Source organism: Curcuma longa, chromosome 2 (assembly GCF_044706935.1).
Source record: "Curcuma longa cultivar G26 ecotype Majalengka, Jawa Barat chromosome 2, ITB_CL_G26_1.1, whole genome shotgun sequence".
Classification (NCBI taxonomy): domain Eukaryota; kingdom Viridiplantae; phylum Streptophyta; class Magnoliopsida; order Zingiberales; family Zingiberaceae; genus Curcuma; species Curcuma longa.
This window is the reverse complement of record NC_133862.1, coordinates 1,675,559-1,747,647: the sequence shown is the minus strand read 5'-3', so window position 1 is coordinate 1,747,647 and position 72,089 is coordinate 1,675,559. Positions and strand designations below refer to the sequence as shown.

At 36.9% G+C, this 72,089-nt stretch overlaps 2 protein-coding genes, 1 long non-coding RNA gene and 1 pseudogene across 3 annotated transcripts in view; 1 reads left to right on the top strand and 3 right to left on the bottom strand.

Moving 5' to 3' along the window:
- LOC141822342 (ATPase family AAA domain-containing protein FIGL1) overlaps nucleotides 1-17,808 on the bottom strand; it is a 19,295-nt gene extending 1,487 nt beyond the window's left edge. Inside the window, exons 1-7 of the mRNA XM_074709785.1 lie at nucleotides 17,483-17,808; nucleotides 16,583-16,721; nucleotides 15,923-16,378; nucleotides 14,650-14,897; nucleotides 823-950; nucleotides 607-725; nucleotides 441-533 (exon numbers count right to left, since the gene is read on the bottom strand). Of these exons, the coding sequence (XP_074565886.1) occupies nucleotides 441-533; nucleotides 607-725; nucleotides 823-950; nucleotides 14,650-14,897; nucleotides 15,923-16,378; nucleotides 16,583-16,721; nucleotides 17,483-17,787 (1,488 nt within the window). The 5' untranslated portion in view covers nucleotides 17,788-17,808. The remainder of the gene's footprint in view (nucleotides 1-440; nucleotides 534-606; nucleotides 726-822; nucleotides 951-14,649; nucleotides 14,898-15,922; nucleotides 16,379-16,582; nucleotides 16,722-17,482) is intronic.
- A 12,220-nt stretch (nucleotides 17,809-30,028) lies between these two features.
- LOC141822303 (uncharacterized) lies at nucleotides 30,029-43,574 on the bottom strand. The gene is made up of 5 exons (XM_074709745.1): nucleotides 43,384-43,574; nucleotides 42,059-42,135; nucleotides 39,713-41,659; nucleotides 31,467-31,617; nucleotides 30,029-31,373 (listed from the first exon to the last, which is right to left on the bottom strand). Exons 1-5 carry the CDS (start codon nucleotides 43,463-43,465, stop codon nucleotides 30,745-30,747), a joined length of 2,886 nt encoding a protein of 961 aa, XP_074565846.1. The 5' UTR covers nucleotides 43,466-43,574; the 3' UTR covers nucleotides 30,029-30,744.
- Nucleotides 43,575-44,610: 1,036 nt separating this feature from the next.
- On the bottom strand, nucleotides 44,611-47,090 carry LOC141822458 (uncharacterized). Its single transcript, XR_012601261.1, has 3 exons — nucleotides 46,803-47,090; nucleotides 46,182-46,260; nucleotides 44,611-45,039 (listed from the first exon to the last, which is right to left on the bottom strand). It is a non-coding gene; the product is annotated as an uncharacterized LOC141822458 (long non-coding RNA).
- An 11,152-nt stretch (nucleotides 47,091-58,242) lies between these two features.
- Nucleotides 58,243-61,868, top strand: LOC141822178 (uncharacterized; annotated as a pseudogene).
- Nucleotides 61,869-72,089: the final 10,221 nt, after the last annotated feature.

The window sequence follows — 72,089 nt, the reverse complement described above, 5'->3', positions numbered from 1 at the left end:
TATAGAATCTAAAACTTCCAATTTTTTAAACCCTAAGACATCATACTTCAGATTGTATCATCAATATTAACTACAGCTTAAATATTATAATAATAATATGCTTCTTGAATATGAATCAAACCTGTCTTCAAGTCCCTTAGTCAACTCCCTGAAGAGATTTTGTTTGCTTAGTTTTTTTGAGCAAGATGTTCAAATGATTAGACCAATTGCTTGTAGTTTGTCTGTTAAACATCCATAATATGGCTCTGATGAAGAGTTGAAAACTATAACATAGTCAATTCACTGAGTTCCTACTGTGCTAGCTATGAGACTAATTTGAAGCAGATTGCTATGTTTGTAAAAAAGAAAACCTAATCATATTCGTCTATGCTATTGCTACTGCATCTCCACTTATATGCCAGATTGACCTAGCAGGACAAAGATCAGAAGGAATTCAATACCCATTTGCTTGTTAAAGAACTCGCTGATATGTAGAAAAAGGTTGCCTTTGCCTCTCCAGCAATAGCTTTTCCAATCATTGTTTTACCAGTCCCCTATTCACATATGGTCATTAGCCAGAATCTAAAGCAGTAATTGTAGTGTGCGTAGATATTAAAGACTACTTACAGGAGGACCAAATAACAGCAGACCTCTTCCTGGAGAACGACAACCACGAAATATGTCAGGGCGTAAAAGTGGCCATATCACCATCTCCGTTACACATTTCTTAGCATGCTCCAAGCCAGCTGCAATATTGGAATGGTGGATATATCCCATTCGGAAAATTCAGGAAACTAAAAATTTTAAACCATGATAAAGCTATTTTCTAGTTGTTGTAGTTACCTATATCATCCCATCGAACATTGGGGTCTTTATCCATTATCTCATTACTTATATGCTCAATTAGATGAGGTTCCAAGTTCCGTAACTTCTCTGGAAGCTCACCATCAGGACCACACAACAATTCTAAGCTGAAATAAAAGCTCAAAACACAAGTAACCGCAGAATGAGTAAGAACTCAAAACTTGGACTACACTGTATCCTGAATTTGTGGATACATAATACTCTTCAGCAGTACATGCAATTGAGATTTTCAATCCTACTGTGGGTTTAACCAATTAAAAATATAACAAAGTAAACTAAATAAACAAAACACATCTATAATTAATGCATTTCTTTAGAAGCAATTCCAAAGGTCCCACCTTAGGAGATTTGCTAGAAGGCTGTAGATAGTTGATAACTCTAGCAGGCAGAAATTTTTCTGTAGGAGTCCAGAGGTTAAAAACCTGGATCTTGATTCTGGAATACATCCTTAGGAAATAAGCATTTCATGATAATTTTACAGACATGATGAGTGATGATATTTAAACGGTAGTATTCAGATGTGAATAATTGTGTTTTCCTTGATACTCTCGCACCAAAAAATGCCATAATTATTACGACCCAATGTTTCATCACTTTTATCTCTCTGTGGCATAACTTTTCTTGAAACTACACCATATTTCTCAGATTCTTCCATATCACTTTCTGTATCTATACCATTCCCACCACCAGCCATATTTACCCTACACTAGAATCATCCATTAATTCTCCATTGCAAGTATATTGTCAACATACAGGGATATTTTCAAATTCACAACCTCCATCAACAACTTCAATTGTAGATCCATTGTTGTACATTGATTTATTTCTTTCTATGAGAAAAGGTAAGCGTATTACCACTAGGTATATCCTTTTGCAAAAAAAAAAAAAAAAATCCAATAAAAATTTTAGGCTCATCCTTTCAAAAGTTTGTTGTGTCCTTGTCATATCATAAAGCTTTTAGAGATGCACGTTGAAATCAAGTCATGGATGAGGAAAGGTGGCTTGTTCTTCTAACACAGGATATGGGATCTTCCATCTTCCAGCTGGTGCAAACCCATATTTGTTGATGGGTATTCAGAATCCTGATGAGAAAATTGATCGCTATAAACCAAGACTAGCAACCAATGGATACACACAAATGTATGGAGTAGAGTGTATTGAAACATTCTCATATGTTGCTTGTCTCCATTCTATTCAAGGGTGGATCTACTACAGGACTAGGGAAGCCACGGCCCCCTCCCTCAGAAACGGAGGCCCCCTCAAACCTTGGCCTGGATCCACCCCTGAATTTCAATCTATATATTCTTTTCACTAGAAATAAATTAGAGCTGATATGGACATCAAAAATATTTTTCTCTATGGTGACCTTTCTAAAGAAGTTTACATGAGCAACCTGTCCATGTTATATTGCTCAAGAAGAGATTAAAGTATTCATACTCAAAAAGGCAATTTATAGTGTCAAAAAAAGTCCCCGAATGTGGTTTGAGAAGTTCTCTCAAAAAGTTATGCAAGTATATCTTAAGTGTACCAAAATTGATCATTCATCTTTTCTTCGACACAATAATACAAAAATCCCAACTTTAGCAATTTGTATTCATGACATATGTATAACAAGAAATGATACGTAGGGTGTCATAGATGTCAAAAAGTATCAAAGAGAAATTTGTTATTAAAGATTTGGGAAGTTGTAGCACTTTCTTGGAGTAGAAGTAGCTTACAAAGCTCTCAAGAAACATTCTTGTCTTAAAGCAATTATGTGATGAATTTATTTACAAGAGCTTGGTATGCTTGGATTCACATTCACATAAACCTCAATTATCCAAATTCATGTACCAAAACCTTAATTATCCAAAACCTCTCTCTCTCTCTTCCTCTCTTGATTCCCTTAACCTCCTCTCCTCTCTTCTTGTCACACACCACCACCACTTGAGAGTTAAGCCTCAATGAATAATTGTATGGTTGATATTGGAAAACAATTGGTTAATTCAGACTAATTATGACATGTTATTTAAGTTTGATTGGCTCAAGCATTTCGTATCAACAAAACACCTACTTTGTTTCGTCGATTGAGAGAAAGTTGCAATATAAATTATTTATTATATTTCTATTTTAGGTTGGCATATCTAGCTTAGGATGGGAAAATAAATTATTATTTAATAGTAGTAGATGTCTCGTTTTGAAATTAGAATTATATCGAGATAGCAAGATTAAGATTGAATCCATCAACTTCGAATTTAGTTAATTTTTGGATTTTTTATGCCATTATCATTATTAGAGATTTATTTTGATTTTTTTGAGTCATTTTTCATGTTATATTTGTAGACACTTATTCAAGTGGAGCACATTATTTTCAGACACTCGAATGTTTTGTTGTACTAGAGGTGGTTAAATTATCCTTTGATTTCTTTACATATTCCCTTGTGCATGAATAAAAAACACAAAATGATCACATGTATATGTGCTTTTATAACTATTTTTGAAAAAAAGATTAAAATAATACTTAAAAGAGCGAATTTGAGTTTTAAAATGAAATAAATTATTGGGGGTTGAATGATTGATATTCTTTCGTATTCACGTATAAGTTTTATATAAGGATTAACATGAGAAGATTCATTTTAAAAATAAAATTGGATATTCTAACTTGCTCTACAGTTGATATCTATCCTTCGAACTACTTTAGCTTTCATGCTACTTATTGATTAAAATGTTGATATTTGTATTTTTTTATGTTGTACCTCACTCCTAGAGATCATGCTGTTGCATATGAATCAACAAAACGATTCAAACAATCCAACACAAGATCTTGTCGGAGATCTACAATAAATATGCAAAACCAAAAATGCAACTGAAGCTTAAAACAGAAAACTATAAATCCACATCTAAATCTAGAGACATTCTCATTTCATTGTCGCTAGAAGAACTTGAGATCAAAACACAAATCAACCACAAGGCTTGATCTTCCATAGGTACAAGGGTGACGACTCCAAAATCTTTGATCCAGATACGGAAAGCAAAATAGCCGTCCCAGAATACCTCTATTGGGGCCCAAATCCATTAACAACCCATCAATGCTAACAGTAATGAATTAATGGGTTCTACACATATGAGTCCACATCCAATAACACAAACTTGTGATTAAAATATCAAATTAGATCACTTTAATGAGTTTGTTTACAATGGCAAATCTGTGTGTTACTAACATGTCAACCCACCTAATGGAGACTAAATCTAATAATCTCCCACTTGAGCTACATGTGATACTTGTATATAACACACAATACTTTAGTTGAACTCAACAATGTCAAAACTTTATGGGTTAAATACCTCTTTAGACAATCTAGTCCATTAATTTCATATCATAGGACTAAAAAGTCATAGTTACTAAACTTCAAGCCCAACAATAATCACAATACCAATGTCATTAATGATATAGATCAAGATGTGGATGTGTAGCATAAGAATTGTATGAAATGTGATTTGCACATGCCTATTCTCAACTGATCCTCCTTATGACCCAAAAGGATTTGAATCATGTTTACAAACACTTTATGTCAAACTGCAATAGTAAACCATGATTACAACTTTATGACTCAAAACCAAAGTCTTACATCATATTTATAAGCATCATATGCAACACTGCATTAGTAAATCATAATGTCTTTATTCAGAGTGTCAAAATAAAATACACATGTATCTTTAAACCTTAATGTATACAATAAACTAAAATATACATGTGTTCATTAATATAGAGCATCAAAGACTAAATACAGACTCCAACTAAATGAGTACTTCATCCAAAAGAAGAACCCTCATATTCATCACATGTTGATGAAAACACCTTGGGCAACAATCCCTTGGTTAACGGATCCGTCAACATAAAATCTGTCCTTATATGCTCTATCATCACCTGATTATTCTGAACTCTTTCTTTAACTGCAAAAACTTGATGTCGATGTGCTTTGACTTTGATGAGCTGCGACTTGTTCTTGGAATAGAGTTCTACAATTTTATTATCACAGTTGATCCTCAATGGCCTATTCAATGTCATCAACAATCTACAATGTTATGATAAAGTTTCACAACCATATCCCATGATTGGATGCTTCAAAGCACTATAAATTTTCCCTCTATTGTGAAAGTCAATATAAGCATTTGTTTGATGGTTTTCTATGATATAACCCCTCAAGCCAACATGAAAACATAACCTGAAGTGGATCTCCTGCTGTCCAAACATCCAACAAAGTCAGAGTTTGAATATCCAATCACCTCCGAGTGATTGGATCTCCGATATGTGAGCATATATTCCTTAATTCTTTAAAGATACCACATAACCCTCTTTATGACTTTCTAATGCATCTGGTCCAAGGTTACTTAAATATCTGTCTAACATCCCTACAATGTACGATAATATCCGGACATGTACACACCTGAGCATACATGAGACTCCCTACTGCCGATGCATATGAGAGTTTCTACATTTCCTTGATTTCAAGTTCACATTATGGATATTATTACAAGTTAAATTTGTCACCTCTAGACACAAGAGTGCCCCCAGGTGCATAGTTCTGCATGTCATATCGAATGAACACTTTTTCAATATAGGACTTTTGTGAAAGTCTAAGAATACCCCTTGAATGATCATGATAAATATGTATGTCTAATACAAATGATGTTTCACTAAATCTTTCATTTCAAAGTTTTCTAATAGAAATGACTTGTTTTCATGCAGTAAATCTTTATTATTGCTTGTCAAGTAAAATATTATCCACATATAGGATAAGTATTATAAATTTGCTCCCACTGAACTTGACATATATGCACTGATCAATAATTCTCCTCAAAATCAAATGAGATAATCACCTGATCAAATTTCTTGTACCACTGATGGATGTCTATTTTAAACTATAAATGAACTTCTTTAATTTACATACTAGGTGCTTTGAATCCTTATTTCAAAGTTCTTCAACACACCATGTATATAGTCTCCTCAATATCACCATTGAGAAATACAATCTTTATGTCCATTTGGTGTAGCTCTAAGTCATAATGAGCTACAAGTGTCATGATTACCTTAAGGGAGTCTTTCATCAATGAAATCGAGAAAAAAATTTCCTTGTAATCAATGTCCTCATTCTGAGTGAATCCCTTGGCAACAAGACGAGTCTTATACTTTTACGACATTGCCCAATCAATCTCATTTGATTTTAAATATTCATTTACAACCAACAGGTTTCACCCCTTCAAGCAATTTGATGTTCTCAAACGTTATTATCTTCATAACTTCATCTCTTCCTTCATTGTTTCAATCCATCTTTCGGGATTAGAGTATTGTTTAACTTCTTGAAAAGATGTAGGATCACTTTCCAACCCTATGTCAAACTCATGCTCCTGAAGATAAACATAATCATGTGAAATCATGGATCTCCTTTTCTCTAGTGGATCTCCTTAGTGACACTTGTACTTGAGGTGGTTAGGGCACTTGCTCAACTATAGGAGGGAAACCCTCAACTTGAGCAGGTTGTTCCTCCATTTGTATTGGAGGGGATATAGGAATATCATGGTGTACTACTCCTATTGGATGTACAACTCCAACAACATAGAGTATGGTTACCATATCACTATTAATTACACCAGTAGTAACCATAGTAGAATCGTCAATGCTCTCCTCCTCAAAAGATATATCCTTGAGTTTAGTGCTCCCACTGTCCTTCAATAAACTTGGCATTACCCATCTCGAAAAAGGACCTACTTGAGGGGACATAAAACTTAAAGTCCCTCGACCTTTCAAAGTAACCCACAAAATGACAATTGATTGTCTTGAGTCTAATTTTCTTTTATTAGGCCTATAAGGCCTAGCCTCAGTTGGACAACCCCAAACATGTAAATGTCTAATGCTAGCATTATGAGGCTTACCATCCACAGCTCTATTGTATGGGTGTTACCCACTATCCTTACTGGTACTCTATTGAGTAAGTATACTGTACTAGTCTTGAGTGTTTCACCTTACAAGTACTCCATAAAGAAGAAAACAACATTATCATACTTCTTACCATATCCTTTAGAGTCCAATTTTTACACTCGACTACACCATTCTGATGAGGAGTACCAGACATGATGTACTGAGCTACTATCCCGCACTCAGAAAGATAATTTGTAAAAGGTCCTAGATGTTGTTCACCTGATCCGTCATATCGATTATAATATTTACCTTTACACGATCAGATCTGACAACTTTGATCTTCTTGCCTAGTTGATTTTCAACTTCGACTTTAAAGATCTTGAACACTTCCAAGGACTATGATTTCTCATGCAAAAGGTACAAATAAGCATATCGTGAGTAGTCGTCAATGAAACTGATAAAGTATGTATGACCATTCCAGGATGCTTTAGGAAATGATCTACATATGTCAATATAAATCAATTATAAGACGTTACTACATCAACTTGCACCTTTATTCTTCTTGTTAGTTATCTTTCCTTTGACACACTCTATATAGACATCAAAGTCTGACATGTTAAGGGAATTGAGAATTCCTTATGACATTAACCTTTCTAGGCATTGTTTAGATATATGTCATAAACGTTTATGCCACAACATTGATGAATTTTCATCAATCAAATTGTGTTTTGTACCTATACTATGCATTATTTGGTTGTCTATAGAAGTTATGGTGTTTAACCTATATAGTTTTTCAATCAAGGAATTGATACCAATCAAAATTGAATTTTGAAAAATACTAAATGTTCCATTTCCAAATGAACAAGAATATCCCGACTTGTATAAGCAAGAAATGAAAACTAAGTTACGTCTAAATAACGATACTATAAATGTATTTTCCAAATTTAAAAATAAATTGATTCCTAGATAAAGCCTAAAAACACCTATAGCTTTTACTTTAGCATTTTGTGATTATTTGTATAGATGTATCTTTCACCATCGCTTGACAATCGACTTTTTAGACAACGTTATATAATGACACTTATGTGAGTAGTTGCTCCAGTATTTATCCACCAAGTGTCATTGGGTACAATAACTAAATTGACTTCCAATCTAACAAAGTCGAGAAGTTCACTTCCAGACACTGTAGTTTTATTACCCTTACTCTTATCATTGGCTCTTTTACATGTAGTAAGTTTAGTGTCCAAAAACACTGGGATGTTATTATGATCAACATATATCGAATATGCTATTAAGAGATGAGAGGAAAAATAAATGAATGCTTATATATATATATATATATATATATAGTGAAATAAAGAAAGCTTAAATATATGCATATAAATGGACCCTTATGAGACGCCAAGTAGAACATATCAATTAATTTTTGGGTTAAATTGGAACTTGTCAACGACACTCTATTCCCCACTCAAGACTATTGTAGTCAGTCACACAATGTGTCTTCCTTTGGGCAGACACATTATGCACATAATTCATAAATGTTACCAAATATGAGTTAAGTTTATTTATATGAATTATAACCCCAACTCACTATTATCTTAATCAGTCAAATAACACGCATTACTTTGGGCCGACATATGATGCGTATGATCCACACAATAACATGTTTATAGTGAGCTATTTTAAACATATATCTAGCCTAAGAATGATTTTCCTTTAAGCTAATCATCCTTAGCATAGATATACATCCATTCACACAAATGTACCAAATCTACCTAATAATTCTCACGTTGGTGATAATATTAGCTTAATTTAGTAACATGTGTAAATAGATTCATAAGAAACCCTAGAAAACCCAACCGAACAACAATAGTTGAGTGTACATCACATTGTACATGACCTCACAGTAGTAGTCGAGTCAGTAGTCAACTAATAAACCAATAGTCGAGTGTTGTAATTAACTGATATCTTATTGTGCTTAATCCTAACACATCAATCGAGTGTCGTAGTCGACTGCTACACCAATAGCCGAGTGTCGTAATCAACTGCCAAACTTACTGTGTTGGATCTAAACACAACAATTGATTGATCCGTCACGGCAGTCAACTGACTAAAGTAGTCGAGTGCTTCATTCAAGTTGAAAACATATTGTATGCTACTTGAGGCCCAACAATCGACTGTTACTTCATGGCAATTGACTGCTAAAAAGTAGTCGAGTGCACCTGTCGAGCTTAAAACATTTTGTACACAATTTCAGGCACAACAGTTAATTGATAGAGTCGAATGCCTAGTTGAGTTGAAAACATATTGTATGCTACTTGAGGTCCAACAGTTGATTGTGCAATCTCAGATCCAACAGTCGACTGGTCCTTAGCAATCAACTAATAACGTTCAGTCGAGTGCCCCAATAGAGTTTAAAACATTCTATGTCCAATTTTATGCACAACAGTTGATCGAACACATGCACCAGTCGATTGTTAATGACGTTGTTCGGCTTTTATAGATTAAACACGACTGTTTTCATGAAAATGGCAACGGTCACGCTGCTACTCTTCACGGAAAAACGCAAAAAACACAAAACACCCCAAATCCTAGGATTCCTAACCCTAAGATTCAACGAATATGCATGTATAAATGCTATATCAAAACCTAACGCAAAACACATGTACTCGCATCAAAATCGTCGAAAAACTCACATCCTAATGTTGTAAAATCAGCGACAACCTAACTATGGCTCCGATACCACTTGATGGGATTCAAATCCTTCTTAAGATTGCGCTGTCGCATATGAATCAACAAAACGATTCAAACAATCCAACACAGGATCTTGTCGAAGATTTACAATTAATATACAAAACCAAGAATACAACCGAAGCTCAAAACAGAAAATTGTAAATCCACACCTGAATCCAGAGACATTCTCATCTTCATTATAGCTGGAAGAACTTAAAGATTAAAAAACAAATCAACCACAAGGCTTGATCTTCCGTAGGTGCGAGAGTGACGACTCCAAAATCTCGGTCCAATGGGGAAAGCAAGATAGTCATCATAATACCTCTCCTACAAGGACCATACACATATATATATCGGGCTCAAACCCTTAGTAGCCCATCAATGCTAACGATAACGTGATAACGGGTTCTACACATGAGTCCACATTCAATAACACAAACCCACGATTAAAACATTGAATTAGATCATTTTAATGGGTTTGTTTACAATGGCAAATCTATGTTACTAACATGTCAACCCATCTAATGGAGACTAAATCCAACATAACATATATTAAAAAGTTAATTTAGTTTAGTCGTTTAGGTTAGACTAATGATAAGATATAAACTAAAATAGAATAATTATGGTGTAAAAAATTAAAGTGAGACAATAATAAGTTTAATAGTAGAAAAAATACTTAAAAAATGAAAAATCTGAACTTTACTTTATAGCGGAGCCTAAATTTATACCGGAGTACCTAATCACCAGTATAATGTTGTAGTAGCAAGCAGTCATCAATGAGGTTTTTAGCCTATACGTTAGATGACATTATACTCTAAAGATAGTGGCTCCAACTATTCACATCTTAGTGGATTTATAGGTGATAAATTTATTAGAAATATATTATTTTATAGGTGGTGATTGAATAATGATAATTAAAAAATTATCTTTAACTTGAAAATTATACCCGAAGCATGATAACCCAGTCAACCTTGCATCTTCAATTAGCCCCATTGAACCACTCATCGACAATCACTTATCTTGTACACTTCTCAACAATTGTGCTCACCTACCTATGACTATGTGCTAAAGGGGACCCCTTGCTAATACTTCTGCAAGACTACCACTTCAACAAATTTTGTTCAGAGCTTCTTTAATGGAATCGTTGGTAGAGACAAAGGGATTTAGATGAGTCATTCCTATTGGATCCTAAGAGTAGCTTTCCCTTATGTGGGCTTTAGATGAATCATTCCCATTAGCTCCGAAGAGCAGCCTTCCCACTCTGTGCTAAGGTCTTTCTCCTTGACCCAAATGCTTAGGTGCTGCCCATGCTAGGTTTAATGATTTGCACCATGCCAATTAGGGGTGGGCGAAAACCTAATGTATCCAACTTGACTCAAAAAAAGAAAAAAAAATGAGCCATCTGATAATCAAATTTTATGAGATTCAGTTCTAGTCATTTTATCGACTTACGAGTCCATGTTGTGCCATAAAAGCAATTTACCATACAATTTATCAAATATCATATCGTATATGATTATATATTAGTTATACCTGACTAGTTGTATAATAATATAACTATATTATTATGATATGTAATAAATTTTACGCATTATCCACAAACCAAGATTCAATCATATACCCCAATGTTTATTGCTAAAGCCCAACGCTACCCAGTTTCAGCTTTAAGTGTTATTGACTTTGGTAGAAAATTTGGCATGAACCTTAGACTACTAAAGCACCATGCCTCTACCACCTTGTGGTCGTGCTAGATTTTCTTCTTTCCCTCTTTAAGGAAGGAAGTTTCCTCTTTCTCTTACTCTTCTTGGGTATCTTTTTAATTGGGGACTCACAGGGACCTGTCTAAATGAGTAAAATCCATGCTATCTTATGTGTAATATGAAAAGGGGAAATATTAACACAAAAAACAAGACAGATTTTGCAAAAGCCAAAAATTCACCAACCTCAACATGACTTACAACATGAAATTGATCGGATACAAGTGGAAACTTGGCTAATTTCTAAGGGAAAACACTAGAAGTATTATAGAGCACATAAAGGGGAAGGTTTTCCATCCCTTTGAGCTGCAAAATTCGACGAGCATGGTGAGGAAACACTAGGGGACATTTTGCTAGAACTACCATGAGAAAGGTCACAAGACTATGAAAATTTTGTAAGAGACATGACCCCATTGATGTCAAAAAATAATCTCACTTAGAGAAAGGGGATTTCACATAAAGAACAAATTTTGCAAAGAGGAATACTATTATAAATTGAAGTATGTGTATTTCATGGGATTCTAACATCATTTTACCAACTCACAATATGCAAATCTTACAAAGAGGAATCCCTTTTCTCATAAATTGAAGTATGTCTATTTCACAAATTGAAGTATGCCTATCATAAATTGAAGAACGTCTATTTCATAGGATTGTAATCCCTTTTGTGAACTCATACGACCAGGACGCAGTTGGGTTTTGAAAGTTCCCCAAAGGCACATTTTATAATTCCCAAAAGGCGTCTTTCCCAAATACCCTTCTTATTAAAAAATTAAAAACTATATATAAAAAAATCCCTTGTGATCTACCTGCTAGAGTAGCCAGCCAGGCAACTGCAATCACTCGGCCTGGTTGCGCGACTGTGGATGTCTGGCTACGCAACTGCCACAAGGGAATTTTTTTATTTTTTTAATAAAAAGGGTATTTTGAGAAAGAAGTGTGCCTTTTGAAAAATATGAAATTATAGTACGCCTTTTGGGAAATTCCAAAATCCAAATGCGCCCTTTGGGAAAATACCCTTTAAAAATTAAACAAACTTATGGAAATTTAAAACTCTAAACCTTTAAAATAAACCCTAAATCTAACCATAAATTTTAACCTCAGCAACAATTTTAGAGTCATTGATGAAGATGTAGACTACATTGGTTCTTGAAGCCTCCATATACAGTTAAGCCTCTTTTGCAACCAATGAAGAGTGAACAACAAAATGTTGAAGTTGGTGATCAAGTCGGACGAGGTTCTAAGGTTACCTGTGTATATCTCCTTCCAAGTTGCAAAGCCACATTTTGGTCATCTTAAGCACCTTTTGAGAATCATCGGGTCTACCTCATTGATAACTAGTTTAAAGACCTCGAGAAAGTAGATATGAGAGCATTCCACAATGATAAGGATGGAAAGTGAACTTCATGAGAAATTGAAACGAGTTGATGTAAAGACAAAGGGAGCAAAGAAGCATAAAGGTTCTAAGTAATGAAACATCATAAAAGAAGTGAGTGAAGAATGGTTTTGGCTTTCCCAGCTTGACTGAGGTTCACCTACCTTAGAATTATTAATGAAGATGTAGACTACATTGGTTCTTGAAGCCTCTATATGCAATTAAGCCTCTTTTACAACCAATGAAAAGTGAATTACGACAAAGTGTTGAAGTTGGTGATCAAGTGAGACAAGGTTCTAAGATTACACGTGGATATCTCTTTCCAAGTTGCAATGCACATTTTGGTCATCTTAAGCAACCTTTTAAGGATCTTTAGGTCTACCTTATTGATAACTAGTTTGATGACCTTGAGATAGGAGATGTGAGCCGACGAGGATTCTACGATGATAAGGATGGAAAGTGAACTTCAAGAGAAATTGAAATGAGTTGAAGTAACGATGAAGGGAACAAAGAAGCATAAAGGTTTTGAGTAATGAAACAACATCATATAGAATGAAGAGTGGTTTTGGCTTTCCTGGCTTGACTGAGATTTATCTACCTTAGAACTATTGATGAAGATGTATACTGCATTGGTCCTTAAAGCCTCTATATACAATTAAGCCTCTTTTGCAACCAACGAAGAGTGAATTATGACAAAGTATTGAAGTTGGTAATCAAGTCAGACAAGTTTGTAAGGTTACCCATGGATATCTCCTTCCAAGCTGCAACCCGCATTTTGGTCATCTTAAGCAACCTTTTGAAAATCTTTGGGTCCACCTCATTGATAACTAGTTTGATGACCTCGAGATAGGAGATGTCAAGTTGAGAGGATTCTACAATGATAAGGATGGAAAGTGAATCTCACAAGAAATCGAAATGAGTTGAAGTAAAAGACAAAGGGAGCAAAGAAGCATCAAGGTTTTGAGTGATGAAAAAACATCATAAAAAAAAGAGAGTGAAGAGCGGAGATGGCTTTCCTAGCTTGCCTAAACCTTCATCTTAAAAGAAGGATAGCGTCACCCATTATTTGCAACAAACACAAACCATCACATTTACTAAGTGTCAAGTACTTTATAGGACATTGCATTTCAAGATGGCAAATCAAAATAAAAACCATGTCAATTGCACATTAAAATGCTTAGCATGGCATTATATAGTATTCCAAGCATTACAATTATATCCATATCTGCCTATTACCGCCTACCACACATCTAAGCCTTATTGAAACTACACCACTCGACCCAACCAAAGGTGGATTTCACAACACTAATTGTAGGGAGACCTAGGTCCATATCAACAAAAAAAAAAGTTGCTTTTAACTAAAAAGATCTAGCTTTCATCCCACTATTAACTAACCTGACCAAGTTCAATCTAGGCTCTAAAGTCGACAATACTCCATCTTGAACGATGGATTGCCCATGATCCAAGGTGGTGGGATTGTGGGGCATGGCCTAGACAACCATGAAAACCACCTTCATCGCCTCCTAAGCACTACAAAGAAAGCTTTATCCCCTCCACGCAAATGGTTGGCATGTCCAAGATTCCATCTTTTCTCCATGTTTTTTCTATATTACATTTATCTCCTAGATCCCCAAATTCTGCCAATCATTTCCTTGCAAATTGCAATTGCACAAAGCAAGCGAACATTCATCTTAGGCACATATGCCGAGTTTCCATATTGTATCGCCAAAGTTTGATATCATCAACTACCATTAAAGTTATCTAAGGCATAAGATTCTGCACTAACTCAAAAGAGAATTTTTGACAATTACATAAAAGATGGAACTTTCTACATATGATATGTCAAAAATAACATATACAAGCATTGACAGAAATAACATAAAAAAATAAGAATAGATATTGTTATCAAAAATCAATACTAGTAAAACATATAGAAGCATAGAGACCCACAGCAAATAGATAGCTAAGAAAAAGATGAAATCGATTACTCTATACAAATTTATACTCTAACAAAGCATCTAGTAATAAAGAAATGCACAAACCATTTTCTTGTTGAATCCTCCAGAGCATCATCACACTTCCCTGAAATCTTTGAGTTACTTATACCACCAGTATTTCCTCCAGCAGATCTGATAGGTGGCACGAAGTTACCTCGAACACCGCGGCGGGTAACATTGCCATACCTCATACCGTAGTTTCTTGTGTTCCCATAAGAACTTTTATCAGTTTGTGGGGACATGGTGGCACTGTGCGAACTTGCCAAACCAGCTCTTTGCCTAGCTTCCATTTCCTATAAAGTACAAAAACAAAGGTAACAAAGAAAAAGAGAGAGAGTGAAATGATTTAGAAGGGATATCTACATGTCCTTTCGTATTATGCTTAAATGAACTGAAGGTGACAATTCAAAGGAGAAAATTTGTCATGTAACGAGATGAAAGGCAAGTTGGTGATTATAATACAATGAATATTAGATTGGAGTAACAAATTGTAAATAGAGTTCCACGTTGAAGTGCTAAACATCTTCAATTAAACCTTTTTTATCATATATTTGGAGCGATGAATCGAAGATTATCAAAAAGCAGAAGCGAAGACATGCCTAGGAATAATCATCAGCAATTTATAGTAAATCTCTATGGATGAATCATAAAATATACTACTTCCTGAGAATAGAAACAAAAATAAATATATGAAAAAATCAGCAAAGTGTGCCTCTGCCAATATGAAAGCTCACATGCATATTACTGATTTTAGACATTTCACATAAAAATTGACAGTTTCAGCTAAAAGATACTTGATGCCAACCAAAAAAGAGATAATCTAGAAAATGATCATATTAACAGCCTAGGCAAGTAATACAAACTATCACATCCTTGGATGGATAAGATGAGAGAACCAAAAGAGGTTATTGTAAACTTTCTTGCTCCTTGCAGCAGATGATTGATCTCTGCGTGAAGAAAAATTCTCTAAAGTTACAGTTCATTAAGCAAAACATTTCACCCCACAACCACCTTGATGAAAGTTGCTCCAATTTCTAACTGTGTACATGATGATAATATAACTATGTTTCATCTACATAACACTGATAAACTAATGTAACTAAGAAACAGGTAAAAAAGAAGTGAAAATAGAGATACAATCATGGTGCAACATATAGTGATAAAGATATAACAGATGAAGCCAAATATGTTTGCATCATGCTGACTAATACCAATGTGGGTGAATTAACAAGTGATTACAATCAAAAGGAAAGCACATATGCGCAATTGATCTTGAAATTATGATAATAAAAAAGCCAAGTTCCTGTTAAAAAATCACCAATTTTGTCCTTGCAGTCACGAATCCATGGCAAGAAGTATCCAAATTTGTTTCTTTATTGCTTGATGGAGACTTTACATTTTCACAGATTGGGCTTGTAAATTCTGAGTGTCGGCGCTTTGATTTCAAAGATATTCCATGTGATTTTTCTAATGCCTCAGCTTGTATAGAAATAGGGGCATCTTTGTGGTTGGAAAGTATATTGTTACTTGTTTTTTCATTGTCAATATGAATGCACTCCTGATAGACATTGCTTTGACAATTCTGAACTTTCATATGAGAAACAGTAGTTTCTGGCTTTGAGGCTTTATTGCCAAAGATTGACGTTATCTTTGTCTGGGTCATAAGCTTTGCTGGAATGGTGCTCGACTTATCATGTACATCAAACAACCCTGATTGGTCATCCTGGACAGTGTAACCCTTAGGACCATTCTTGCATGATGATGTACCATTTATCTATCAAGAAAAAAAAATGCCCTGACGAACAGATCATAAGTAAATATATTTTAGAAACAAAGATATGGAGATAATTGTTTTTGCTATTCTTTGCAATCAATTTTTAGTTGGCTTAAAATACAGTTTACATTCTTTTTCATACAAAAGATTAATCTGTAGATATGAACACGACAATGAATAATATATAACCAAAGACATTCATACCAAACTATTAGCAACATTTGCTTTGGAGTTGTTGATGAAAGCTCGGAAGTATTTTGACTCCTTAATCTTCTCAATGTCCACATCAGTAGACTTAGCAAAAACACAGCTAACATCTCTTCTTGCTTGTTCAAATGCCTGTCTGAATCCATAAGACACCACATATTGTAAAATGAAAGAAGAAGATATAATCATCAATTTTATTTTCTCAAAAAACAAAGTTTTAAAATGAATTCAAGATGCCTGTCCTATAGCTCTATGACCAAAAAATTCCTCCAAAATCTTCTGAGAAAACAGGATTTAAAAGAGATCAATTCCTTTTTTATAATATTTCAAAGATATATAGATTGTTGCCCCTCCCTACTTACTAAGCCAATCATGGAATGTAATTAGATTTAATACATATGGAACCCCAGGACATAATTTGATGATGAAAATGTGTATCGCATAACTTTCAATATGGCATATGACCGAATTGGAGCTTTTATAGCATAGAGGCTGGCATTGGAGTTAATTTGCTATAAAAAAAAGATGGATGTTCATATTTGTATTCTACCATTTTAGTATATTGTTATGGTGATTGCAATAATAAATGTAGTATATGTTCGCTTTACAAAGTTTCTCATGATGTTTCAGATTGTGTGCAAGATGCTGGTATGTAGACGACTGGAAACCCCTATTACTTAAGTTTAAGCCAGTTCTTAAAACTTCAAATGAACCATTATTTGTTTTCCCTAAAATCTACACCGCATTTGCCCTACAAGTCTGTTTTATTAAGAAGCTAGGAACCATCAACCCGGCTTGGGCTCCGCTTTAATGAATTCAATCAGTAACGAATGGAGAAATAGCACGGGCCAAAACCAACACCGTTTTGTGGGGAGAGAGAGAGAGAGAGAGAGAGACCGATCAGATTCTGTAGCAAGAGCACGGGAAGCGGCAGCGAGCTTGGAGGAGGCCTCAGCACGGATGGGAGCGATGAGGGCGGCGTCTTCCGGCGTTTTCGTCCGGGAATCGAGGAACCCGACGAGGCGCAGCGCAAGAGTTCGGGCCGCTGAGTGGTCCCTCCGCTCAAGGGCGAGATCGACACCGAAGAGGAGGGAGTGGAGCCGCTTTAAGTTCTCGTCGACCTCCTTCCTCCAGTTCTTAATGGTAGCGGAGGAGGAGCTGTTCCCCCTTTCCGCCCCCTCTCCGCCTCTCTGTTCCGCCATTGCTCTGTTTCGCGTCGCTTTTTTGCCCTCTTTCAATTTCCGACCCATCCGCCGGAGTGGCGGAGGTCCTTTCTAAAACTCCGGACACAGGCGCGCGGGCTTTGATAGGCACGCGTAAAACGACGAAATTGCCCCTGGTGATTAAGGGTCGCGAAATGGGTCTGTTACGGTTTGCATTTTAAATTTTAAATATGTTCAATATTATAAATTTTAAAATATTTATAATCTTAGGTTAATAACTAATATAAATTTATAATATATAAAATTTATAAAATTAATTCAATTAAATTAAATAATATTAATTTATAATATTTAAGAATATTTTAGTGCTTACATTTAAAAATGTTTTTATATTAATTAATTATTAAATAACACACTCCAACCGGGACTAGTTTTTATTCGGTTTGGTTGTCGATACTGATCGATTCTTCAGTCAAAGTAAGTGAACCAATAAGCTGAAACGCGCATTATAACCATCCAATATCCAATCGCTCATATTTCATGATATCGATATCAATCTTTACTACAAATCTCTTTGAGACAATACTCAAGAAGACAGAGATAGATAATTTTAATATTCTTCTCCTATGTTGTCTTAGGATTTAAAAAAAAATAACATGCTACTTTTATAATTTCTCATATGTCCTCTATCGGCGTTGTCTTTTTTAAGAAATGGAAATATTTTTATAATTTATATATTTAACATTTATTATCCTTTCTTTCCTCATAAATAAGATAATACATGTTACGTTAATAAATTTTTCATCCCTTCCAAATAAGAGGAACATAAATACTTTACTTTTCTTATCTTTCTTATTCTTCTCATCTCTTTTTTCCCGTTAATAAATCTTCTTTCACCCTATTCAAATAGAGTGTTGGAAGCTAAAGGACAAGAGTATATGTTCTAAGTGACTATATTCGATTAATATATTTTAATATATTTAATAAACATTCTAAATTAGATTTGTCTGTGTTACCAAAGTAAAATTGCAACCCTAATAAAATCTTAATAAACTATGATAGTCAAGTGACCTATATTTTAGAATTCATGTATATTTTTATTTATATGAGTGTTGGAAAATAGATTTTTAATCGATTAGTGTGTAAGTGAGAAATCCCATGAATTGATAACATGACTTAATTTGAATCGTCGGATTAAGATAGATAAATCAGATTCATCTAAATGAGAGAGTATCCATGCCTCTTTAGATGACTTAATCTCAACCATTGAATTCAAAAAGGAAGACTTGGATGCATCCAAATGAAAAGAAAAAGTACTCTTTTAAATGTAACCTAAGTGAAGAGACATTATATTTTTTTATGAATGGACATTGTGCTCCTTAGGAAGTGATAGGATCTAGATCATTCAATTCAATTTAGATGGATAAGATTTGATTGAAGCAAGAAGTTCTTTTACCCTTCACAAAGTATAAATAAATTCTCTCACATTCTTATTTTATTCATTCAATTCAAAGTAAAGCAAGCATTGCATTCTATACTTACATTTGGAGAATTCTAGAAGCTTCTTTAATTCGAAGATCTTGCGATTTGCAGTGCTGCTATAGCAAGATAAAGTCATTGTATCTTGGGAGATGATTATCGGATTCCATGAGCACCATGTGTGGGACAAATGATCTCAAAAAGATAGAGTCCAACTCTACCTTCGACTTCTCCAAAACAGTATTATACCGTATTCTGCACCCCCCCCCTTAGATTGCACCACCACCACCAAATCCAAGTTTAAAATGAATTTCTGTGCAATCTTGATGGATTCATCATTGATGGCTCCTATTCCACTAGCACATGTGTTGGGATCGTCCCGGTGCAATGCGCGTATTTACACGTTTCGAAAACGTGCGCAGTGGAAATAAAAAAATAATTAAACTAATTATTATCACAACATACGCATGTAAAGCAGTAAATAAACAGCATACAAAGCATGACAAGAAATTAAAATTTTTAGAATAAAAATTATTCTACGTGCACAATTAAAATTTATAAAAAACTAAATAATTCTACGCGTACCTTTCCAATGACGTTTGAGCGAGATTGGTATCAATCGAGTGATCCTCGTCAAAGTCCCTCCTCTACTGGTGATCTACACCAAGCTCTTATCTGGACGGCTTCGGAAGCCACGAGTCGCGTCATCGTCTTCGGCACTAGTCGATGATCGATGACGATCGAATTGAGAGAAGCCTTATTTCAGAAACCACGCAATAACGTTTGTCGTGATTGTTCCGGGACTTTCTAACTATCATCGAAAATCGTATTCTCAGATATAATTTATGATGGTCAACCATTGACCGTTGATTTAGGACAAAAATCAAAAATTATTTTCGATCATGATGGAATAATTCTAGAGAATGATAGATGGTCGTCAGACGACCGAGATTAATAGGTAACATTCGGATAATCTATCGAAAAACTGAAAATGATTTTCGATGATTATACAGAATTCCAACATCAAACCTAATACAATCAGATTCTTCTCCACATAGCCGGAGAGAAAAACAAGGTATTTCTCTTCTTTCTTATAGCAGAACAGAAAAGAACACATCTAGGGTATCCTGCTCCATCTCCTCCTTACCCACACAGGCAACAACCATCTCCGGCAGCAGCAAGCATCTCTAGCAGGAGCGATCTGTCTGGTGGTAGCAAGCTTCTCCAACAAAGCAGAGAGGTCCGATTGATAGGGCTCCGGTGCTCTTCTCCCACGCGGGCAGCAGGGGCAGAGGAGGGCGCTTCCTTCCGGTGGTGGCGGTAGAAGAGAGGGCACCACTGCGTTCTGACGGCGACAATGGCAGCAGAACAGGCGGCGCTGCTCTACTCACGGCAAGAAAACCTCTCTATGCCCGCCACTCTGCAATCCGCCTGAAACCTCCTCGTGCACGGCGGCCATCGGGCGGACGATCGGCCATGACCGGCATCGCTGTGCTCGGGAACTCAGGATGCCAGCGCCAGCACAGGAAGAAGGGGAAGAAGGAATCGGCCGCTGCTTGCTCCTTCGCGCTAGGGTTTTAAGGTGGCAGTCGCATGAAGAGGGGAGGGAGGGCACGAACGCAGGGAGGGAGAGCGGCACAGCGCTAGCGCGTGGAGAAGATAGGCTAGGGTTTCTCATTCACGATCATTTAAAGGATCGCAAACCATCCTTGCTATGTTGCGGTAGAGAAGTGGAGGAGCACAATGCTGAACCGGACCGGGTTCGATTCTCGACTAATGTAGCAAACCCTAATTTTAGGATTTACTGTAGCGAATCGGATTTAATCTTGGGTTCACTAATCAAACAACTTCTGATTTAACCCAAACTAATTTTGTTCGTTTCGTCTTCACAAGACGAAGCTTCTCATCTCTTCCATTTTGCCAAAATCTCTTCCATCGTAAACCAAAACAAAGTTGGTTCAATTCGATTCAAAATCGAATCATTTGGTTTACTAATCAAACAACCTCTGATTTGAATGAAATCAATTTCATTCATTTCGTCTTCATAAGATGAATTTCATCATATTGTCCTTTATCCGGTTCAACCAGACTTTATTTCTCTCATTTTGAGAATCCAATTCTCAAACTCATTTTAAGTCCTTCGGAGAACTTATTGTGCGTGTGACCCAATAGGTTCCCGGTTATGTTGGTCATCCATAATTAACTATTAATTACAGAACGATCATGAGTAGCACCTAGTAGTACATCATGATCCCCAATTGATAAAAAAATCAACGATTAATTTCAGAACATATTCTAAACCCTTCAGTAGCTCCAATTAATCATGTCTTGTTTCTCTCACCGTCTTATACCCGCTTGGTTCAGAATATGGTCTATGTGTCGGTCCCCACTAGGCTGACTACGTCACACCTAGCCCAAGCTGCTTTCTTATCTTGTGGATTCAAGTTACTTGTACATGTGTCCAAAAGTATTGTACTCTTAACATGTAATATTTTGGCCAAAGATTTTTAGTAACAATCCTGACAAGCGGCCGCAAGATATACATCTCCTTTTCTAAGGAGTGGTGAATCCTCTGTGGGCTATTCAAATACCTTCAGACACTTCGACTTATACCCAATCATCTCGGGTCCACACCTCCTCGGAGATGCTTGCTTAAGATGTCAAAGTATAAGTCTCCGTGACCAAGGTGACTTGAATACCTCAAGTCAAAGGAAACTCGCACTTAAATTGCACTGAGATCTTCATTGACATATATATCGAACCATATGATGTCTCAAGGCAGATCACTCCAATGAACTGGTTACTTTTAACCAACATCCACGTTTTATTCTCAACATCCAATGTCTCCAGCAGTGAGATCAGCTGCTTGGTTAACCAAGGAGTTTAAACGTACTAGTCTCAACAGAATTAATGATATCCGTGCTCATTAATTCCTCGACTAAGGATAATTTCAATACATTCATAATTGCACATGTAGAGATGCTCACGAGTTGTGATCCAATCACAAATTCTCTCATGCTATGAATCGTATTGCGGACATTCAATATTTGAGTTTAAGATCCAATCAAACACATATGGAATGTGCACTCAAACAGTGAATTGTTATTTATCCAATAAATAGTATGACTGTAAGGCGATTGCCTTAGGACACCTCTCAAATCTAACAACATGCATGAGAAACCAAAGAAGTTTATAGGTACTAATTTCAAGAGGTATAAGTAAAAGATATTATTTTGCCTAACCTCGCTGAACCTTACGAGGTTCTTATGTGAAGATGTCTCCTCGATATCTCAAGGCGAGACTAATAAAAAGAAGAGGGTGGCATATGATGCTTGGGGACATAGTGACTTTTTATGGTGAACTATATCCTCAATGACTTAGACAACACGTTATACAATATGTATAGTTCAATAACAACTACAAAGAAATTATATGAGAATCTCTTAAAATAAAGTATAAAACAGAAGATGTCAGACTGAAAAATTCATCATTGGAAAATTTTAGACTTCAAGATGATTGATTAAAAAACTGTGATGGCTCAAGTCCAAGAGTTGTAGTTGATCCTACATAGTCTACATGCCGAGGGCATGATAATGAATGAGTCCTTTCAATTTATCACGATAATCGAAAAACTTCCACCTTCATGGAGGAAATTCAAAAATTATCTGAAGTACAAACGAAATAAGATGAGACTTGAAGATCTAATTGTAAGATTGCAAATTGAAGAAGATAATCGTAAATAATCAGAATCAATAAAAATGTCTATGTATGCTAAGACAAATCTGATGGAACCAAACACTGTCAAGAAAAGAAAGTATCCCGACAAAAGGTAGAGCCAAGGAAAGGCCAAGAAGTTCCAATGAACATGTCACAACTGTGGCAAACCGAATCACAAGGTCAAAGACTGCCAACATCCAAAGAAAATCACTCAAGTGCACGTGACTAAAGATAAGTCAGTGCTAATAGACATGTCAGAATTGGACCTGATTACGTTATATTTGAAGCCAACTTGGTAGACAATCCAAGGTAGTGGTGGGTCAATACTAGTGCTACATGGCACATTTGCTCTAACAAAGCCTAGTTTTCAACTTATACCCCTATCAATGAGAGAAAACTAATTATGGACAACTCTGTAACTTCCAACATTGATGGTCTTGGCAAGCTAGTACTGAAGATGACACCAAGTAAAGAAGTGACACTAATTGAAGTGTTTCATGTTCCTAACATTTGAACGAATCTAGTATTAGGGTTGCCTCTTGTCAAAGTTAGTTTCAGGCTAGTATTTGAGTCCAATAAATATATATTGACAAAAATGGTCAATTCATAGGCAGATGGTACATGGAGAACGGTCTACTCAAAATGAATGTAATGGTTGTACACTGTGACTTCATTAGCAATAAAATTATAAATTCTGGTCAAGTGTTCTAATTTATGGCATATTAGACTTGAACATGTAAATTATAACACTTTATGACGACTTATGAATTTGAATCTATTGCCAACATTTAATGTTGATCTAACACATAAATGTGAAATATGTGTTGAAGTTAAAATAATAAAGTTACCTTTCCATTCAGTGAAAAGAAGGACAACCCCTCTAGAATTAATTCACAGTGACATATATGATTTAAAATTCATGCAAACTAGAGGCAAAAAGTATTTTGTTACTTTTATTCATGACTGCACTAGATACTATTATGTGTAACTATTGAAAGGCAAAGATGAAGCCTTAGAAACATTCAAAAATTATAAAATTGAAGTTGAGAATCAACATGGCCAACGAATTAAAATAATTCAGAGTGATTAAGGAGAAGAATATAATAGTCCATTTGATGAATTTTGCATAGCATCTGACATTATTCATCAAACGTCAACACCTTACTCTCCTTAATCAAATGAGATTGTCGAGCATTAGAACCGAATGCTTAAGAAATGATGATTGCTACGTTGATAAGTTCGGATTTACCCTAGAATTTAATTTGCGTGTGTGTGGGGGGGGGGGGGGGGGGGGGGGGGGGGGGACTATTTTATCGGCAAATCAGATTCTTAACAAAATCTCACATAAAAAAAGATAAAATTCCTTATGAGTTATGGAGGGGTCATAAACCTATCTATAAATATCTGAAAGTGTGGAGGTTTTTGACTAAGGTGGAAGTGTCTAAGCCAAAGCAAATCAAGATATAATCAAAGATAATCAATTGTATTTTTATTGGATATGTCAATAATAGTAGTACATACCAAATTTTACTATATAAATAAGCAATTCTTCTTGATGTACATGTTGAAATAATAATATAATCAAAGAATGCTATATTTTTTGAAGATATCTTTCCTTACAAAGAGAAGACAGAAGAGAGTTTAAATAAAAGAACTCATGAAACTACAAATATGGATAATCTTGGAAATAATGAAGAACCAAGACGTAGTAAGAGGGCCAAAATAGGAAAATCATTGTTGGTATTGGAAGCACCGTAGTAAACCTAGTGTTTTGATGTATAACTAAGTGTAAAATTAGGTTATTATGAACTGATGTTCTTATATCAAAGTAAGCAGGTTACATGATAGATGGAAATCCTGGTTGAGCATCAGACAAATGACCAAGTCTTAGGAAAGTTAGGCAAGTGCGAAGTCCTGGTTGGGAACTGGACAGTTGGAGGCTTCAGTTGAGAATCAAGTAGAAAAGTCCTAGTTATGAGCTAGTCAGAGAAAGTCCAAGAGAAGATATCTGGGAGATGTGGTTTGATAGACAAGTCCAAGTGGAGACAGCTAGGAGCTATGGCTTGGTAGACAAGTCCAAATGGAGGCAGTTGGGAGCTATGACTTGGTAGACAAGTCCAAGTGGAGACAGCTAGGAGCTATGTCTTGGTAGACAAGTCTAAAGCTATGGCTTGGCAAATTACACTAGATGGATTAGCTGAAAGCTAAACATCTAGCCAAGATACATGCGAGTAAAGTGAAAATCAATATCATACTGATTATGCGTATCAAGTGCAGGGAAATTAAGTTCAACGATTCTAACAACCGGGAGGGAACTCGGGTGATTGTCTATAGATAACCTTCGACCGTTGGAGTCGAGGTCTTGCAGACCACTAGAGTGAGAGACGAGAAACTGTAGATGCTTTCAAGTGATCGTTATAAATAAAATCCTACAATATAAGAAAGTCAAGTCAAAGAAGGAAGTTGACCTAGTTCTAGGTGATCGGGGGAGTCCGGTCGATCAAAATTTTAGAATTTATTTATTACTAGATAAGCGTTGCAGCTATGTCAGCAGACTCTCTAGTGACTGGGGATGATCCAGTCGATCAAGAGGTGTCATGTCAGCATCCAAAAATAAAAGAAGTCACAAGGGAGAGGTTTTCAACAATTTCATTCTTAATCATTTTCAATGTGCTTGTGCTCATGCTCACATTCAGTGCTTTTAAATACTACTTCTACCACGTGCTACAACATTGCACTTCACATTCCGAATATGGTAACTCAAGTGTAACACTATCATTATATTGTTGTTGTACATTATTATATTCTTATACGTTTTATTTTTAGATTCATTTTAAAGTTTCTCCACGTCTAGAATCTTTCTAGAAAAGAGATAATTATAATAAGAATCAATTTATTTATGTCGTGTGTCCTTACAATTTATGCTATAGAAATCTTGCATGCTTAACTGAGTTAGTTATATACCTGCTTTAATTGCTTATTATTTTTTTGATGTATTACTCTGTCCATATTGTTTAGAATTATTCATCCTTTAAAACTCATAATGCTATTCACTCCCTTTAACGTCGATTTCGATCTTGCAAATTGGTATTAGAGCAGGTTGAGCTGATAGTACACTAGGAAAATCTAATTGGGTGGAACTAATTGAAATTAACTCATCTCATTCTAAATCAGTTAGACTAAGGGATTGTACTAAAGCTAATCAAATTTAAAATTCTTACTTTATTTTTATCTTAGAAAGTGATTGTTATTCTGATATTCAAGAAGACCCCTATGCCTCGCCATCGTCTGAAAGCTAAGTTAGGAATTTTTATTTAACTAGCCCAAAGTAAAATTTGAATCTAACTTAGGATGAATTTTGTATTTTGGGTTCGAACCAATTCAACCTAAAGATCCTACTCTAACTCAACCAATTTTTTTAAACCTTAAATTACTTTGCAAGAAGATTTCAGGACAACTCGTCCTCTACTCTTCAATAACAATAACTTTGCCTATTGAAAAGAAATAATAAAATACTATCTCATGAATGAGATAGAAAATTGGATAAGTGACGTCAAAAAAAAAACTTAAGCAAATGCTTGAGTTACAACTACACTCCAATATGGATTAATTCAAAAACAACTAAGTAAAATTAAACCTTTTAATAGTATTAAAGAATTATGAGAGAAACTCATTGAGCTTCATGAAAGCTCAGTTGAATCACGAACTGCCAAGAAGGACTTATCATTAACTAATTAATTAAAATGCAAACTAATTAAAACTTAAACTAATTAATTAAACTTAACCAACTAAACTTAATCAATTCATTAACCTAAACTTAATTAAAACTTTAATTTAACAAATTAAACTTAAGATTTTAACTTCACAAATTAAACTTGAATAACTTAACAAATTAAATTTAATTAATTAACTTAACTTATTAAAATCTTAATTAATTGACTTTACATTATTTAAACCTTACTTAATTAACTTAACATATTAACTTAAACATTAATTAAACTTTAAACTAAACTCAATCAAATTAAACCTAAAGGCCCAACCCAACTTAATCTGAATGCCCAGATATATATCTAGGCACCTCGAACCTCTTCTCGAACAGTTTGCAAAACTATTTACTTTCCTGTTATACTTTGGATTTTGAACTAACTTGTAATGCAAGAAAGGTGGGGCTAGAACTTTGTGTTTTAGACGCCCTTATTTGGATCTTGGGGATCAGACGGTATAGACGTTCGAATTGGTTCCAAATGATCAGATGTCAGTGGAACGGGTCAGCAAGACAGATGAGGTGACAAAGTCCTAGTGGTCGAGACACCTCAAACTCCAGGCATCTGAAAAAATTCTAAGCGCCCGGATCTGGATAAGACATTGCAGAGTTAAAGTTGATTCGACAACCTCAACGTCAACATCTAGGCACCCGAAAGATACTGAGTCAGCATCGAGAGTGGATCAACAGGACATCGTGGAGGTGCTCAGAAAGACTTCCAGACACCTGAATCAGTCCATATAAGCAGCCTCAAGGTGGAACCCTAGAAGTATCTGAATACGTCTCAATGACGATTGTCTGCATGAAATTCTACGATCCAGAACGTCGTTATAATGTCGAGAAGTTACACCATTTACTGCACATCCATACTCTCGATCGGTAAATTATTTATTGCTTTTGTACTTAAAATTTTAGGATGGTATACGTGTTACCGATCCTAATTGATTTTGTAAAAGCGATAAACTCCTTTTCGTAAGAGGAAAGTTATTTAGTTAATTGTCCATCGAAAACGATCACTAATCGTGAGCCTTGGAGTAGTAGCCTATGCCTATGAACCAAGTAAAACCAACTGCACACATTATTATTATTTTCTGCTGCAAGTTCTAATTATGCAAAGGTTTTTCGTAAAAAGAGTGAAAATGCAAAGAAGCGATATTCATCCCCCTCTAGCGCTCCTAATCGATCCTACAGCTGGGTCAGTTTTGACTCCGCTGCATCTTATCCTTCTCTGGATGCCTGGAGCCATCTAGGCACCTGGAAGCTGATGTGTCTTCGACCACTCCTAGCTCGCCCACCTCATCCGCCTCGTTGGCTCGATCGGCTGGCATCCAGGCGCCTAGACCCAATTTGGGCGCTTGGACTATCCGACCGTCTGAAATCCAAAGTTTCGGTCTTTTAGTTTCCTACACTATAGTTAGTACAAAACATATAATAGAAAACTTTGACAGTTTTTCAACTGTCTGGTCTTGACTTTTAGGTTTCCAGTGAAATCATAGGTCAGACCAATGCCTACTGTTCCCTTCAACGAAACGCATCCTCACCAACTCCTCTCAGGAGAGATTACCTTTGCCAACCATCCAATCCTCTAAACCTGATTGGACTTTTACTCAGCATCCGATCCTCGACCTCTAGAACTTTCCTCTAATGTCCGATCTTTGCTGACCCACTGATCCTCGACCCCTAGAATTTAACTCTCATTTATATTATCCGACATTTAAATCTTTTGTGTAACATTGTGCAAATATTTGCAAAAAAAAAAAATTCTATTTACTCCTAAAGCTCTTCAGTTTCATCTACAAATCATATAAAATGTCGTCAATTTAAGTTGAATTCATTAGGTTGATTAAATTCATCAAATAATTTAAATAGATTGGATTAAAATTTTATCAACTCATCATTTGATGAACCTAAACAGATCAGCCCATGCGAATTATGGGTCCAGACGAGTCGACCTATGGTAGGCTCAAATTGGCCCATAGATTAAAAAGAAAAATTCAAAACTTAAAATTAAAATAAAAAATTTAATAGGCTCGTAGACTAATCCACCTAATCTGTAACTTAAAGTTAAAATTTTCAACCTTATATATATATATTTTATTTTTATTTTATTTTTTAATGAGCTCATGGACTGACATGCTTAATTTGCAACCCATCTTGAGTTAGGATTGAAAATTTCCTAACTTGCTATACTAGCAAGGTCGGCCCACCCCGACCCCTATTAAATGATGAATTTTTTATAAATCGTCTGACATCAATAGAGGTGAGACATGGCTGAAATATGCCACTTTTTTTTTTAATTTAGGTATTCAACTCTCATGATCCGATTAATTCTGAAAGTGATTGATCCGACTCCACAAAAATTTTTCATTGACCATCAAAATAAATTAAAAAGTATTATGACGGCCCATCTAAATGGCCAATATTCTTTGACTTATTATCCCATTGTAGAAAAATTTTCAATGTTACGCCGCAATTGAAACTTAAATATAAAATATCTGATTATCCACTAAAAGATCTTTCAGACCGTACACCATAACCCAGGGTATTTCAACGTAACTTTATTAAATGACGCCCATAGAGCATGGATGAATTTCTTCTGGAACCTCCAAGCATCACAGACTAGTCTTCGTCTTACTCCACAATGTACCTTGGACCAAAATTACTCACCCAACCCAACTCTTCTACTCCAACAAGCTCAACGATCTTACAAAGGTCTTTTTTAACTATTCAACTTAGAAGGAGGCATCGCCATCCTATATTTTAACATACTATGATGTAAGGGGTGCCATGAGTGTAACGGAGTCCCTCCCTCATATCAAACACTATGTTTGCCTCCTTACCAAAAACATAGTCCTGATGAACAAGTATGACCCATGTGCCATAATATAATCAAAATATTTATCAGTTCAAGCAGTTGCCCTTGAAATCGTAAACCAAACTAGCCTAACATGAGCAAACACAGAGAACCCAGTTAGTACATTTGAAAGATCGGTTCAGCTACATTCCAGTTCTAAAATCAAATTCAAGCAAGTTATCATTTAACAGACTATGCATGAACACGAGTTGTCCGATTAATTGTCTTCTACATACCTGTTGGAAAATTTTAGTTGAATTCTTTGACCACGCAAAGGTAAAATTTCGACGATGATCTGCATCATTATGAAGTGAATGACATAATGACAGTACTTGCATACTTAAGTTAGTGATTGCTACTTTGTATCAATACTTTTGGCAGAGAGAAAATCTACCATGAATAGCATTAGCAATCCATATCGATACTTTCAACAGAAAGGAAATTCACTCTATCAAGAAGATCAATACTGATATTATTGCACTATCAATATCCATACAATACTGGACACCAAGATTGTGACATTATCCAAAAAAAAATTGAATAAAGAAGGGTCTCCTAATTCAGAATGCAATCTGGGCCGTATTTTCTAAATTTTTTTAAAGAAATACCTTCATCTGCAAGTCCAAAACCAAACTTGGTCGAAAAATACTCACAGTTCAATCCTATGATTGATTCACTTTATGAACAAATGAATTTTTTTTTTTTGTTTTGGGGGGCGTGACTGACTCTGACCATTCTATTGTTCCACAAAACTCCTACCTGATATTTGTTCGACCTAATATATGTTGTATGTAGCTAAAAAACTAGGATCTTGAAGACACCTGACCATTGACAGATATCCGTATAATGGTCTGGACGAACAATGGCAAGAAGAAAATTACTGCCACCATATACCATATAAAATCTCTGTGCAATCCAGCATCATTTTGGAGCATTTAGTTATTTGCTGCCTATTGTGTAAAGATCTCCATTTATAGTTGCCTGTCGGATGACTCTTGCACTTGCTATTGGCTAAATCCTGAATTCTCAGTTGATCAGCAACAAGAAGTGAAGCTTCCTAGTAGCCAAGACATTCATCTAAGCATAGCCTAACAGTGGCATCTCTATATGCTTATCCAATTAGGAAACTCTGATGATCTGTTTCCCCACATAGTTATTCCCACCACAATTTGATTCAAGGAGTCTATCCCTGGATAAATTCCACAAGTTCTTCCAGAAGTTCCTCCTTCAGCAGCCTCTCTATCTCACACCCTATGTCATTTATGTGATCGCCTAAATCTAACCACTTGAAGTCAAGAGCTTTATCCTCTGCATTACCGAAACTAAGCTCCGCACGTTTTTTCACCAAAATTTTCCATGACTTCTCAACGAGCCCCTCAGAGCTCCACATAGGTCCAATTGTTCTTATTGAATTAACCCATGGATGTGGGTCCATACATGGAGCAAGGATCTCTGCCAGGATTGAGTTTGTCATATCAAACATTAGCTTCCTTTCTGTCGTTGACCATGCGACCAACTTGCCAAATTTCTTCTCAAGCTTTTCAAACAAGGTTGGGTTCACTGGATATTCTGGCAAATGACATGCATTAACCAAACTGTTTTGCTTAGAGCTGTGAATACCAGAAACAAATAGTATATCAAGTAGGTAGGTGTAGTCCCTCTCCTCTTCATCCATGAAGTCCTCTTCTAGATAAACACTCTGTGGAAGCAAATCAGATTCTTCTCTGCTGTCTTCATTACTTAGTCTAAGCATTTTTGAGGACTTAACACCAGGATTCAGTGAGTTTGAGGTTAAATCATTGCTTCGATGCCCTGCAATAAATTCATTAATGTAATTTGTAACATTAGACTGATGATGGATTGCATCACAAAATGGCTGAAAACTAACCCATGACTTATGCTCACCATGGAAGTTTATATTTTGAGTTATGGAAATTCCCGAGTCATCAATTCTATGTGCCTCAGGTATAGAAACTGGGCATGACTGTGAAGCCTTTTTCCTTCTTTCATGGTTGAGAAAGTCATTATCAACTTGAAGATGGTCTGATGATAGGTCCTGTAACAAGAGTTTGACTCTTATGGAATTAGACATGAAAATAACTCACAATATTGTAACACACAAAGGAATAGCTCATTCTATTAACAATTTTAAATAAACATGGTATAGAGATAGCAATACGATTATAGCTATGTTTGTTGATTTGGTAAATCATGCTGATCATGCCAATTGCACCATCCAGATTAGTATCACCCTTCCTAAATCCATCCTGATAAGCATCAGGAGCTTCTTAAACCATTCTCCTCTTGGGTAATATATGACAACATGTCATTGTGGTGTATCCTTGAGCCTACCATTAGATATGCTTTTGATTACTTCCATACAGCTCATACAAACTTGCAGAATGGGGTGCAACACATCTTGTATTCATTTCTAGTAACAAAATGCACATCCTCTAAAGGGCTTTGTCTTTCTCCGTATTGCTCTTTGTAATGTTTTATACAAATCCTGTGGAACACGGTTGCTGCTAGAATCAAGCATTCTCTAAATTCTCTATCAATCCTGAAAAATCTGCTTCCATTGCTGGTCGTTCTATCCATGACAATATGTTGATTTTTTAGCAGTTGATACATATAATGAAGCATACAAAAGGAGGGTCCCCATTCATTCTGATAAAAATTTACCTTGGAAAAACTTTTGATCGTGTTTCCCAGCAAGGTTTTTTGTTTACATATGAGTTTTCCATGGAATGTTTATCAAATAGATTTTAGCTTTTCTTTGCACATTTTTTTGTTAAATTAATGGTGTTATTTTGGAAACAAGTGCTCTACATGCATTAGACAAGGGAACCATATCTCCCCTTCCCTGTTTATTATCATTCTACAATTCTTATTACCTTTACTGGACCATTACACTCACAAGAAGCTCTCTCGGTCGATTCTTTCTATGGAAGGAAGGAAGATCAACCATAGTTTTTTCCTGCAGATGATTTTTGATTGCCATAATTGTCCGTGATAAACTCTTTTGAATTTCTTTAATACTTTTGGAGAAGTGTCAAATTTGGATATCATTTTTTCTGAACCAGCAGTATTTTTCATTCGTGTATCAAACCCGAGGTTAAGCATAGAATATGCTTGACATTCAAGAACGTTCAGAGCCTATAGCTTATTTGCACGTTACTTATTGGTCCATTGTATTTCTGAAAGATTCCAAGAGCTTGTGATTGCACAAACTTATCCATAAGATTGATAGTTGGAATTCCTATCACACACATGAAAAGCTGTGTTGATTAAACAGTTAATAGAACTCACTCTTTATCAACTACTAGTTTATCTACTAAGTTACTCGAGAATTGATAGTCTATCCTCTAATTTTCTTTCGAATAACTCCAAGGAACACACTATGAAACTCACAAATCGGGAGGCAATAACATTGCTTGAGGATCTAGGTAGACTTGGTAAGTTCTGTTGGTGTAGGGAGCACCAGCAGATCGAACCTTAGTTTTGATAAGGGAACTAGGTTCAAGTTAAATGTGTGTTGGACTAATGAAGCTGATCTAAGTGTGCAGGGAGCACAAATTTGAACTAAGTCCTAGTGAAAGCTAGGCATTGGAAAACCCTGATCTAGAGGATCAGGCAGAAGTCTTGGCATAGTCAAAGCACCAGGTGAAGTCTAGGCTGGTCTGGAGGACCACGCCGCCGCCGAAGTCTGGGTTGGTCAAGAGGACCAAGCCGCAGTAGAAGACTGGATTGATCAGGGAGGATCGAGTCGCAGCAGAAGACTGGGCTGGTCAAGGAGGACCGAGCCACAGCACAAATCCTGGAAGCCGAGGACAGAGCCGAGCAAAAGTCCAATGAGTTGGGAGGACTCGGTTGGCATCAGGTAAATTCTCCTGAAGAGGAGTGGGTGAAGACGCGTTCCCAAGGGGAACAATAGGCATCGGTCTAACCTAGGATTTCACTGGAAACCTGAAGTTAAGACCCAAAGGAAGTTCCAGAAACTGACTCTAACAAATTTATTTTGCATATTATTTGACTAACATTTGTGCAGGATTGAAAAAACCGAAAAACGCAGACTCCGGGCAAAACTGGCTAAGTTTTGCTGTTGGAGTCGACTCAAGCTAAGACTTGAGTCGACTCGAGCTTAGTTAGCTAGCCTTCGGAAGTTAGCACCATCAATTTTCCGTCAAATGGACTTGAGTTGACTCAAAGTGATTCCGGAGTCGACTCAGAAGCCAAACTCTATCCGAACGACTCCACATCGGACTGGAGTCGACTTATATGGCGACCTGGGTCGACTCAGACAGCGGATAACGAGCGGGAAAGGAAAAGCGGTACGAGGCCATGTTGGACTCGAGTCGACTCGAGATCTGGGTTGAGTCGACTCGAGTGCAGTATAAAAGAAACGTCTGAGCAGCAGCCAAGAACAACTATTCTCTTCGATTCCTCTGTGCTACTCTCATGACTTCGGCACTCTACTCGATCCCGTGCATCCCAAAAATCGCCACTACGCCGAGTTTGCCAGATTTTGAAGATCCAGCACAATCTGGCTTCGATTTTGGTAACGAAAGTTAAATTGTAATTTTATTTTATTGTTGCCAAATTCGACTTGTGTTTTGTAATCGCTAACTTGCCGCCGTAAGGAGCAAATTGATTTAGTGGATTGCCTGCAGTAAATGGTCAAGGACCGTGGGCCTTGGAGTAGCAGCCTTGGGCTGTGAACCAAGTAAAAACAAAGCGTACACTTTTATTTTCTGTCTTACGTTTCCCACTTAATCTTTCGCTTCTGTGTTTGTGCTTCCGTATATTTAAATTGAAAATCGGAAAAAGCGTAAACACGCTATTCACCCCCCCCCCCCCCCCCCCTCTAGCGTGTTTTCTCGATCATACAAGTTCATAAAATAGAGAATTCAAATCAAGATTCCATATCCAATCAGAAATAAGTTGGACCACCCATTAAGCCTACAAAACATGAATGGATCTGGTTATCCAACCCTGCGGTCACATTTCAAGCAAAAGTGATTAAGATAGACAAGTTGCAGGACAATTGGCATCTTAAGACAGCTCCAAGAGTTAAAACATTTATTATGGAGACTAATCAAACAAAGACTTCCTACTACTACTATTAATTATCTACTCAGTATTATTCATTGTTATAAATTCAAATAACATGTCTATGGGTTGGGTTCTAATTCAATAAAATCATTTATTCTTTCAATGTTAATTTGCTACTTCTTTTTCAGAATTATTGCCTTCAAAACTTGGTTATCAATTAAAATATTTTCAATATTGGATTGCTGATTCACATATGCAGGAAGCAAATGACGGAGAAATCTTCCAAAGTTTTTTTTTGCAAGCTCTTGTTGCTAATTCCTTTTGGTTCCTATGAAAATAAACAAAATGAATATGTAATTGGCAAAAATTGGATTTCACCTACTATTTATATTTTAAGGAGTTATATATATCCTTTTACAATAGAATATTTCTTCCATACTCCTATTAGTATCAAGTTGGAAATAATACTGTTAATTATGTTTATGTCCCATGTCCTTTTCTGCTATTACATGCTATTAGTAAATTTTCTAACTCGTTTTTTTTGATAATCACAAAAACTACTTGTGTTGTGACAGATCTTATGTAGAGAAGAAGGCTTTGGCTGGTGTTGTTATTCTTCTTCAAAAAAAAGAAGATGAGTCTAAAGTTGTTTCTGGTTTTAGTGCAATTAAAGCTTCCAATTTGCCACATGCAAAATATTGGTATGCCTTGCAAGGGCTGTGTATAGCTCAACAAGAAGGTTGAACTCATTTTACTGAACTCTCAGATTGTTTCAGCTGACCAATATTTTTAACAGCAAGGAACAAAAGCCTTGGTTTGAATCTAACCTTGTAGATGATTGTTCTCCACTTGCCTTTGCATCTCTTCTGCAAAAGGTAAAATCCGTCACCCCAACGGCCCCACACGATCGGTCCCACGACCATTTATGAGGAGGTAAATCGAGAAATTGCAGTTGGTCACGACGCAGAAGGGTATTGCCTGGCTTCGTCAGGATTCGAACCCTTGCCCTCTTGCCTTTGCATCTCATATCATCGGATGGAAGCATGTTTATTATTTTGGAATATAATATATTTCATTTCCAAAAAATGGGAAAACATATTCATCTTGGCATTCAACTTGCAGTTCCATATTGATCTGATCATGTAGAAGCAAGGTTTAAAATATCGAGCCGTGCCGGAGTTTCGATTCCGGACCGGAACAATACAGTTTCGGGACCGTATCGTACCGTGCCGGTATAGTTTCGATATTTTTAAAATATATAATATATTAACTAAAATACAAAATTTAATCTAAATAATTAAAAATAATAAATAAAATATTTTTTAAAAATAATAAACTAATTTTATGGATTTTATTAAAACCTATTTAAATTATCCTGAACTATAGCTAGGAGTTGATTATTAAAACTTAATTAATACCTAAGTTAAAAAATAAAAAAATCAAAAATCTATCGCGATCGTGCACGGAGGCGACTCCCGGCCCCGCGCGCCGCCTCCGCTGACGTCGTCGGGCCCGGGCATCGCCTCCGGTGGCATTGCCGGGCCTCGGCGGCACCTCTGGTGCCGTCGCCAGGCCCGGGCGACGCCTCCGGCGGCGTTTTCATGCCGGAACCATGGTGTCGGTGCGGTGCCGGTGTCAATACCGCAGCGGAGCGAAAAATTTCATCCGTATCGCGCGATACGGCTCGGTATTTTAATCCTTGTGTAGAAGTAAACTAAATTAAAAATTAAAAAACCTAAGTGCTTGGTAATTGCCAAAAGCAAGAAGAAAGATTTTGGACCGAAGTTGTTAGAATTAAAATGTTGGTGTTGGAAGCACCATGTAATAGAACCTAAGTTTTGATATTGGCAAAGGGTCAATGTTAAGATTACTTGTGATTTGATGTGTTTATCAAGTTTGCAAGAAGTCCTAATTAAAACTAGGTAAGGAAGTCCTAGTTTGAGGGACTAGATAAGGAAGTCTTAATTAGAGGGATTAGACAGGAAAACTTGGCAAATCGAGGACATAGGCAAAAAACCCTAGGAGTCAAGGACACTAGGCAGAAATCTAGACGAAGTCGAGGATTGGAGGTCTAGTAAGGACGCAAAGGTCAGGTGGGCCAAGGTTTGACATCAGATAAACTCTTCCGAGTGGAGTAGCAAGGACGCACTCTCGGAAAGAAAGCAGTAGGCATCGGTCCAATTTAAGATTTCACGGGAGATCGAAAGTTGAGACCAGACAACAGGAAAGCTATTAATCATACTCTTTATATATATATATATATATATATATATATATATATATATATATATATCATGTTTGTGCTAACACTGTGATGCATAGAATGCAATTTGGAACACAAGCCGAAAGTTGGCCCAGGATAGCTGACGTGGCAAAATGACAAGCTGAACTGACAGACTGCGTTGGTTAATATACATCAGTTTCCAAGCATCCAAAAGGGATCCAAGCACCCGAATAAGGATAAGTCGTAGCCGAAGCGAAGTTTGATCCAATAGTCGCTACATCAGCATTCTAGGCACTCGGAAAGGATCCAGGCGCTTGGAGGTCGATAACTCATTGAAGATGCAGATTGGATAGGCCTCGTTAGGGGTGCCCAAGACTGGTACAAGCGCCCGAAACTCCCTATAAAAGTAGGGTTTGACCAATGCTTCAAGGCAACTCTTTCCTTGATCGTCCAAGTGCTCCTCTACGAATCCAAATCTCCGAGACAACGTGTTGAAGCTTCAATGACGCAACGACACAACGAAACCGCTACAAGCTCAAACAAGTCTAGCCTTTGGTAACGCTTTATCAGTTCTTTTATACTCTTGTTTCTTTTGTATTTGTTTACTTTAAGGGTCGGATTGTTACTGAGCCCATCATTGTAAAGAATTGTCTATCGAAGCGATCAAAGATCGTGGGCCTTGGAGTAGCAGCCAGAGGCTGTGAACCAAGTAAAAACAAACGCGTCATTTGTGTGTTTGTTTTTCATTTCCATTGCACGACTCTATTTTCGAACGATTTCCAAATGCGTACGAAATGCACTATTCCCCCCCCCCCCCCCCCCCCACTAGCGCTTTCTCCATCCAACACAAAATCCTATCTAGGAATGGTGGGGAGTTGATGGGATATGATTGTATAATCAGAGTGTTGGATCATAAGGTCCTATAACTTAACAACTTCAAAATTATATTTTTCATTTAAAATAATATATGTAATAACTTATATTATGAAGATTTGAAGCTATATGATGTTACAATACCATAAAGCATAATTAGAATTATTCATATTGTAAATATAAAAAAATTATAAATGTTGCAATAAAATTATGAAGGTATTGCATTCTAATGTAACAATTAGTAACTTCTATAAAATGATGACAATGATGAAAGTTGGAAGGATTCTTCAAATCAGAAACTAAAAAAACTTCTTAGACAACAAATTTAGGCCTTAGGATTTCTTTAATGATGATATATCATTAAAAAGATGTTCCCCTTTTAGTGAATGTCATGATCGAAAATGTGTATGTAAATGTAATTATATTCCACTATGTCAAAGTTGTTAGGATTAGATCTACCTAAGCATGAGATCCCAAACCAATCAAGATCCTACTACAGATATGGAATCAGTAAACCAATTTTGGCCTTAAGATCATGATGCGGATTGCAATTTTGAAAACCTTGTCTTTGATAAACAAAGACAATTGCAAAACAATCTAGGGCATCTCCAATAATTTGTCCAACCACAAAATTAACAAAGGTTAGCAACTTAGCATTCACATGGAGATAAAATGTATATCCAATTCAACACTCAATAACCGGCTTGTCTTCAGCTCGGCAAGTATTAATTATATCAATGCAATTATAGTATCAACATGAGGGTTTGTGTCTTTTTAACCTAAATATCCTTACATGCTTTACGAAATTACATTACCTTCCCATATAAACCCAGGCCCCACTGGGCATTGGCTTTGTTCTATTACAACTTTCTCTAGGCACACCTACATGCTATGTTGACCAACCCAAATAAATCTAGGCCCTAGAATTCATATATAAATTAAATTGGTTTTTAACTGATCTTATAGTTAGGCTTTCACTTGAAGATGGAACTGTCAACCTAATTTTAGTTAATAGCTAATGTGATACAAGTTTGAACAAGCATGACTTGATGATGATACTGACACCTAATACATGAAGAAGAATGCTTTGTGTAGTTGATGATAGAACTGTAAGCTTAATCTTCACTAAAGAAGAAAGAGAAGCTTAACCTTCACATAAAGATAAAAAGTACCTCCAACTCAGCATTCAATAACTGGAACATCTCCAGTGGGCATTAGTTTAATTCTATAAAATTTTCTCTGGCCACCCCTACATGCTACGATGAATTACATGACCAGCCCATATAAATATAGGCCTTAGCATTTATATATAAATTAAATTGTTTTTTTAACTGATTTTGTCACTTTAGCTTTCTTGATCATGGAATTTGTAACCTAAGTTCAGCTAATATCCAACATGATACAAGATGGAACAAGCACAACTTGATGATGATGATGATGATCAAACACCAGATACATGAAGAAGAAGGCTTTTTTGCTTAGCTGATAATAAACTTATAAACCTAATCTTCACTAATATCTAACAACAGATAAAGAAGACGAGATATGCGAAATAACATCAGGCTTTGGAATGATATGTGAAATGGCAACACAGTTCTGCATCCAGATGGGCTTGGAACAATATGCTTCTTGCCATATTGGACAAGACACAAGATTTTAAACTATGGCAGTGATATTGGCACAAGTCTAAGTAAAACCTAGTTCTGAAATGAAATTATTAGTCAGATCTTTCCTCATTCCTTTTTCAAAAACTATGTTAAAGTGTAAAATACTGAAATAGCATAAAAGATGAATATTTTGTCAATTTAACCTGAATGAGGAAAAAACCAAAATGATGAATTGAGAAGGTATGAAGACCACAATGCATGGAAATGCAAAGACACTGGAAATGAATGATGCTAATAGGAAGCAATAAAAGAAAGAAAACTATAGGAGAAAGGACTTAATTTGCTTTTTACTGCTATAAATCCTCATAGCTCAAGCAAGTAAAGTCAGTACAAACCTTCATGTCAGTGTTGGATACTTTGATATTTTTAGAATTTGTTTTATCAGCTGACAGCTTATCCGATTCCTTTGTAGTTTTCAGGAACATATCCACATCCGCAGAGCTAGGAACATAAAGAAGTTTATAATTCCCTTTTGAAGATGCTTTCACAGGCACGGTTGTTGTTTTATTCTCTTGCGCCATGTGCATTTCCCTAGTGGAGCTGTTATTCTCTTGCACCACGTGCATTTCCCTAGTAGAGCTGTCCTTTTCCCGCCTGTGCAAGTTAGAGTCAAGCTTGTGATTTCTGCTTTTGATGCTTTTTGACAGATGATTTCCTATCTGGTTTATTTTTGTAGGTCTCAATGTCAGCACATCATCAACTGAACAAAACCGTTGGCTATTGGATTGATGTAATCTCCTTGCATTTTGGCTCCCAATAGCTGTTGATGGAACTGGAACAAGTGTAGGTTTCGGTAAGTTTAAGAAGAATCTTCCATCCAAACACTTTCTCTCGCTAACAGTCATCTCAGAGTCACATGTTGCTCGGGTGCTACTTATAGTTGGTTTTTCATCTGAAAAACTAGATGAGAAGCTCTGAACTGCTGATGAATGATATACCTTGCCTTTTCTCTCCATATCAGACATAAGACAATATTCAGCAGATAGACTCGAACCAATATTATGATGTCCCTCCTTAATATAATCAGTCATCTTCAATTTTGGTAGATTTTTCTGAGCATCACTTCCCCTAGATTTAACTGAATAAGCTAACCCAGGGTCATGGTTGCAACTCCAGTCATCAAAATAACCAGAAGATCTCCTGAAAGTGTCAGAGTTCAGTAGATTGCTCATGTCAGGCATAGTGCATGAGCTGCCATTCCCAGAGAGCATGTTAAGACCAAAAATGGGCATGTGTTTCTGATCTCTACAAATAAATTCTCTCCGTTCTTCTGTAGTCTCCCTAGCTATTTCCCTGCAACCAAAACCTTCCATGCCAAGGGAGAAGTTCATCAGATTTTGTCCTTGATTGTGGGTTTCTTTAATCGGTTGAGCAGTCCGCCTTCTGCGAGAAGACCAAAACTTCTCAGGGGTTGTTAGATAGAACATTTGTCGATTGACATGGGATCTATCATTATTAGGCTTTACACGAATATGATTGTGATGAATACATTTGCAGTTTTTCCTAGCAGCATGTTGTCCTGATAACTTATGCGAAAATGAAACACTGGGGTGGATGGGAGAGGAACTAGCCATACAAGTCATTGGTCTCTGAAAGTAGCACATAACATCTTTCTTCTTATGAGGAAACCTGTTTGTGATCCTATCCAGCGGACTGGATACTTCACCTGTAGTATTTATACAATTATGTGACTTGGAAATTGCTTTCTTGCTTTCTAAATGGGAGGGAGCAAGCCACTTGAAATTGGGTTCCTGCTGAAATCTTAGAAAATGATGTTCTCTACAATATTGCCTGCTCATATTGTTGCTGGATTTGTTAGCCGTTTTGTATAATTCGTTACTTGGGATTTCCATTGCATCCGTGGAACTTTGGCCTGGAGAGCTAACATTACTCTTGCATGCTTTGCTCATATCAAAGTCGTATTGTCTTAAACTTGGTAAGGCCTTGGCAACTGTTTTTCTCTTGTCTCTCTCAACTTCATTTGTTTCCAGTGCATCATTGTTGTCATTGAACTCATGGTGATCAGCCATATTCACGTGAAGAAAAGGCTCGTCTTTAATAAGATATTTCCCTTGAATGCCTGCAACTGATAGTTTCTGAGTGGAACCATCAGCTACTCTTTTTCGCTTGTGGACTAGTCTTTGAGGAATCTGTTCATTGAGACCCATTAACTTGGCGATTACACCTGATGACCACCTAATTTCTTCTTCTCTCATCAACTCTTTATCCATGGGCATGCTTCTTGATTTTACATTGGTCTTGTCATATGAACTTTGGCAGTACTGAACAGCAAAACATATTGTAATGTTGCAACAGACCATGTAGAGGATATACAGGTAAGAAATGCAAACATTAAAATAACAAAAAAAAAATCCGTTTTTATTTAACAGTATGATGCCTTTTTGAATATGTTAGCATCAAGTGTATGGTGGTAGTAGGAGATTTCATCAGAACTATCAAAGGACATTACAGAACATTATATCAATATTACTAACAGTAAACATCCCACATTTAGATTGTTTAATCAGATGGCTATTTTTGATACTTTGACAGTTCCAAAGTAGCCCAATAAATATGGAATGATGCACGCAATAGGTTTCAAAAGGCATTCAAATGAAAATCTTCCTTCTATCTTTCTGTTCTGGTGCACATGCATAAGCTCAAGGACAACTAGCACTTACAGAACTTTCTTCTCCTTGAAAGGTATTGTTGCAAGCAGAATCAGATATTATTCCATGATGCTTTAAATACTCACATCCTGAAGGAAACCCAATTTCTGTAAGCTGTGTAGAAAACACTAGCCAAAATAACAGTGCATCCAATTGAAATTTCTGAATAGCTTAAGGGGCGCATTGAACATTTAAAGACTGCATTATGTTATAATAAAAACAAACAAACAAAAGGAGTCTCAACGTCATAAATGAACAAAAATTTGTACAATTATACATGAATGGATATTATTGCTTGAACTACAAGTCTATGTCAACAAAAGAGTGGCCACAGGTACTAAGGTGTGATGATATAGGACCAATTAGGCTAACTATTATGTCGAGTTATAATTAATATGAGAAAGAAAGTGATGCAGAATATATCACAAAAAAACTTTCCTGCCAAATAAGTAACAGGAAATGAGTTAGTAGGTAGTGCTAAGAAAGGCTCAACATGTGTCTTTTCTCATTCTGCAGACTTCAACAAGTTTCAGGACAAAAAGATTCATAAACTGTCATTAAATATTCAGATAGATGATAGATATGGTTAAGTTTCTCAACCTGATGACAGACAGTAAATTACATCATTGTCAGGTGAAAACAAAAAAAAAAGTTTTCCTACCATGATAAGGAAGAATCCACTAAAATTCCTTAGTTTGGAATAAAAATAAAAAAATAAATAAACTCAGGTTTCAATAACTAACACTTAGGACTCTACTAACAACAAAATGGGATTCCTAAATTTCATTAATTTCCTTTGCTAGAGTGCGTGGAGAAATGACAATAGATTCTCTTTCTTCCAAAGGCATGAATTAGAATTCATTTCTTCCAATCTAAACTTCCTTAGTTTGGAATAAAATAAAAATAAATAAATAAACTTAGAACTCCAGTAACTGGCACTTAAAACTACTAATGACAAAATGGGATTCCTAAATTTCAATGATTTCCTTCACTAGAGTGCATGGAGAAATGACAAAAATTCTCTTTACATTAATTTTTTTAAAAAAATCCATTTCTCTCATGGAACTATAATTCTTTTCTTTCAAGAATTGGTTCCATTCAGGCTGTGAGCACACAGAATAATATATAGTCGACGGGAAAGAGTTAAAGAAGAGCCAATTTTAATCGAACCCCCTCAGAATCCGAAACAAAAATATAAAAGAAGCACGACGACGATTAAAAAAAGCAAGAACGAAACTAAAATCGCAATCAAGGACTAATCTTTCTGCCGGTCCATTCCGAACCACGCGGAGAAACAGAGCCCCCAAAAGAAACAAGAAGAAGAAACGAAACCGCACCTGGCGAAGCGCGCAAGAGGATACTCCCGGATCGATTCGAGCTTCTTCGCTGGCGTCGGCGAATCGGGAAATCGGACTCCATCCCTCCCTCTCGCTGACTGAATCCTACATCATATCCTTTTCAGCCATATCAAAAATTGGGTTTTGACGAAACGGAACGCAGAGAGAGAGAGAGAGAGAGAGAGAGAGAGAGAGAGTGACGATGTGTTGGTGGGTTGTCGAGCTGGGGTGCGATTTCGGGTCATGGTGGAGTCCGCGTTTTCAGAGTCGAGATCCAACGATGCTGGCGGCGGCGGCGGCGGCTTCGCCTTTGTTTCGTTTTCTTAACTTGAGGCGGCTGGTGATGTCATAAAATAGTAACATGTGTAGAATATTGGCAAAACTTGCTGACATAATTATTTATATTTATATATATAATCGATCGGATGATTCACCAATAATTTAACGGTGAGTTAATTCAAATTTAACGGTGAGCATTCTCACTTGGCTACCAGGATTCATAAACTCTAGTACTTATCCTGGAGGTCTAGAGTTCGAATCCTGGGGAGGCAAAAATCCACTGGCCAGGGGTGGAAAGTCCTAGTGAGTAACGACACGGCCGAGGGTCGTCGATTGACGACATAGGGGTCGCCAAGGGGGCCGCTAGTTGGGCCGCCCAAGGGACCGCCGATTGGGCCGCCAATTGGGCCGCTAGTTGGGCCGCCCAAGGGGCCGAGGGGTCGAGTCGTTACAATAAAAAGGCGCCTTTTTATTGTAACGACCCGGCCCAGCCCATTTGGCGGTCCATTCGGCGGCCCATTTGGCGGCCCATTTGGCGTCGACCGTGTCGTTACTCATCTGGACTTCCCACCCCCTGGAAGTGGATTTTTGCCTTCCCCAGGATTCGAACTCTAGACCTCCAGGCTAAGTACTAAAGTTTATGAATCCTGGTACCAAGTGTCTTCTCACTTGGCTACCAGGATTCATAAACTTTAGTACTTATCCTGGAGGTCTAGAGTTCGAATCCTGAGGGAGGCAAAAATCCACTGGCCAGGGGTGGAAAGTCCTAGTGAGTAACGACACGGCCGAGGGTCGTCGATTGACGACATAGGGGTCGCCAAGGGGGCCGCTAGTTGGGCCGCCCAAGGGACCGCCGATTGGGCCGCCAATTGGGCCGCTAGTTGGGCCGCCCAAGGGGCCAAGGGGCCGGGTCGTTACAATAAAAGTCACGCCCCGAGAAGGCCGTCCGAAAGATTTCGGCAGCATCTCCCCAGTAACTATGACAATTCCCCTAGTACAAACATGCATACACAGCCACAGGCGGCTGGACTAAGGACTACACGTCCATGTAAATCACAACCACCACAAACAACTATAAAATAAGGCCTACACGGCCACACAACCACAACACATGTACAAATAACTCATATGCACCAAAAGCAACACATACTAAGCGAAAACATCCAAAATCCGAAACAATATCCGATAACAAGTACGACTCCAATACCCCACAGTCTAAGTCAACACTATGAATCTCACCAGCAATGTACTCCATAATCAAAAGAAATACCATAATAAAATGACAACCCAACGAACTACATTATACCAAAAACCCTCTGCATGTGAGATGGAATCCAGCTGCCAGAATCTCCAAGCTCCAAGAAAGCTATCTGCTACCTGGGGAGGAAACAAGGAACACCCCAGGGTCTGGGTAGTGAGTATTAGATACTCAGTGGGTACAGGGAAGAAGTGCATGTAAAGATAGGTATCAGTAAGAGTAATAACAACAGAAACACAGATGATATACAATCTCTATCATGGATAAATAAAGAAAGGTAAATACTAACCAACAGGTAACCGACATCAGGTAATAAAACATGATATACCAACTGAGGTAATGAAAAGGTAAACAGTCTCTCCAAAGGTTACATAAGGAAAAGATAACTACTAATCAACAGGTAACAGGAATCATGGTAATAGATCATGATATATCAACTAAGATAATAAGGGAAGATCAATACAGTGTATCAGGTATAGGAATCATGTAAAATCATGCAATGCAGGTCATGGCATACAATGCAACAATCATGGATCATACAAGTGCATCAATCATCACACAAAAATACTGTAACCAACAATGCAGTATAATCTACAACAAATATATACTAGCACCCACACAGGCAGTGCAATAATAGTCGCACCCACACAGGCAGTGCGTAGCACCCACACAGGCAGTGCAATAATGGTCGCACCCACACAGGCAGTAGGCAGGCAGTACGTAGCACCCACACAGGCAGTGCTAAAATGTTCGCACCCACACAGGCAGTGCTATAATGATCTCACCCACACCGGCAGTGAGATATAACAATCAATAGCAACCAACATGCAGATGTCATGAGGATCATCTCAACATATAATAACTACATGATAGCAACATAATCCACAGGTATCAACATAAGTATCAACATGGTATCGAGAAGTATCAACAGGAGTCAACATGGTATCATGAGGTATCAACATGGTATCGACAAGAATCAACAGGAGTCAACATGGTATCACTAGGTATCAACATGGTATCGACAAGAATCGACAGGAGTCAACATGGTATCACTAGGTATCAACATGATGACACACATAGGTAACAGAAGTATCAACAGGATAATAACAGATTGTATCAAAGGTCGACAATAAGTGTCAAGCAACGAATCCAGCAACGAATGCCAATGGATAACAACAGGATAATAACAAGATAATGAATAACAAGATAATCATGCACTATACAAAGAAGACCTGTGTTGACCAAGCACAGGAGTACCCACCTGAATTAGACGACCGTCAACGACAGAATCCCTAGAAGCACTCAAACTCCGTGTATCTCAGGACCAACAAGTTATAATCCTGTAAATTACAGATATGACAACGCTAAATATAATATGCTACTAAATTTACAATAAAGTAAATCCTAAACCCACATTTAAGTTATTCCAACCCATCCAACTTAACCTAATCCCAAAGTTAAAGATTAACTCAACATTTACTCGCAACTAAACTAATAGAATCACACCAAACCATAATTAGTTTTAACTCTAATTTAGCCTAACCCGGAGTTTAGTTAATCTAACCATTTAGGTCTTGTTATCACAACCTAATTAATTAATTAACTAATTAATTAATTATATTAACCTCAATCCTTGTTTGATCATTACCACCCCTAATCAACTTTACCAACAATTGATCAATATAACACATGGAAAAATCAAACCGATGGTTCTACCATTTCCAACAGTAGCCTACAACATCATTAATTTCAAGAATTGTTCCACCCATTTAAACCCATCTGCTCTCCTCATAATCCTAACCGAACCATAACTCTAAACCACAATTCCATTGCTAAACCATAAGCCTAACAAAATAGCTAAGACAACTACAAGAGCATTTACCTCAAATTGAAGCCCTAGCTTTCCCCCTTTCCTCTTCCTGGCCGAAAACAGAGGAAGCTCTCCTTAACGAGCTCTTTGGTCCAGCGATGCCCTGTGCGGTCGGGAGCAGCTGGCGGCGTCGGCGTCCCACGGCGGCGCCCAAAGGCGTGGCGACGACGTGTGGTGGAGGAAGGCGAGGAAGGGAGGGGGAGGAAGGAGCAGCTTGAGAAGAAGAGGAGAGGCGGCGTGGCTTCGGCTGGTGAGGAACGCGGCACGCACAGAGACGAGGCGGAGAAAATCGCGAGGAGGAGAAACCCTTCGGCGCCGTACCTTACACCCGTGAACCGGGTCTTTTAACTAGCCCTAACGGGTTATAGGGTTAAGATCCGTCAAGCTGTTAACCCATTAAACCTCCTAACCCTAATTCTATTAATTAATAAACCTAACTGCATTAGGTTTTTATTGATAAATTCCATTAATAATAGGTTTATTTAATTTACCTCCAAGATTAACTTTAAGGTTAATTGCGAATAGACCCCAAATCTTCCGGTATTTTACACACTTGGGTCTTTAAGCACTTTGATGCTGAAAGCCTCGCCTCAGGTGTTCGTGAGCACGCCGGATCGACCAAGCGCCCTATAGTGCCTTGGTACACCTCATCATGATCTCTGACAAGCCCACGCCCTCATTAATTAATACTATCTCTCCGCTGCCTGCACGGATGGTGACAAGATAACGCTTCGCCGGCGATGGAACAAGGAACTCGATTATTCCTACCACTCATTAATCATGATGGGACGTTCCTTAATTCTTTTACTGTTCTTCTTCTTCCTCCCACCGTCCCTGACTTGAGCGTCGGACTGGCCGCGCCAGGACACCCCTGGCCTTCCCATTGACGTTCTCTATGCTCGCAGGTTCTTAAGCTCCTGAAGCTTTTCCGGCTCCCTGCCAGCTCCGACAAAGCTCCAGGCGCCTCTGAAGCTACCATCACTCTCAGCTCCTCCTGCTGTTCAACTTCTACAGCAAGGAAGGCCTGGTGACGTGTCCAGACGCACTTCTCAACCGAAACAATATTAAAGAATTATTTTTTTTATAATTTATGTATCCGGACTCAGTCAATTTTGAACCTAAAAGATCATTTTAGTTTGTCCATTGAATAAATTTAAATTTAAAAGTACAAACGATTCCTCCTCCACTAATCAATTTTATACATCAAAATTAAAATTCAACATGTAAATGCATATTCATTGGATAAATTTAAAAGCGTAATCGCCTCCTCGTCCAATAAATTAATTTCATACATCAAAATTAGAGTTCAAATTATGGATAATGATTCTTTTAATACCTAATATATATATTACGCATTTGTATATATGTGCAGCATTTGCGATAAAAGATTTTCAGTGTCTGGATCACTTCGGAACACCCAAAAATAAGATAAGCATTAAAAAATTTTTAAATAAAAAAATTTAGTTATTCACATAATGTATGGGATAAAGAATATGAGATAACAATCCAAACATATTATTTGAGCATCTAAATTTTTTCATTTTAAAATTTTTTTACTTAATACTATAACTCAATCTTTAACATTAAAAATAAATTCTTAAATTACTTAACTATAAATAAAAATAAATAAATAAAAAATATTTATAAAATTGTACTGTTCTTATTTTAGACGCTCAAAATTGATCCGAGTGTCTATATATATATATATATATATATATATATATATATATATAAATTCGATGGTAGTGCAGAGCTATTGATTGAATGGTTTACACAAGATTATTGAAGGTCTCACCAATCGAGAAGTCGACCGAATCTTTTCCTAATTATTAATTGATTCTTGTGATTGCATGCTCTTGATCGTTTTGTTTTAATGTTAACAAAATTTTATTGATTCTTCAGATTTTTTTAATTGAAAAAAAATTAGTTTCACTATATCAATATTTGAGAGTTGGTATTTTACTAAACCACTCACGACACATTCATATTTATTAAATCACGTACCTCATTCCTATAATACCTCTGTCAAATTATAATTAAACTCATCATTATCGCACACACCAAACTATATATAATTTCTTCATTCGAGCCACCAAATCTTCGCCCATATTGGCGACCCAAAATTTACATTATATCCCAAAAATATTTTCATTTTACATGCAATATATCGTTACGTACTTTGCAGCCCTAAGATCGTGTTCTAGTGGTTAAAAATTTGAAGGCACATTTCTGTAGCACAGGCGACGTTCCTATAGCACCGACAACATCTAAAATTCTATCGTATGTTTTCTTGGTTTTCTATATATTTATATTTATTTCATATTTTTATTTTAAGATTTTCATAATCCATCTTTTTTCGCTGTCCATTTTCTGAACATTCGATTTTCTTATCTTTCTTCTATTTTTTTTATTGTGCTCCAGCAAATCTTGGTCAAAAATTTTATATGGCTGTGTAGTTAGTTTTATCCTATTCAATCAAAATCTATATGTTCTTGTAACTATCACTTCATTTGAATTTAGTCAACTCAAGTAGTAGTTGAGATGATCGGAAAAGGCAACAATAAATTAGCTAAGAGATTGAATGTTGTATGACAGTGAGCAAGGTGAATGTTTGAAGGTGGGCAAAGATTGGTAAGATTATATTGGACCCTTTCCTTGTAATATTTTAACCCTTCCTCTAAGCTCATTTATGTTTTTATTGTTAAAGATTTCTCCACCAAATAGGTATATGTGATTGTGATAGTGAAAGATAGTGAACTTTCTATGAATGATTCATCGATGATTTATAGATCGTATTATAGCTTTCTTGATGGACCATTTACTTGCACAAGAAAATTAAACATAAAAAAATATGTACCAAGACTTGATGTTGGATAGCAGTGCGGAAGAAAAGTAAATCAAAAATTTAAGAGTGACGAAAAAAAGATTTTGCTCGATTAGCGATTGTATTAATTTCAAGCACCCCTCACTCTAATACCAATTATAGGATCGAGTTAAAGAGCTAGGAGGTGAATAACGTTTCGTTATATTTTCGCAAAGCTTATGGTAAATCAGAGTAAAACGTGCAACAACAATAAAATAACTGAATATTTTTATTTACTTATTTTACAGCTACTAACTGCTACTCTAAGGCTCACAATCCTTGATCATTTCCGACGAGCAATCCATTATTAAACTCTTTTCTTACGAGGAGTTTTCACTTTTACAAAAGAATGCTTAGGAACAATAAACTTTTAACATCCTAAGAGTTTAAGTACAAAAGCAAACTAAAAAGATTACTGACTAGTAAATTAGAAGTGTAGTGCATAAGCAGCTCCTCAACATTACAACGACATATCTGATGTGTTGTTCGTGCTCATCAAGTTGTTGTTGAAGTGTAAATGTTGTGTATTAGAGTTTCCCCTCGCAACTATATACAAAGGCCGATCCAGGCGCCTGAAAGTCCTTCCAGGCGCTTCCGCATTATCCTGTCGATCCACTTCCAACATTGACTCGGCATCTTCCAGGCGCGTGTATCCCTTCCAGGCGCCTGGATGCTGACGTGGAGGTTGCCGGATCAACTTTGACTTTGTAACACCTTATACCTATTCGGGCACCTGGAGCCTTTTCGGGCACCTAGAGACTGAGGTGTCCCGACCACTAGGAACTTGCTACCCATCTGTCTCGTTAGCCCACTTGGCTAACGTCCAAGCATCTAGATCCCTTTTAGGTGCCTAGATTGTCCGGTCGCCTTGATCCAGATAAGGATGTTTAGAACTCAAAGTTCTGGTCCCTCCTTTCTTCCATCACAAGGTTAGTCCAAAATAAAATATAAGTAGGAATTTGATAATTTTGGCTAACTGTCTGGTCTTGACTTTTAGGTTTCTAGTGAAACTATAGGTTAGATCGACGCCTACTATTCTCCTTCCTAAGAATGCATCCTTACCCACTCCACTCGGGAGAATTTACCTTCACAATAATGCATCCTTAACCACATCGGCAAAGGCTCCTTTGATTGCAAATGCAACGGCTTCGTAGTCCTCATTAGTCACGGAAGATCGCTGAGAGTGGTCAGCTCCGACGATTGGCAGCCAATGGCCCTTCCGCGCAATAGAGAGCCAGCCGTGAGTGGTTGCTCCGGTGAGTTCTCTACCCTTTCGCATCCACTGGCTCCGAGCAGAGTTGACATTGGCGATGTAGTTGCGAACGTGGGGAAAGATTCTTCTTAGTTCTGATCGTCCTTCATTCACCGGCTCCGAGCAGAGTTGACTTTGCTGATGTAGTTGCGAACGCGGGGAAAGATTCTTCTTGGTTCTAATCGTCCTTCATCCATCGGAGAGTGCAAGGTAAGGGATTTTTAGTTCTTTCTTCCGATACTCAGTCTGTGGTTTGTAGTTGAACACCGGGGCAGAGGATGGACCCCAATTCATGCCTTCTCCGATCGCGCTCCGCCATGGGTGGTTTGCTCCGGCACGATTCGCTTACTTGTTGGTGTGACTTGACCGAATGGTGATGTTTCCTTTGTTTGGTGCTCGATTGAGGGAGTAACTCTAACTCCAACCCTAATTCTAACTTAACCCTAGTTTAATCTATTTCTTTTTCTTCTATTGTTAACCGATTGAATCAAACCCCCCTTGTTTGCTCTGCTTTCATTGTGAATTGAAATTGGATGTTGAATGATTGGTTTGGAGTTGTGGTGTGTTCCGGCTCCTCGCCGACGATAGTCACGCCACCAGACAATGTAATGTCACATCAACCTACAGTTCCTCGCCGATGATAAGGACCTGAAGAGATGAACACTGAATACATGGATTAGCGAGGTGCTAGGGGATCCTGGCGTGGCCACTCCGATGCTCAAGTCAGAAAAGAGAAATAGAAGTGTGTCCAGAGAATTCAAGCTGGATAATTGTCATACCTGCGGAGTTTATATAGAGGTGGAGGGAGCGATATCCTCGGATCTCTTTGTTTGCAATTGGTGGCGGAGGTGAGATCGTCGGATCGATCTTGTGACAGATTTTGTGCATCTGATGGTTTAACAACGCAGGTTATCTTCTCTGGATGACTGAGATCATGCGGGACCAAGCAGGAGGACTTGGTCTATGTTCTAATTCTTGCAGATAAGTTACTAAATTTGGTGAAGGGATTAGTGTGATGATCTGTTGGCTTCTACCTAGCGACTTGAGGTCGATAAGAGCTGGTTCGTATGTGTGGCCAGAATGTGCAAGTATACAATAAGTTTAGGCGGGTTGATGAGTTAAGCTAGATATGCCCCGAGCTCTCTATGTTCGCCATGGCTGAAGGAAGTGATGTCGAGACCAGGTCATGAGGTCGGCATGTGATGCAGGGACCAGGTCATGAGGTCAGCATGTGATGTCGGGACCAGGTTATGAGGTCGGCATGTGATGCCGGAACCAGGTCATGAGGTCGGCATGTGATGTCGGGACCAGGTCATGAGGTCGGCATGTGATGCCGGAACTAGGTCATGAGGTCGGCATGTGATGCCGGAACTAGGTCATGAGGTCGGCATGTGATGCCGGTGCTTTACTAAACTCGTTGTGAGAGGACATGGTTTATCGTTCTAAGTATTGTGGCCCGTGGTAACCCTCTGAGGAGGTTTATATGAAGTCAGCATAGGGCGTGAGGGATTGGGTTATGTGCACCGAGGTCCAGAAGGGCTTGGTTTATAGCTTAAGTCCTATGTCGACCTCTCAATGAGGTCGACGATGGATTACTGTGAAAGATCGAACTTCGTAGGGAGAGATGAGTAAGGTATCCGACCTGATAACGAGGTCGGCCGATAGGGCGTGTATTCTATTATTGTGGGGAATTGTAGCCTAAGCTATTAGGAGCTCCTCTTGGATACCAAGATACACACCGATCTTATGATGAGGTCGACGTTTTGCTAGGTCATTAGTTTGCTTGGGACGAGAGTGTTGAAACTGATAGGGGAGGGGGTCGAGGCGTTTCGGATGAAAGTTAGGAAATCCTCAGGTATTGTACTGAGGAGTGGGCTCTCCTCTTAGGGGGGTCAATTTTTCTTACCTTCCTCATGGCCTCAAGAGATCGGGATTTCTTTATCCTTGTTCCACGTCATTGCCACGTGTTTTCCCCGGGTTTTACTCCTCCTCCACGTCACCACACGTTTCTCTCGCCGAATCATGGTGATTTGGTTTAGTTGTGATAACTGGTTGAGAATGTTTCAGTTGTATGTTGTTAATGAATGGGAATGTTGAATGTGAGTTGAAATTTAAATGCATGGTTGTTGTGAACTATTGTTGATTAGGTTGTGGATAATCTGTTTTAAGGAAGTTAGCTAGTTGAATGATTTTGTAATGTTGTGTTTTAAGTGTATATGACATTTGCGTTTGACGAATGGTTTGAATCTTGATGGAAATAAATTTTGTTTCATGTATGAATATTAACTTTGAATGGAATAAAAGATTCAGTATTGTTATATTGTGATAGTTGTTCTCATACATGATTGTTAGTTCAATGGATTGTTTAACCTAGGTTGATGATGATATGGTTAACGGAATTGTGGAATTGTTTGGAATTGAGTTGTAACCGGTACATGTGGTAGTATTTGTGATTCAAGTGTAAATGGATTAATGTGAATTTGATTAATATTTATGAATAAAGTATTTTGTATTGTGTGTTATATGTATAGTGTTGAATGTTGCATGTTATAGTCGCTGTATGTATATTTAAATTGATGTATGTTGTATGATGTTGAAATTCATGTTGTATGTTAACTTGTGATGATGAATTAAATTGTGGAATAGGTTGTTATTTATTTGTGTATGGTTTGTGGAGTAATTTGAAATTTATGAAACTTGTTGTATGTTAATGTAAACAGGATTGTTGATTGAATGTATCATCGGTTTACCAAATTATAGGATTTAATTATCAATAAGAGAACATTGTAGATAGTTAGGAATGAATAAGGGCAATCAATAAATAAAATCCCACCCCATATGTCTAGGATAGAACTTCCATCATTGAGTCCATGAGAGACATGACCCGGACCTCTACTATATTACCTGAGCGATAAATAGGAATTTAGTTAATTATAAATTTTTAATTTTGAAGGGTGTGAGTGACAAAAATAAATAAAGAAATAAAATAAAAATGTAACAATTAAAAATAACCCATCAAAATTTTGGTGTCGTTATCGATGATTCATATGATTTTTGTTTGTTTTAAAATGTACATTGGTACTGCTGATTATTGCATCCTTATTTTATTCATTTTATTTATTTATTCATTTATTCTTCTATTTATGTGTGTATTTTCCTCATTCATTCATTTATTTAATCATAAATTTTTAATTGTTTAATTCTTTTAATTTAATAGCATTGAGGATAATGATAGGATCACAGTTATATTAAGGATTATCTGTGGCTTTTCTATCTTGGAGAGAATAAGAAAGTGTAGGGACTTGCACTAGAAGCAATGCCCCAAGAATCACTTTCATTAGTGTCAAGCAACTGGACTCATATACTGTGCAGAGTTGGAGTACCTAAGGTGGTCAAGGATCAAGGGTCTCCGTTTTGCAACAGATTTCCTACATGAAGGGGAGTTTTTCTATCTCATCTTATTTTTGTATATATTTCATTGACTGTTTTATTCTTTATTTTATTTTTGTTTAGCTTAGGATTTGTATAATTGTTTATCATTCTTTCTTTTTAATTTCCCCTACATGACTTATATCATCTTAAAAATTATGATAATTTAGTTAACTAAGTTTATCAATTTTAGAGGTTCATGGTCATGAAAGAATTCTTTGATTGCATGTGGTTACAACTTAGTGATAGATTTTATGTTCATAAGTTGAGATGATGATTTATATATACCTAGTGAGGATTGAGCCTTATTAATTATTCTATTTGTTGTGAAACTTGTAGTGACTATTACTCTAGAACTTGCTCTGAGACCACCTTACCATGAGGTTGCATGATTTTATGAAGGTCATTTCATTCCTTTTTATTCACTCTCTTTTGTTAACATAGGTTATTGAATAATTCTTCTACCATGTGTCATCTTTTCCTTACCATTTCTTTCATTCTTTTTTATTGGATTTGGGAACCTTGAATGTTGAGATGAGAATTTTGCCCGAGACGAACAATAGTTTAAGTGTGAAGGGTGTAATTAGATGATACACCATTGATAAACTAACCATTAGATTTTTATTTTTATTTTGTTTGTTTTTAGGTTTATTTTTGTTGTATCTTATTTTTTAGAGGATAGTTGAAAAAAAAAGTAAAAAAAAAATCGATTGAAGAAAAAAAAAGAAAAATAGATTGAAAAAAAAAGGAAAGAAAATTCTGTTTAGAAAAAAAAATTCTATTGAAAAAAAGAAAAAAAAAGTTATGTGAAAAAAGTGAAATTCGGTTGGTGCAAAAAATGAAATAAAATAAAAATAAAAGTTTGAGTTGGTGAAATTATTTGGGATGGTTGGTAGTAAGTTTTTGTAATTCTTGTTTCTCCTATTGAGTTTTATGATCGAACATGAGAGGTTTTGGGTGTTGGAGAGGATCAAGAGTTGTTTTCTTGCTTCTTGCTATTAGATTACCCCGTGCTAGCTTGGATTGATATTTATTGGGCATAATTTTCATTGACTTATCTATGAAGTATATCATGTTTCCCATTTCTTCCACTTGTCTCCTTGATTTTATTATATTCATTGTTTTCTTTACCCCACATTGTCTTTATTTCCTTATTCATGTTTTCCTTACATGCTAATAAACCTTAGCATTATGAATTGTGCAACCTTATGCATATGATAGTGGTAGAGATTAGAAGAGGAGCAAGCATATGGTAGTGCATGAACCATGAATAGCTTGAGAGAGCTCCACTATTTACATGATTATGAGGATGAACTACCACACTATTTATCTTGTGAGGTTTAAAGTCATCATTCTCAATTTATTTAGGATGGATTGAAATTGATATTTTGTTGATCCATGTGAGAATAGAGTTCTGGATTACTTGAGTCTTTAGAATTTAACACTCTTATTTAACTTGTTGTTGCAACTTCTTAATATCATAGATATTGTTAGAGTGGAAAATAATGTATAGTTAGGTTTACTTGCACGAGACGTGCAAGAATAAGTGTGAGGGATTTGATAAGTAACATTTTGACATGATTAATTAGGATTAATTTGGATGATTTTGATCATATTTTATATCATAAATTAGGGTTTGAGCTTATTTCTGAAACTTAGATGAATTTTAGGTCTTCATTCTATTTTTCATTAATTTAAGATAATTTTTGGATATTAATTTACGATATTTGATTTTGTAGAAAATTATGATGAAGTCCAATCGCAAATAATTAAAATCGGACCAAGAAATCATTCAGGAAGCCCACAAACATGCCTAATTTGAAGGAAAATCAATTCGGGTTTGAGTTTGGTTCAAATCAGATTCAATTTGGCTCAACCCGGTTCAAAATGGGTTTAAATCAGATTAATTCGGTTCATTGGGTTGAGACGGTTCAGTCTCGCTTCATCCGGAACCTCCACGTCAGCATACAGGCATCCGGAAAGGGAATATAGGCGCCTGGAAGTGCCGGGTTAGCAACGCCGATGGTGGATTAGTGGACAACGTGGAGATGCCCAGAAAGGAGTTCTAGGCGCTTAGAATGCCCTATAAAAGAACTTCGAGGGAGAGCCCTCATAACATCAATTCAGAGCAACCCGATGGCTATTTGCACGCGAAGGATCATTCTAGAAGTCGTCGTAATGCCATAGTTCTGCACCGCAAGTCTACATCTTCAACGGTTCGGTAATCAATTACTTTGCACTTAATTTACATAGAACGATGATGATTGGTTTAATTGGCATTGCATTTTACTTCGAATTAATAAACATTTGAGTTTATTTGGGTTAAATAAAGGGTTTTGGTGTTAAAATTGATATTCATGATTTTCTTTAGAGTTAATTCAAATTTTTATTGATTGTTTGTTAAATTTTGGTTTTAGGTGAAGACCGGGATTAGTTGATGAGCTCAAGTTTAGCCAGGTCAAGTCACTGTTGAACTTGACTGATCAAATCAGTTGAAGCAAACCAGAAATTGAGCCAGGAATTGGAACCAATTGCTGAACCGGACCAATTGGCATGTGAACCCGGTTCACTGGAGAGAAAACCAGCGGCTGGAGAAGAGAACAGTAGCTTCGCAGATTTTGGATCGCGATTTCTTTCTCCGCGCGCGCGACACCGACGGCGAGCTCCATTCACATCTCCAGATCTCAGTCATCTTCCTTCTTCAACGGCAGATTCCGCAATCTTCAGCACAACCAGAGGATTGAGCAGATCGCGATCAAGATCCATTTCCAGATCGCCATTTTCTTTCTCCGCAATCCGCCGAACAAGCAGATCAAGGGCGTTCCCTAGATCTGAGGGTTCCAGCCGATTGTAGGGTTTCTTTGGAGTTCTCCAAGGAATCCTACAATCATTCCATTTCCAGATTCATCAGAGCATTAATTTCAGATCTATATCTTCAGATCCGATCGCCGATGTCCTCTGTTCTTCACGCGACAAGAAATTCCAGCTAGAAGGGGCGTTCTCTGCAGCTGGGATGTTCTTGATTTATTGGCTGAAGGATTCGGAAGAAGCTGTTGAGAACCACAAGGGCGTTCCCTGAGGTTTCTTCGCAGATCTGTGAAGAGAAGGAAGTTGATCTTTGATTTGAGTTTGTGAATGATTTTTCCAGCATTTTTTAAACCTAGATCTAGTTGTGTTTCATCGTTTAATTGCTGTTTAGTTTGTTTTAGCAATAAGAACATTTCATTTGATGATTTGAAATTTGAATGATCATTTGATTTTATAGAATTTTGTTTTAGTTGAATTTCTGAATTTTAATTTTGCATTGCGAATTTGTTTGTTTATTTCTGTAGTTAGTTTGTTGAATCAAAGATAGAATGCTAGTTTAATTGCATTAGAGATTAAGTGGTTTGATTGCATTTAGAGTTAGATTTCTTGTTAATTCTAGTTTCTTTTGGTAGAATTACAATTTTGTTATTAATTCTGCATTTAATTAGTTTAATTTTCAGTCATTTAATTTTCTGCATTTAATTAGTGTAATTTCAGTCATTTCATTTTCAGTTTAGTTTTTGTTTAGTTTTTAGTTTAAATTCTTGTTTAGATGTTTTGACATTTTAAATTGTTTGTATAGAAAATCCAAAAAGAAAAGAGTTGAAAATCTAATTCAAACACACTTATTAGTATCCTTGGAAAAATACGACTTGGGACTCCATACTACACTTTTATTTTTAGTTTTGAATTGTTTTGATCTATATCAATTTGATGCACCACGTGACACGTAGAATGGTAGACACCAAATTTTGGCGCCGTTGCCGGGGAACCTACTAGTAATGTGTGTTTGTTTTAGATTGTGCATGTTTGATTTTCATTGACTATCATTGTATTTGTTTTCATAGAATATCTTCTTGAATGCTAATTGAATTGTTTTCATGACCAGGTCTTCTAAAGAGAAATTGTTTGAGTTAGATCCTGAAATTGAAAGGACTTTCAGAGCTTTGAGAATTCAAGAGAAAATTTCAGAAATTGCAAAAATTCAGAAAATTCTTCAGATACTCTCATGGCTGATCATAGCAGAACAATGAAGGAGCTTGCAGCTCCTGATGAAGCTTTCAAGTACTCATGCATCACTTATCCTACATTAGAGAGTGATTTTGAGCTGAGATCAGGGTTGATTCATCTACTTCCAAAATATCAAGGACTATCTGGAGAGGACCCAAACAGGCATTTACATGAATTTCATGTGGTATGTTCAACCATGAAGCCACAAGGAATTTCAGAAGAGGATATTAAGCTCAGGGCCTTTCCTTTCTCATTGACTGGAGTAGCAAAAGATTGGTTGTACTATTTGCCACCGGGATACATCACTTCTTGGATGGATATGAAGAAGGCTTTCTTGGAAAAATTTTTCCCAGCTTCGAGGACTGCAACTATCAGGAAAAGTATCTGTGGGATTCAACAAGTGGTGGGGGAAACATTGTATGATTATTGGGAAAGGTTCAAGAAATTGTGTTCAAGTTGTCCTCAGCACCAGATTAGTGAGCAGTTACTTGTCCAGTACTTCTACGAGGGTTTATTACCTATGGACAGAGGTATGATAGATGCAGCAGCTGGAGGGGCATTAGTGAACAAGACTCCAGAACAAGCAAGGGAGCTAATATCAAACATGGCTGAAAACTCACAGCAATTTGGGAGTAGAACGCTCACAACTAGAGGAGTTGGTGAAGTCCAGATGGTTGCTAATGAACAAAAGGAGATAAGGAGTTCATTGATGGAATTAACATCTTTGGTGAAGCAATTAGTCTTGAATAATGCTAATCAGCCTTCTAGTGTGCCAATTGCTCAATTTCCATGTAAACAAGGCATGATTTGTAGCATTTGTTCAAGCAATGATCACAATTCAGAACTTTGTCCTAATCTCCATCAAGATGAATCTTTGGCGGCATTTTCTAGAGCTCAATTCCAACAAAAATATGATCCGCATTCATCTACATATAACCCCGGTTGGAGAGATCATCCTAACTTGAGGTATGGCAATTCATTTTATCAACAACCGCCCTCAAATCAGAATTTCCAGCAGCAATACCAGATTCAGCCAAATCAGAATTTTCAGCAACAAAATCAGCAAGGTTTCCAGCAAAATCAGCAATTCCAGCATCAATACTACCCTGCAAACCAATTCCAGCCACCTTTTCAGCAATTCCAGCACATCATTTCAGCAATTTCAGAACCCTAATCAGCATTTCCAGCCTCATTTCCAGCAGCAAAATCAAAATTTTCAGCAAGGGCAGAATTTCCAGCAAGCACTTCCAGCACCTACACGGTTGAGTTTAACCCAAGGAGGCCCTAGTAATGCTTCAAATTCAGATCCACAACAAGCTAGATTGGAAGGGTTAATGCAGCAAATAATTCAGCAAAATCAAAATCAGCAAAGAACAGATTCTGCACTTCAAAATTTGGAAAGGCAAATTGGACAATTAGCCTCTAGTATTAACCAGTTGCAATCTCAAGGTTCAAATCAGTTGCCTTCACAAACTACTCCTAATCCTAAAGGGAACGTAAGTGCATTAACTTTAAGGAGTGGGAGAAAAATTTTGGGAAGTTCTAGTGGAGGGGCTGCTGTTGAGAAATTTCCAGCAAATCAGGAAGAAAATTTCAGCAATAAAGGAATTCAAGAAGTCCATAATGTGCCAACTTCAAGGTCTACACCAATTATTGATGAATATATAGATTTGGAGCAAGAAAAAGGAGGAAATGGAGTTATTCCAGAAAATTCCAGCAACTATTTGCTGCTGAAAAATTTTCCAGCAGCCACCAGTAAAGCTGGAAATGCAGAAATTGAAGATTTAGAGCAAGGAAATACCGGGCAGCAAGTTCCTTTACCGTTTCCTCGACGCAAGGTTCAACCAAGAAGGGATGTAGAGGAGGAGAAAGCTAAGGAATTCCAAGAACTTATGGATTTATTCAGCAAGGTGGAAGTTAATGTTCCCTTACTCACAATGATCAAGCAGATTCCAAAGTATGCAAAATTTTTGAAGGATCTTTGTGTGCACAAGAAAAAGTTGAAAGGAAATGAGTTGATTAGCATGGGCAAGAATGTGTCAGCACTTATTCAGACTGTTCCTCAGAAATGCGAAGATCCTGGAGTTTTTACAGTGCCTTGTGAGATAGGGAGTAGTCTTTTTAAGGATGCTATGCTGGATTTGGGAGCGTCAATTAATGTAATGCCAAAATCAGTGTTTCAGACTTTAGGCATTGGACCATTACAGCCTACAGGAGTTGTCATTCAGTTAGCTGACCGCAGTCAGACTCACCCAGCTGGAGTTATTGAAGATGTATTGGTTAAGGTGAGAGAACTTATCTTTCCTGCAGATTTCTATATACTTGACATGGAGGGAGACTATCTGGCCAGTAGATCTCCACTTATTTTAGGACGACCATTTTTGAAGACTGCAAGGACAAAGATAGATGTTCATGCGGGCACACTTTCTATGGAGGTAGGTGATACAGTGGTTCGATTCAGCATTCTTGACGCTATGAAGCATCCTAGAGAGGATCATTCTGTTCTTAGTTTGGATATTTCAGATGAGATGGATTATATGGATTTCTTTTCACAGATGGGTTCAGATTGTTCTGAGATTGATTCTGGAGATGTTTTGACTACATTTTTTGCAGATTTTACAGATTTGGGAGTGGATGATATTTCTGATGGATTATTTCAGAGGGATAGAGAAGAAGTACGTAGGGGATTGCTTAGGAGAAGCTCTACCCCTAGGATCGCCTAGAGAAGAAGAAGTATGCGTAGGGGATTGCTTAGGAGAAGCTCTACCCCTAGAATCGCCTTCTGTTGAGCAGACACAGGATGAATTGAAGCCGTTGCCTTCACACTTGAAGTATGCTTACTTAGGAGAGAATCATCAGTTGCCTGTCATTATAGCCCAGAATTTAGAACAGGAGCAAGAGAGCAGACTTTTAGAGATTCTGAGGCAGCACAGAAAAGCCATTGGATGGAGCCTAGCAGACATTCCTGGTATCAGTCCTTCTATTTGCATGCATAGGATTTTCTTGGAGGAGGATGTGAAACCAGTGAGACAGCCCCAGAGGAGACTTAACCCACTGATGCTTGATGTAGTGAAGAAAGAGGTGACTAGACTTCTACAGGCAGGTATTATTTACCCTATTTCTGACAGTAAGTGGGTTAGTCCTATTCATGTGGTTCCAAAGAAGTCAGGGGTGACAGTTGTGGCTAATAAGGAGAATGAGTTGGTGCCCACCAGAGTGAAGAATGCTTGGAGAGTTTGTGTGGACTATAGGAAGCTGAACGAAGCAAGCAGAAAAGACCACTACCCTTTGCCATTTATTGATCAGATGCTAGAGAGGTTGGCGGGTAAGTCACATTATTGCTTCCTTGATGGATACACTGGATATTTTCAGATTTGCATCGACCCAGAGGATCAGGAGAAGACCACATTCACGTGTCCTTTTGGTACATTTGCTTATAGACGGATGCCATTTGGGCTTTGCAACGCTCCAGGGACTTTTCAGCGATGCATGGTAAGCATTTTTGGTGATTTATTAGAGCATTGCATGGAAGTTTTCATGGATGATTTTTCTGTGTATGGTTCGTCATTTGATGCATGTCTAGAAAATTTGTCTAGGGTTTTAGATAGATGCATTGAGACTGATTTGGTGCTTAATTTTGAAAAATGTCATTTTATGGTTGAGCATGGTATTGTTTTAGGTCATATAGTCTCTAGGAAAGGCATTGAAGTAGATCCTGCTAAAGTTAGTGTTATATCTTCTTTATCTTACCCCGCATGCGTGCGGGATGTTCGAGCTTTTCTTGGCCATGCAGGATTCTACAGGAGATTTATTAGGGACTTCAGTCAGATTGCTCATCCATTGTCTCAGTTGCTTCAGAAAGATGTAGAGTTCCATTTTGATCAGAGGTGTCAGGAGGCTTTTCAGAGATTGAAGGAGGCTTTGGTTACTGCACCCATTATTCAGCCACCAGATTGGACTTTACCATTTGAGCTTATGTGTGATGCTTCTAATTTTGCTGTAGGGGCAGTACTTGCACAGAGAGTTGATGGGGCACCACATGTGATCTATTATGCTTCGAAGACCTTGGATTCGGCTCAAGCAAATTACACCACGACAGAGAAGGAGCTTCTTGCCATTGTTTTTGCATTAGATAAATTTCGATCTTATTTATTATGTTCTCACGTGGTTGTATTTTCTGATCATGCAGCTTTGAAGTTTCTCCTCAAGAAGCCAGATGCTAAGCCCAGATTGATTAGATGGATGCTTCTTCTCCAGGAGTTTGATTTGGAGATTCGAGATAGGAGTGGGAAGGAGAACTTGGTTGCAGATCACTTGAGCAGAATTGAGGGAGATATGGATCATTCAGCTATTGATGATGACTTTAGAGATGAGCAGCTCTTTCAGGTGCATGGTGAGTCACCGTGGTATGCAGATCTGGTAAACTTTTTGGTATGTCATGTTTTTCCTGCACAATTTTCAAAAGCTCAAAAGGATAAATTGAAAAGTGATTCAAAATATTATGTGTGGGACGATCCTTATTTGTGGAAATTTTGTAGTGATCAGATCATTAGGAGATGCATACCTGAGTTTGAGTTTCAGTCTATTCTTACATTTTGTCATTCATCTGAGTTTGGTGGGCATTTTGGACCTCAGCGGACTGCTAGGAAGGTGTTGGAGTGTGGTTTTTATTGGCCTACCCTTTTTCGTGATGCCTATGTTTTTTGTAGATCATGTGATAGGTGTCAACGAACTGGAAACATAGGACCTAGGAATGAGATGAATCAACATTACATGCTTTTTTGTGAGATCTTTGATGTTTGGGGCATTGATTTCATGGGTCCCTTTCCTGTTTCTTTTGGATTTTCATATATATTGTTAGCAGTTGATTATGTTTCCAAGTGGGTGGAGGCCATTCCCACCAGGACTGATGATGCTTCTGTTGTTGTTAGTTTTGTCAGGACTCATATTTTCTGCAGGTTTGGAGTGCCCAGGGCAATAATCAGTGATAGAGGGACACATTTTTGCAATAGACAAATGGAAGCTATGCTAAGAAGATTTGGGGTTTCACATAGAGTTTCTACATCCTATCATCCCCAAACAAATGGACAAGCTGAGGTGTCGAATAGAGAAGTGAAGTCAATTCTTGAAAAAACTGTGAAACCGGACAGGAAGGATTGGAGCAAGAGATTAGATGATGCTCTTTGGGCCTACAGGACAGCTTTTAAAACTCCAATAGGGATGTCTCCTTTTAGGATGGTGTATGGTAAAGCTTGTCATCTCCCGGTAGAGATTGAACATAAGGCATTTTGGGCCGTGAAAGCTTGCAATTTTGAGGCTAACCTAGCAGGAGAGGAAAGGAAGCTACAACTCCAAGAGCTTGAAGAGATTCGGTTGGAGGCTTATGAGAACTCACGGATCTATAAAGAGAAGACCAAAAATTTTCATGACAAGCACATTGTTGGTAAGGAATTTCATATTGGTGACAAGGTGCTTTTATATAGGTCAAGACTTAAATTGATTAAAGGTACGTTGAGATCTCGTTGGGAAGGACCTTTTGTTGTTACTAATGTTTTCTCTTATGGAGTTGTTGAGATTAGGGAGGAGTCTACGGGCCATATTTTCAAGGTGAATGGGCATCGACTTAAGCTTTTTCATGAAGTCAACAACAAGATGGAATTGGAGATTGTGAAGCACATTGGAGCTATCTACCCAATTAAAGGGGAGTTCGTTTCAACTTAGTCTTTTGTTTGCTTTCATTCAAATAATAATTCTTTACTTTTGCAAGTTAGTTTTTAGTTTGTTCTTTTTGCATGATTAGAGAGTTGGAATAAAGTAAATGGCACCCCCTTGACATGTTTTCGTTAATATGTTAGAAATAGAGGAAGTTAGCTATTTTTGATGGTTTAATTTTGGACTTATTGTCATAATTGGGCTCTTATTTTTCTTGAGGTGACTATCTAATAATGGAAACTAGATTGATGAATTGACGTGATAATTTTTCTACCTAGTGAGTTTAAGCCTTCATTTGTGTGATGCACTCATGCTATTGCAACTCTAGAATTTGCTTTTATTCTTTCAAAGCCACAATTAATGGATTAAATTTCATGTATGAAGGTATATCTTTTGTATTCCTTTTTCCACACTATGCTTGCCTTTATTCTTTGTTACCATCATATCTTTGCATTCTTCTTGATTTATATTCTTGGATTTGGGAACAATTGAGTTATATGATGGATATTTGGCTAAGTAGGTTTTAGTTGAAGTGTGGGGGAAGGATGTTTGGTGCCGGAATAGTGTATTGATATTGTTTTGTGGGGATTTCATGTGCCAAATGATAATGCAGTTTATGGATAACAAGATTCTGATTTCAAGTCTTAATTTTGGATATGCGAAAGGAAATCTATTTTTAAGCTTATCCATGTTTCAAGCAAGCTTCAATAGTTGTTGAATTCTGAAATTGTTACTTTTGTGAATGCTCATAATTGAATATGAATAGTCACAGTTGAAATTCTGTGGATGATGGTTTCTGAACATTTTGTTGAGTGTATTTCCAGATATTGTTGTTGCTGGAATTTGTTGTATCAAGCAGTTTTCTAATTCTTGCTGGAATTGAATTGTTCAATCAGAATTGTTGATGTTTTACCAGGGATGTAAACTGCATTTATGGTAACTGATGTTGCTGAGTATTCTTTTTCATTTCTAAATTGTTCTTGTGGTTCTGGAAATGCTTGAGCAGTGAAAGGTTGGATTATGTTCAGGTCATTTCAGACTGATGTGTAAGGAATGAGTTGAGTTGTTGTTTGTTTTGGAAAGGTATTTGAAGTATTCTAATCTGTGATCATTGATGGAAATTTTGAAAAGTGAACAATATATGTATAAATTGTTGAGAAACTGTGAAGTTGATATAAGGTTGGAATCCATGTTGAACTAATGATCATGGTGATGGGTTTGAGGCTTTGGAAACTTTCTTATAATCTGATAATGCTGGAAAACTGAGAATCTATTCTAGATTGTTTTTGGCAAATGAAGATAATGGAAGGATTCAGCAAGGTGGATTAAAAGAGAAGATTCCAGAGGAACAGCAAACTATAATTTCTGTTTTGGTTATTTGTTTCAGTAATTGTGCTGGGTTTAAGGAGGAGATGAAATTTCTCTGAGTTCGTTCCACTTGATGTGTTGATATAGGATATTGGTGAAACCTTTTAGCTTGAGAAATAATCTGATAGATGGTAGAGAATTGCTAGAATATCACACTGATTTCAAGCTCCAAAAAAAAGATTATCAGCAGACAAAGTGGTTCAATGTTCATATCAATTTCTGTTGATGCTGAAATCTGATAAATAGCTGTTTCTGGATATGTTGGAATATGTTTAATGATGATTCTGATATATGCTGGAATCGGGAATTTCTGTAAGTTGGCACAGTGGTTTGGCACTTGGTAAGCCTCTTGTTTTAGCAGATATTGATCTGCCATTAGCTGTAATTTCTGATTCTGATAATTGCTGAAATTCTGGTGTTGCTGGATTGGTGAATGCTGAATTCTGGTTTTGTTTTGGATTGTCTGAGACATACAAAGGTTGTACTAAGAATCTGTTATAGATTGTTGGTGGAAACAAATAACATAAGGGAAAAAGCAGTAAGAAAAAATGACCGAATTCAGATATACAGTTTACAGCTAATTCTGTTTTGATTGCAGCAGCTAGTAATTCTGTTTCTGTGAAATTGCAATGCTGGAATGAATCTGGAGATGCTGAATTCTGGAAATGCTGGAATATATTTTGATGTTGAGGACAGCTATCAACTTGTGAAAATATTACTGATTCAATCATATGGAATTTGGTAAATATGCAGTGTCTGAATTTGAGAATGTTGGAATGATACAATGGCTGCTAAATGCTGGAAGTTGGAAATGCTGGAGCTGGTGTTCTGGTTTTGTCTGAGACAGACAAATGTTGAAGTGTGGGGGAGAGCAGAACTAAGAGCTAAGAGTTGTTTCTGTCAAATTCTGTTATGGAAATGCTGGATCAATGATGCTGTTCAGAATAGCAGAAATAGAAAGGAGTTTATTTCTGCCTGATTTTGGTACAAAAGAAATTTATCTTGCTGTGAAAAAGTGAAGTGTGTAAATGCAGTGTGAACAAGTTGGAATTCAAGCTGAAACATGGTGGAAATTCTAGGAAACTCTAGCTGAGATAAGTTGGGAAGATTCAGTAGTGTTTAACTGTCTGAAAGAGTGAGCTAAACTCAAATAGAAAAGGAATAGCTGCAAATTCAGAATGCATCAGAAAAAAAAAATAGAGAAAAGAAAAGAGGATGATATGAGCAGTGAGCTTAGGGATAAATTTGTGGCAGAAACAAGATCAAATTTAGATGTTGTTGCTGTTCGAAAATTGCAGAAATAGAGCAAGCAGATAACTAAAAAGTGTGAAATTGTTGCTGAATCAGGGAACTGAAACTCTGTGTTGATTTTCTGAAAAGCTGTTTGTTTAAAAGTGGATTTAACAAAATTTTTGATTTTCTGATCAGATTAAACAAGCAATTGAATTGTTTTGCTGTTCAGGAATGAAAAGCTAATCTGAAGTGCTGAAGTCCTGTTTATTGCCGTGAACAATAGTTGAAACTGACAACTATGTATCAACTTACTGTCAGTTGGAGACTGCAAGATCTGGAGAAACATGGGTTTTGGACTATTAGGCAGATACAAACAGAAATATCAGCTGAATACTGGGAGCTGCAAAGCTATCTAAACTGTTCTCTGATTATTGAAACTGCAGCTAGTAAAATTCAGATTTCGAGCTGAAATCTTACTGCACTATCAGTCAGATTTGAAGAATACTAAAAATAATAGTATCTTGTTCAAGCTTGAATGGAAGGAATAATGTTAGAACTGGAACAAATAAGCTTGAGTTTTAACAGGAGTAAGTAGCAACTTCAGAGAGCAGAAATTGCAGAAATTCTGGTTGCATTCTAAAGTCTTTTAAGATATTTTTGAGCTTCTAGAAACAAGCACTAGAATAGATTTACAAAATCGGAAGTCTTGATTCAGAGGAAAAACCAGCAGCAACTGTTGCAGAATTGAAGATCTGGAGCTTGAACTTGATTTACATAATCAGAAAAAAAAATTCTGAGAATTACAGAAAAAATGAAAAGAATGAACTGCCATTGAGTTTCAAAAATAGAATGCTGAAATTTGATGGAAACTGAAATTTGAGATTCTGAAATAATGTTTGAGAGAAGAAGAGAAGTAGAAAAGAATGGCCGGAATCCAATCATGTATCATCTTTTGTGCCCAAATCTTCCACTCATTGAAAAATCAATTTCTTCTTATCTTTTCTTGCTTCTAATTGCAATCTGAATTGTTTCTGTTCTTTCTTTATTGCTTTTCATTCTACCTTTATACTGGAATTTATATCCATAATAGTGGTAGAGAGTAGAAGATTAGCAAACTTATGGTAGTTCAAGAAACATGTGTAGCTTGAGTGCCCTCTACCAAAAAGCATAAATTTTAGTTAGAAGGAGAGCCACATAATGTTTATCCTGGGAGGTTTGAGTGATATCATGCTCAATTCATTCATGAAAGTGGAAGTTAGTATTTAGTAAACCGAAAGTAAAATGGGTGTCCAAGAATGCTTAAGATCTTTGAGATTTATTATTTTAGATGGTTGCTTCTTCGATTTACTAATCATGTTTCGAAATGTGTTTAGGGGGGTGCCATTGAAGTAGGATTTTATTTTCTTTATTTGCTTGAGACAAGCAAGAATAAGTGTGGGGGATTTTGATGATTGGTTTAATTGGCATTGCATTTTACTTCGAATTAATAAACATTTGAGTTTATTTGGGTTAAATAAAGGGTTTTGGTGTTAAAATTGATATTCATGATTTTAATTCGAGTTAATTCAAATTTTGCTTAATTTTTTAATTTTGGTTTTAGGTGAAGACCGGGAAAGTTGGATGAGCTCAAAATTAGCCAGATCAAGTCACTGTTGAATCTGACTGATCAAATCAGTTGAAGCAAACCAGAAATTGAGCCAGAATTGAACCAAATTGCTGAACCGGACTAACTCATGTGAACCCGGTTCACTGGCCGGTTCACTGGAGAGAAAACCTGCGGCTGGAGAAGAGAACAGTAGCTTCGCAGATTTGGATCGCGATTCTTTTCCTCGCGCGCGCGACACCGACGGCGAGCTCCGTTCACAGCTACAATCTCAGTCAGCTTCCATCCTTAACGGCAGATTCCGCGATGATCAGCAGCTAACCAGAGGGTGATCGGATTGCAATCAAGATCGATTTCCAGATCACGCAGTTCTCTCTGTCGCATTCCGCCGAACCAGCAGATCATGGGCGTTCCCTAAATCTGAAATTTCCAGTCGATTGTAGGGTTCTTTGGAGTTTTCCACGGCTTTCTACAATCGATCTACTTCCATTCTTCATCAAATTTTGGCAATCAGATCTATATCAAGATTTAAGGACCGATGTCCTCTGTTCTTCACGCGACGAAGATTCCAGCTTCAAAGGGGCGTTTCCGGTGGCTGGAATGTTCAGATTTAATGGCTGAAAGATTCGGAAGAAGTTGTTAAGAACTACAAGGGCGTTCCCTGAGGTTTCTTCGCAGATCTGTGAAGAGAAGGAAGTTGAACTTTGATTTGAGTTTGTGAACGATTTTTCCAGCATTTCCTTAACCTAGATCTAGTTTTGTTTCATCGTACAATTCCTGCTTAGATTGTTTTAGCATAAGAACATTTCATTTGATTGATTTGAAATACAATAGACCTTTGATTTGATGAATTTTGTTTTAGGTTCCTGTTTTAATTTCACAGTTTCGAATTTTGCAGTTTGTTTGATAAGGTTTCTGTAGTTAGTTTGTTGAATCAAAGATGGAATGTTAGTTTAATTGCATTAGAGTTAAGTAGTTTGATTGCATTTAGAGTTAGATTTCTTGTTTATTCTAGTTCAATTTGGTAGTTTATCATTTTGTTATTAATTCTGCATTTAGTTAGTTTATTTTTCCAGTCATTTAATTTTCTTAGTTTAGCTGTAATTTCATTTGGTTAGTTCATTTAGTTTAAATTTTGTTTAGATGTTTTGGCATTTTAAATCGTTTAGTATAGAAAATCCAAAAAAAAAGAGTTGAAAATCTAATTCAAACACACTTATTAGTATCCTTGGAAAAATACGACTTGGGACTCCATGCTACACTTTTGTTTTAGTTTTGAAATGTTTCGATCTATATCAATTTGATGCACCACGTGACACGTAGAATGGTAGACACCACATCAATCATGGGGTTCACCTTTCGATGTCTATATGTCCATGTCCACGGACAAAAGATGAGAGGATTTATATAAGTAAGATTTCTTATGCTTCAGCAATATGATCTATCATGTATGCTATAATATATATGAGGATCAATGTATCATATGTCTGAGTGTCACGAGCAGTTATCGATCAGTTCCAGAAATGGATCATAGGACAACTATCAAGACGATCCTTATGTACTTATGAAGAACTAAGGATGTGTTCTTAATATATGGAGATGGTGATATGATTACACATGGGTATACTGATGTCAGCTACCAGACAGACAAGGATGATTCTAAGTCCCAATTTAGATATATATTCACTTTAAATTATAGCGCAATAAATTGAAAGTGTTTCAAATAAGACACCATTACAGCTTGTGAAGCAGCAAATGAAGCAGTTTAGATTAGGAAATTCATCATTGAACTTAGAGTGGTTCCAACCATTGTTAAAGCATTACTTGCTTATTGCAATAACAATGGAGCAATCGCGCAGGCTACGAAACCTAGGTCTCACTATATATTCAAATACGTGCTTCAGCAATATCAATTGATCGGAAAGATCATCAGTAGAAGAGAAATATAAATTAAGAAGATTTTCACTGAAAAGAACCTTATGGATCCTTTAATCTCTATCTTAAAGTAAATTTGAGGAACACATAGAGGTGCGTAGTGTTGGATACCATAGAGATTGACCTTAGGTCAAGTGAGAGTCTGTTATATTTGAGAGGTGTCCTAAGGCAATCGCCTTACAATTATACTATTTATTAGATAAATAACAATTAACTATTTGAGTGCACATTCTTTATGTGTTTGATTAGATCTTGAATGCCTTTAATACGCTTTATAGCATGAGAGAATTTGTGATTGGATCACAATTAGTGAGCATCTCTACATATGCAATTATGAATGTATTGAAATATCCCTAGTCGAGGAATTGATGAGGACGAACATCATCGATTCTATTGAAACTAGTAGGTTTTAAACTCCTTGGTTTACTAAGCAGTTGTTCTCACTGGCTGGAAACATTGGATGTTGAGAGTTAAATGTGGATGTTAGTTAAAGGTAATTAGTTCATTGGAGTGACCTACCTTGAGACGACTTCATATGGTTTTATAGATATGTCAATGAAGATCTCAATGCAGCTTAAATGCAAGTTTTCTTTGACATATGGTATTCAAGTCACCTTGGTCATGGAGGCTTATACTTTGAAATCTCAAGTAAACATCTTCGAAGAGATATGGACTCGGGATAATTGGGTATAAGTTAAAGAAACCGAAGGTGTTTGAATAACCCACAGTAGATTCACCGTTCCTTGTAAAAAGAGACGTATACCCTGTAGCCGCTTATTATGATTGTTATTAAAAAAAACTTTGGCCAAAACATCACATATCAAGAGAATGACACTATTGGACACATATACAAGTAACTTACATCCACAGGATAAGAAAATAAGCTTGGGCTAGGTGTGATGTAGTCACCCTAGTGAAGACTGACACATATAAATCATGTCCTGAACTAAGCGAGTATAAGATGGTGAAAAGAATGAGACATGTTTCATTGTATCTATTGAAGGGTTTAGAAATTATTTTTGAATCAATCGTTGATTTTTTGATCAATTAGGGATCATGGTGTATACTAGGTGTCACTCATGATCGTTCCGTAATTAATGGTTAATTACGGACGACCAATATAACCGGGAACTTATTGGGTCACCACACTATAAGTTCTTCGAATGACTTAAAATGAGTTTGAGAATTAGATTCTCAGATCGAGAGAAACAAAGTCTAGTTGGACCAACAAAGACAAAATAATGAACTTCATATTATGGAGACAAAATAAACAAAATTAGTTTAGTTCAAATCGAAGGTGGTTTGGTTATTGAACCAAATGTTTCAATTTTAAACCAAATTGAACCAACTTAGTTTGATCCATGATGGAAGATATTTTGATAAAATAAAAGAGATGAGGGGATTCATCTTGTAAAGACGAAATGAACAAAACTAGTTTGGGTCAAATCGGAGATTGTTTGGTTATTGAACCAAGCGATTTAATTTTGAACCAAAATAAATCCGATTTGCTACAGTACGGTTTGATTTAGTTTGCTACAGTAACTTGAGGTTGAACCTGGTCCCTTTTTTTCTTTTTCTCTTCTAGTTTTTTTTCTACCGAATCCTATGATTCCCTTCTCGCTCGGCCGCTGCATGCCCGCGTGAGAAGGATTCTTCGCTAGCGACGGAGTCTCCGTCTTCCTTGCGTGACAAAATCGTGAGGAATGAGATTTAAACCGAGTGTTGGCCGCAAAGGAGAAGGTGACGAGCCAAACCCTAGCTCGCTGGATTCAATCTCTCCTATGCGCCCTTGATTTTCGCGAGCACCGCCGGCCCCTTCTTCTCCCCGAGCACGGCAGCCTCCCTTCTCACTCGTGTCGTCCGTCG

What these genes read in the sequence shown, in the direction of transcription:
- LOC141822303 (XM_074709745.1), bottom strand. Translation starts at nt 43,465, where the DNA reads ATGGAGTCCGATTTCCCGATTCGCCGACGCCAGCGAAGAAGCTCGAAT. An exon ending in TTCAAGGAGAAGAAAGTTCT is followed by an intron (nt 41,660 to 42,058) that starts GTAAGTGCTAGT and finishes TTTGCTGTTCAG; the next exon opens with TACTGCCAAAGTTCATATGA. An exon ending in TATCCAACACTGACATGAAG is followed by an intron (nt 31,618 to 39,712) that starts GTTTGTACTGAC and finishes CTCTTGTTACAG; the next exon opens with GACCTATCATCAGACCATCT.